General features: G+C 35.9%; 1 protein-coding gene across 1 annotated transcript; it reads right to left on the minus strand.

The window, feature by feature from the left end:
* Positions 1–7,466: 7,466 nt before the first annotated feature.
* Positions 7,467–25,531, minus strand: TYRP1 (tyrosinase related protein 1). The gene is made up of 8 exons (XM_032880497.1): positions 25,370–25,531; positions 24,470–24,937; positions 22,886–23,208; positions 20,152–20,356; positions 15,909–16,076; positions 13,385–13,564; positions 8,715–8,861; positions 7,467–7,848 (listed from the first exon to the last, which is right to left on the minus strand). Exons 2-8 carry the CDS (start codon positions 24,852–24,854, stop codon positions 7,643–7,645), a joined length of 1,614 nt encoding a protein of 537 aa, XP_032736388.1. The 5' UTR covers positions 24,855–24,937; positions 25,370–25,531; the 3' UTR covers positions 7,467–7,642.
* Positions 25,532–72,089: the final 46,558 nt, after the last annotated feature.

Below are 72,089 nucleotides of genomic sequence, written 5' to 3' on the forward strand. Positions count from 1 at the left end.
GACATGCCCCTCGATGGCAGTGGGATGCGAGTGTTCATTTGGAAACCAGTGTGCAACATGGCATCGTGAATCGCGAGATTTAAATTTTGGGTGTCAGTTCTTTTTGACTGTTTTTTTAAAGGATGTTGTGAGAAAGTGTTACGTTTTCATGATTCTACAGATGAAAGTTACAATTTATTAAGCCCTTACTACATTCCAGGTATGGGGAGACGTACTTGCCATACACTGTATTTTTGATGTTCTAAAAATCCCTGTTTTGTAAAAACCGTCCTTATTTTATGGATAAGAAAACTGAGGCTTATAGAAGTAATGGAACTAGTTCAATGACACATTCCTATAGAAAGACATGAAACCAACCTAGGGGTGTATGGATACAAAGTTGGTTGGTCCTTTCATGTTGTGTATCACAAACAGGCGCTGACTACTTTTCTCTTCTCTTCTCTTCTCTTCTCTTCTCTTCTCTTCTCTTCTCTTCTCTCTCTCCTCTCCTCTCCTCTCCTCTCCTCTCCTCTCCTCTCCTCTTCTCTTTTTTTTTAACGGAGTTCTGTAGATCTTCACATTTTCTTTCCCCCCTCCTCTTTGGATTTTCTTGGCTTTGTTCAACTTAAGTTATAGAAGTTTTTCTTATATTTTTGATATTTTTATGTCATGGTATTTTAATTTCTTTTTTAAAGCATTCACGTGGTTATATTTTTTAAAAAAATTACTCTAGAAGACTCTATTGGAACAATCAGAGCATTTAGTATGAACTGTGTAATAGAAAACTGTGTTGTATCATGTTAAATTTTCTGAATTTGACAGCTGTGTTGTGGTTATTTAAGAGAATGGCATTAGTCCTAGAAGGTGAGTATAAATACAGGGAAGAGGTCATGGTATCTGATACTTTCAATCTGTTCAGGAAAAAAAAAAAAAGAAATACGTACATAAGTACATATGGAAATAGAGTGACAAGGAAAATGTGCAAAATACTGGCAATTGGTAAATTTAGGTGCAGTGTATGGGGGGGTTCACTGTATTCTTGCAACTATTCTATAATTGGATTTTTTTTCAAAGTCATTTAAAAGTGAGTTTTGTTTGTTTTTAAAATTTCTATTAGGCTGGTTTTTCTTTGAAAGCTTTAGGTGCACATTTATAAAGTTAACCATGACTCTCATTATCTGTAGTCTCAGTGGCTGAATGGAGACGATTCCCATAGCTGACTAGCCCTTTCACTCTTGTCACAAATTATCAGTGTCTTTGGTGCTGGCGTAATTGTCTATTGTATGTGAAACCATTGGGGTGATATGCCGCTCACTCTTCATTTTGTGGCCCAGAAAGCCCTAATGATAAGTGATCATGATGAAGGAGGATAATGTATATGGGTGAGTTCCAGTCAACAGGAAGACACATTTTGGTCATTATTATTTGGTTGAAAACTTCAGCCACTTGAGGATAACCAGTTTTACACGCCATTTTTCCACCAAAATGAAACATTGCATTTCTTCTGCTTTCAAGGATCACATGAACATTTTTTAAACCAGAAGAGGGAGAGCAGATGTCTCACTGTTCATTTCAGTTGGAGGCATCTGATGTTCATAATCAACATTTTCAAATTCAAAGCTGCCATCTTGTGGTAATGTTCTATTCAATTTTTAGCAGATATATTGATAAAAGTCTGACTAAATCTGAAGACGAGAAGGAATGTATATTGCAGAAATACATTTGAGAAACTTGTATGTTGAAGCCTGTGTACAAAGACGACAAGAGCGTATTTATCTCTGTAATGTATTTAGTCTAATTGATAAATAACAGTCTTACTCATTTCGTTAACAGTTTCTATTTGAAAGCTATGATGGATTTTATTCATTGTCCTTTCTTTCCCTCTCCCCAAAGTTAAAGTTCTAAAGTTTCCTATTTCATAGAGGAAAAATTTAAGAATAAACTTCTGCTTAGTGATATGAATTTTGAAACCAATCATTCTTTACTGAGATTTCCAGAAGACTTACTCTCTTCTTTAAAATTTCCTTTCAGGGCACCTGGGTGGCTCAGTGGGTTAAGCCTCTGCCTTCAGCTTAGGTCATGATCTCAGGGTCCTGGATTGAGCCCTCCATCAAGCCTCACATTGGGCTCTCTGCTCAGCTGGGAGCCTGCTTCCCCCTCTCTCTCTGCCTGCCTCTGCCTGCTTGTGATCTCTCTCTCTATGTCCAATAAATAAATAAAATATTTTAAAAAATGGAATTTCCTTTCAAAAAGTTAAGAATCATGAAGAACCACAAATGTCCTCTCCTGCCCCAATTCTCCCCGACACAAATCATACTTTCTGGAAATAATAATTTTCATCTATTCAAGTTGCTTCTTCTGATTTTGCCTCCATATTTCTAAATAGTGTATTTAAAATTCTATTTCCTTTTTTTTTAAAGATTTTATTTATTTATTTGGCAGACAGATATCACAAGTAGGCAGAGAGGCAGGCAGAGAGAGAGGAAGTAGGCTCCCTGCTGAGCAGAGAGCCTGATGCGGGGCTCAATCCCAGGACCCTGAGCCGAAGGTAGAGGCTTTAACCCACTGAGCCAGCCAGGCGCCCCTAAAATTCTATTTCTTATATTAAAAAAATAGATGTAGCATGTTTTAACATTCTACTGTGGATAATGAGGACTTGGCTTTTATCCTAGCCCTGTTGGATTAACTCTTCCAGTGGTGGTCTTGTACCCTAGTTCAGTTTAACTTCACTTCCTCAGCTAATCTTTCAATCACCTGTCTGAATTAAATAGCTTCCACTGAATTTTTTTTTTTTTAAGGAAAGCACACTGTGTGTTTCTTTCATACTGCTCTAATTATTATCTTGATTTTTTTCCTTGTTTATTTGTTGTGGCAATACTCTGAGTTACCACAATCCCAAATTTATTCTCTCTTATCCCTACTAGGTATTCTGATTAACTACCAGAATTCTGACTTTATTCAGGATAGTAACCAACTAACAAACAAAGAAAAACAAAACACTAAAAAAGGACCTTCAATTCTCTACACTCTCTTTCTATCTAACAAACATCTAATGAGATAGATGTAGAATTTTGGGGTGGCATCCATTTCTGAACAAAAAGAAAACTTCTATGTGGGATAGATATAAGGTCTGCCAATGAAACAGCCATTTAGCAGCCCTGACAGTATAAACAAAAGGAGGAGGGCCCCACACTGAAGGTAGTGGGGAAAAGTTAAAAAGAGCTCGAGTCCTTGTAAGTGTTGTTGTGCTTGGACTCTCTACCTTCTAAACTTCTTTTGTGAGGAAATAATGTATTCCTAATAAAGTACATTGTGTTTTTATCATTCTTTCCCATTAGGTATTAAGTTCGAAGGAGCCAGGAACACTGTGAAACTTGTTTATCCTTATAGCTCTATATCACATTTTCTGAACCTCAGCACTATTGACATCTTAGGCTGATTAATTTTTCAATGCGGAGGCAATTTTATACATGGTAGGATGTTTAGCAGCACCCCTGGGTGTACCCAATAAATGCCAGCAGCCATCCCACACCCAAATGACTCCCAGGTGTAAATTGCCCGCCAGTTGGGAGCCACTACTTTAGAGAATGGGTTCAGTGCTCAGGATTAACAAACTTGTTAACTAATTAGATGTGAGGATTGAGAGGGATGGTAGAATTTAAGAGTGACTTCCAAGGTTCTCTCTTGGGCCAGTAACTGTAGTATTGTATAACGTGAAAGATGAGGAAGCACTTTCTTGTTTGTCAATGTTTCCCTTAAACGGTGGCTTTAAAGTTGAATAGATACTCCAGATGTGACTCTAACACCACAGATTTCTGTTTCTGTATTAATGAAGCACAACATATCCCCATTGGCACAGTACTTTTCCTCACTTTTCAGTAGTGTAGCATTTTTCCCCTTTATTGGTTGCTTTGCACTATTGGCTTACATTGAAGTTGAAATCTACTAGAATCTCCTGGTTATTTTGTAAAGAATCCTGGTTCTTATCTTCCTTCATCCTCCAGTTTTGCACTTGTGCTTTTGAAGTGCCAGATTTTGCATTTTTCCTTTTTACATTTTATATCAGGCTCTGTTTCTGGTCTGTTTAATATATCTCAAATTTTTTTGTTCTTTTTCTATTTCATATTAGCTCTCTCTGCCCAACATGATGTTCCACTGGCTGGTTGGTTAATAAAAATTTTGGCCAGACAAAGGACAAAATACATAACATTGGTGTATACTCATGAGCTGAGCTCAGAATAAAGGTCTTATAACCAAATCTTGGAAGAGAGATCTTAATAGTCAAAATATTTTCCCCTGCATCCAAATTTAAAGATTACAGAGAGCTCTAAGTGAGCACTGGCTCTGAAGTCTGCTTCTAGGAATGAAGATAGTATATACCTTCAGAGAGGCACAAAAATAATAGCTTTTCATTTCTGATTAAATAGGAAGATCCAGTCAACCTTCTTATTCACTCTGTTTAAACTGTAATGCTTAGCTCAGTTGGGGCACTGGCATATAATGGGTGCTGATGCAACAGGGCAAAATCAAGTGGTGTAGAATGGGCTTTCCAGTAAGTGCATAATACCGTCATTGACTTTAAGAGAACTGAAGGACTAAGAACAGTAGAAAATATCCAAGATTGCAAATGACTATTATCTGAAGAGAATGCTATGACATACTATAGAAGAGTAATGGTCACCTGATCAAGATAACTCCTAAAATCATACAGTGCTGAAAAATAAATAGGATTCCTTGAAAGAAAGAGATATAAAACCACATATTTAGGGAGAAATAGTCAAAGTTACATTACAATATAATGGGTGTAGTTTTCTCTTATAATTGTATTTTTAAATTTTTTAAAAATTTATGTATTTTTAAAATTTATGTATTTATTTTTATTTTATTTTACAGATTTTATTTATTTATTTATATGACAGAGAGACAGAGAGAGAGAGAGCATAAGCAGGGGGAGTAGCAGGCAGAGGGAGTGGGAGAAAGCAGGCTCCCTGCTGAGCAGAAAGCCTGATGTGGGGTTTGATCCCAGGACCCTGAGATCATGACCTGAGCTGAAGGCAGACACTTAACTGACTGAGCCACCCAGGAGCCCTGTTTTTGTTTTTGTTTTTAGAATTAATGTTTATGTTTTATGATAGGCCCTCCTCCTTTGTCCCATGAAATATTTTGATATTAGCTAGTCTCTGCTTTTACTTTAACTATTCCAAATTATTCTTAATAGATGTTCTTTACAAACATCACCACCATCATTATCTTTGTAAAACATTCTTTACTTGTGACTCTTCCCTGCTCCCTCTTACCTGTAGAATGAATTCCAAACTTGTCAGGACTTCATATAGGACACCGATTTTATTCCCAATTTATCTTTCAACTCTCCCCATGAAAACTATGTTCTACACACTGACCTACTTCATATTTTTGAATGTTCCATGCTTATCCAAACTTCTGTCACTTTGCTCCTGCTGTCATTTCTGCATGAAGTGTCCTTCTCTACTCTTGTATTTGGTAAATCCATTAGCTTTCCTCGAAGCCCACATCAAATGTGACTTTCTCAATTTTGTGTATTTCTTACTTTTCCCTCTCCAATCCACAGTACCTGGAACTGTGTCTAAAAATTGAGGATATGCCTAATAAATGTTTATGAAATGAGCACTTAAAAAATCTCTAAAAATATGATGTGGTGGATTTGGTTTTATTGACATTTATATGAAAAGAAATCTTACATTATACAATAGGTTATCTGAAAAGCTATGAGTATATAGTATTTTAATAAATCAAATATATTCAGAAAATCAATTCAGTAATGCTATTTGAAAATTAAAAAAGATACTATTAGTATATGCATTCTCCTTCACTATCACATTTTGTTTATTTATCTTTTGCCCATAGCCTTATGGTTGCTTAGGCTATGGGTACAAGATATAGGGAAAACCAGTAACCAATTGTGGGTACATACTTTTTTAAAGTTTTTTAAAAGTATTTTATTTATTTATTTGACAGAAAACAAATGAGAGAGCATGAGCAGGGGGAGTGGCAGAGGGAGAGGGAGAAGCAGATACCCCACTAACAAGGACCCTAATGTCTTGACTCCATCCCAGGACCCTGGGATCATGACCTGAGCCAAAGGCAGATGCTTAACAAACTAAGCCACCCAGGCATCCCTGTGTGTATTTAACTTTAATCTAGTTTCTATTTCTTGGGTTGGGAATACCAGAATCTCCATTTTCTGTAGTGTATAGTTACCATTGTTAGTATTTCTTTTTACCTATTTTATCGAAAATGTTTTTTCACAGTGACCAGCCTTTAAAGTTCTTTGGGAATATTGTTTCAGTACCCCAAGATCAAAAATAGTAAAAAATATTTTATGTTAGAAGCTAGGAAGAAGAAAAAAATTGATGACAGTCTTGCATGCTTGCATAGAAAAGGATAGCTGATGAAATAATATTTTAAATACTTTGTTTTGAAAACATATAAAAGGCTGGTAAATGATAAGAGAATGCTATTTGGGGGTAAACACAAAGAATTGAATGGTAATTATAGAACACCCTACTGTGTGTTCTTCACCTTAGTGGTTTGCTTGTGGACCTCTAAGATACTGGGAGAGGAACTGGGAGGTGAAGTGTACTAATGGGTAGTTCCTTTTTCAGTGAATTGAGAGGTAGAACATAGTGGCAAACAGAGGCAGTATCAATTGTCCTTTAAACAAAGTGACGTTTTTACCACTTCAAAATGTGACAGTGATTATGATTTTTTTGCGACTTTGAACCTTGGACTAAAATGTATGCTGATGTCCAACGGGGAATTCTAGTTTGAAAAAATTAATTGGGATCTCATTGATAGCTCCACATAATTGATTTTAACTAATAATTGTGGCTTCCTATGTATCTGTTGTTCAATGTAAGTGAACGGAAAGATATTTACATTTTACATTGTAGAAATTCTTACTCCTGTATTTTAATCAGAGATTTACTATCATGATTTTTCTTTATGCATAAACAGAGCACAATAGTTTATTAACATTGTCATATAGTTGACTTGTAAAATGTACCCAAAACCTTCAGACTCTGCTTAAATACCATGAAGTTGGTGCAACCTACCATTTTTTTTTTTTAATCTTTACCTTTACACCCATTTTCAGAAATACTACCAATGCTTAAGTGTTTGGGGTCTTCTCTAGGATAACTAGGCTGCTTCTCAGCTTCTTATGTACTCAGGAAGCCACTTTCTCAGATTTAGGGTCAGGGTTAGGGTATGTCCTTGGTATTTTGCTGTTCAGGGACCTCTCAAGAGGGTTAGTGTTAGGGTTAGAGTTAGGGTTAGGGTTAGAAATTAGTGTTAGAAGTTAGGGTATTTGTCTACAAACTACTGTTTTATTTCATTTTATTTTATTATTTTATTTTATTTTTTGTTGTTTCAAATTTTGGTTAAATTTTGGTTAGTTATCATACAACTTACCATTTTAAAGATTTGAAACCTAGATCCCATTAAAAAATATTTTGACTCTTCCTAGTTATGAAAAACAATATTTAGAGCTTTAATTCTAACAAGTGCATGCATAAGGAAGAAAGTAACAGAGGGAAAGAAAATACACTAAGCAATTTAATCTATTATTTTTCAACCAAGTGTTTTTGTGATACTAGTACATAAGTGAATTGGTCATTTGTCATTAGACCATAGACTGATTAGGATTCTGCATATTTTCATAGTCTTCAGCATAGTGTTGATACTGATCAGTGAGAAGAGGCTGATTTGTTTCATCCATGTTGCTTCTGGCACGGATCAGGCAAGAAGCACCTGTGAAAATGACTGCAACCAGTAATAAAGCAGCAACTACTGCTATGGTAACAATCTCAGAAATACTAAGATTCCGACCTATTGGAAAAATAAAAGGAGAATAAAAAATAAACAGTAAAATAGTTGCCTCCCCAAAATCAGACACCCTAAACTTAGACACTGTTGCAGGCATTTTACCACATTCTTCATATATAATTTTTACTGGCCACATTGCTGATAATAGCACCTGTTATCCTGAAGGCACTTCCCAGTTTCTCATAATAAATGGACCCTCCTGGAATAGTTATTATTAATTCCATTCTAAAGTTGAGACAATGATGCTGTAGGGTTTGAACCACTTGGGTCACTTGGTTAGGAGGCACTAGAGTTGGTTTTAGAGCCCAAGCCTTTCAGAATCTACATGCTGTGTGCTCTTCCACCCTACTGCCTTTGTTGGGAAGGGATTGGATATTAAACAAGAAACTTTTCAATTTCAGAATCTCAGAAAAAGCAGTGAGCAGTATCTCACTCGATTTTTTAATTTTTTTTCAGTATAAAGATAAGGAGGCACAATTATGTAGTAGAATAAATTGGGGCATATTACAAAGGTCTAAGCTCAAAATTAATTCTCCCTGCCTACTAAAAATGTGATCTTTGACATTTATCCTTTCTAAACTAATCATGGCCAGCCCCTTCTTCCTTACTTGTAAAATGAGGATTACAATACTTATCTCAGAGGGTTGTAGGGATTAAGTGCGATAGTGTGCTATATAATCAACTTAATTCCCGGTCAGAGTAGGCTCTCAACATATGTTAAATTTAGTCTCTTTATCCCAAAATAAAAATCCAAATAACACCTTCTAAATCTAAGTGGAAAATATAGGCCACAGAACACTGTGATTACCTTAAAAGGCAACAAATTTGCTTTTGGAAATTTCCACAGTAGTTACATTTTCAATACTCACTTGGCCATTGAACTTCATAAGTATATCCCAAATTGTCTGAAGCAGTAACAAACATTTCTATGTTGGTAACTGGGGGCCAGAATGGTACCATGTTGTATTGTCTATTGTGCCCAATAGGGGCATTTTCCAGTGGAAATGTGGATACATCTAAAATATGCCAAAGACATCTTGTTATTAGACATAATAAAGTTAGTATTAATAAATTATTATTATGTTCTGAAGGTGACCTGAAATATTCTAGGATAACATAAAAATTTCTTTTTATAAAAATAGTTTCACTACAGCAGAACAGGGAATTGCATAAAACCGAGTTCAAATGCTTTGAATACAGCACTAGCATATCATTCAGTAGATCAAGAAAGTTTAAAAGCAGGGAAGTTTTAATATTTTATCATCTATGATGATCATTAATTATTTTATTTTTAAATTACAAAAGCTTATTTGAAAAAATTCATTGAAGTTATTTTTCAAAGCTTAAAAAAGATGGATCTGTAGTTTGCTGTAGCTTCATCTAAAATTTAAATTTGAGAGGTACTGTATATAATGGAAGTTTGTCCTTGAATATAAATATATCTGTTTGGTATTCTTTACTTTTTCTATTTATCTTCAGAGATATAAATATTAACTTATCTCCAGATACTTTGTTAGGAAAAACACTTAAAATTTTACATCAAGGTCCTGAAATATTATTTACCTCCTGCCTCCTCTCCTCTTTCTACTTAAATGCAAATTACAGACATTTATATTATTAGTGAGTTTCTGTCATCAGGGATAAAAAGAGTGATATGCTCTTTGTGGCAAAAGATTATTCTTTTTTGTTATTGTTGTTCTGCATTTTTGTCAATACAACTAAACCAGTTGGGATATGTCAAGACTAGAGTTGGAAATGGGCTTGGGCAGGACATGAGTGGGAATATATTTAGAAGAGCTGGGATATGTGAGAAGGCTAATGGATTATTAGATTTTCTGTTTGCAAGAAATGTATTACCTAAACAGTCACTGTGATCCTAGGAAGCTCAGAAGAGTGTTTTAGCATCTACTTTGAAAAAACATTTTTGATCATTAAAATGGTATATAGTGTTTATATTTTTGTGACTTTTAATTTACTATGTATTAATGCTAATTAAATATTTATCTATTCAAATCCATTGAGCTCTTACCAATGCCAGACACCAGCCTAGCCATGGAGGTGATGCCACTGAACAAAACAGACAAAATGCCTGGATTCAAGGAGCTCACATTTTGGTGTACTATTGTTAATTAGTTATTAAAATTAGATATTAAAGTTAATAATTTAGATAATTTTTTAACTTTTCATTTCACCTTTCTACTAGATCCTGACTTGGTCAGTCTCAACCCAGTTCAGCATCAGCTATGTGATAAAGTTATACCCACTAAAATGAGTGGAGGAATAATCATAAAAATAATAAATAGTAACAGCAGAATTGTCACGAGACTTTCCTATGCAAGACTCTTCAGGGGCTCCCCCATCCTAGAAGTACATCTAATATCCCTCAAAATCTCCACCTATTGTCCCTCTGACCTTATTTCCCATCATTTTCCCTCCACTCTTCAGTCAGAGTGGGCTCCTTTGCTCACCTAGGGATGATCTCCCATGTATTTACCTCATACCCCCTAACCGCTTTCCTGATTTTCTTTGCTTAAAAAGACTTTCCCCCATCTAACATACTATATATTTACTTACATATTTTTACTGTCATTTCTACTAACAATTAGGAGGGTTCCAGGAGGGAAACTATTTTGTGTGTTTTGAATGCTACTGTATTTCTGGTATCTAGAAGACAATGTAGGGGAATAGTAGGTGCTCATAGTATTTTTTCCAGCTTTTCTGAGGTCCACCTGACCAAAAAATTGTATATATTTAAGATGTATGACATGATGATTTACAAATGGGCAACAGGTATGTGAAAAAGTATTGAATATCACTAATCATCAGAAATTGCAGATTAGGACTGTAATGAGAGATCACATATCTTAGGATGGCGATTAGCAAAAAGAAAAGAGAAAGCAAGTATTGGCAAGAGTGTGGAGAAATGAGAGCCGTTGCACACTATTGGTGGGAATTGGTACAGCTACTATGGAAACAGAATGGAAGTTCCTCAAAATATAAAAATAGAACCACCATATGATCCAGCAATGTCACTTTGGGGGTATATCTAAACGATGTGAAATTAGTATCTCAAAGAGATGTCTGCATCCGGGTTTATTGTAGCATTATTCACAATAACCAGGATATGGAATCAGATAATATATGTGAAAGGATTTGAGTGTGTGTGTGATTACTTCATTTCTTTCAGGGCATAATAGTAGTGATTGGTCTAGGAAATATATAAACTGCTTCTTCTGAAAAATTCACTGAACTTCTGGAGTACTATATTTAAAACTTAATTCACACGATTCTCATTTGAAAAAAAAAAGAGATTTGAAGTAAATATGCACATAGATAAAAAATGTTAGTGAATAAAAATTAGTATTAGTTTGGATGTTCTATATTGTTCTACCTCATGTCTAATGAAAGGATTCTGTAATAGACTTTTCCCTGTAAATGACTATAATTTCCTTCAGCTGTAAAATGTAACTCTTATTCCATTCTGATCCTAATAATTTTATAATCTTATGATTTTTGAAGAGTTCTCATTATCTGTAAAAGCTGTTTAATACATTTTGAAAATATAATTCCATCCTTATTTTCAACAAAGATTTCTACTATATGGATAATTTTAGAAATTTTTCCCATTGTTTTATTTTTTCTTTAACATAGTTGTTCTATGACACTGTTTTTCAAGGGACATTTGCAGGTGCATGGAATATTTAAGTGGGTAGTTAACTGTTAGTGTTTAGTGTTCATGCAATTTATTAGTGTTTACATTGGCTTGTCCTATAATTTTGTGGCCGTATTTTGTCAGAATAGGTTCAAGTTCCCTATTTTTCATTTATGGTGCTTTTCCCTCCGTTACTCTCCAGGTAACTGAGAGATCTTATGCTATTTATAGCATACACAAAGGGAGCAGGAAGAAATTAGCTAAGAAGCAAAGGTGTTTATCTGGTTCATCAATGACCTTTAATGGATTGTTATGAATGTGAAATAATGATCTTTTCAATCAAGATATGTAAGGCAAAGGATCATTTGTTTTCATGGATGAAAGAAAGCTCCCCTTAAGAGACTTGCCAGAGTAACCAAGATTCTCCACTTCTTCTGACTTCTTAAGTAAGTGTTAAGTAAGAAAAACTTACAAACAGTCCATTTTGAATGGCTGCGTAAGTGCAGTTTGTACATCATTGTCTAGTTCCCAGAAGTGTATATTTAATGAAAGTTTTTGTTCATTCCTAAACCTATTAACTCCCATTTACTTGTTATCGTCCTAAAAGTAAGACAGCTAAGCATACATAAAATGATAATTATGACTGTAAAAAGAGAAAGATGTTGTGTTATATTAAATATATGATTGCTTAGGAAAGATTTGTTGAAGAGATATTGGGTAAGATTTAGGAGTGAGCACTATGTTTGTAAAGATAAGGTAGGCATTATGAAAATCTACAATAATACTGCATTCATTGCATCTCAAGGGTTGTTAATTTCTTGTTTCACTTAAAAAATAGACATTGTAAATTCTAGGTAATTCATTATGTTTGTAGGTATGTATGTAAATACATGTGAAATAAGGTGGCACTCCAACCAGTGAACTCATAGCAGGTTGACGAGCGAATATTTACATGTAAGTTATTTGATTCTTCAGGGATTTTCTGATGGAACATACGATTTTGTTCAATACATTAGTTAATGCTCCTAATCAGGTTGGATTAGAGGTTTCTGGTGTATAAACAGACACAAACACACACACACACACACACACACACACACACACACATACAGAAATAAGAGGCTGGCTGAATTGGATAGATAAATCAATAGTTAATCCCCAACATTATGTTTATGTGTGTGATGAAGTAAAAGCACAGAAGCAAAAATTTAGAACAGTTTTGAAATATGAAAATGCATGACGTTTTAACCGATAGAAGCACTTTTGTTATTTGAAAAGTAATGTGAGCCTCTCAGCTGAGTAGAACTGAAAGGAAAATGGCCTTTTAAATAATATTTTTAAAAAATGCATTAAAATGAGGTTGAAAGAGATTATATATGCAGTGATAAAAAGCCAACATTAACTTTTCAAGTTGAATAAAATTTCCATTTATAAGAGGCCAAAAGTAATAAAAATCAAAACTGTGGATTGTGAGTATAATTTTTTTGTCTTTTGGGTATTGAGGAAGAGTTCAGTAGGATTTTTTTATTCACAATGAGAACGTTCCAAAAAAAAAAAAAAGAAAAAGAAAAAGACAATGCCAGTGTTTTTTGGAAGATTGGGGAAGAAAAAATTGAAGAGTATGATAGTCATCTTTTCATACAAAATGGGAAGGAATTATGTGCTTAGTCTGAGTGAATGCTAATATCTTATAACTGTTATAAGAGATGTTTCATCTGCATTTTCAAAGTAGTTTGGGATATTTGGAAATGTCCAGATATCACAGCTATTTTATCCTTATTTTGAAGTGTAGTTCAGATGTGTCGAGTGCTTACTTTATAGTGATAACTCTATCACCTAAGCAGTGTCCTTGTTGAGCCTGCAAAAAAGCGTATGAAAAAATCTCACCAGCATTATATCTCCTCATCCATTCATCAAAGACTGCATCAGTGAAAGTATGTAGGAGGACAAAAATAGGATCATTTGGAGATAAATGGGTTTGTCCCCCTGTTCCATTCAGAAACAGATGAGCCAGATTGTGAAGACTTCGAATAGCAGGGTCATATTTTCCTGTGGGATCGCTGTAACCTAGATAAAAAAACATGGGTGAGACTAGTAAAAGCCATCACAAACATCTTACTTTCCAAATCAGTGGTAGTGATTAAACTGGGAAACAATTTTTCCTAAGCTTCTCAGGCCAATTTTTACTTTACTGTAATAGCACCGCTTCTCTGTACCTATGGTTGGTGTCATTTCCTGCTCTACCCAGAGCTTGGTTAGCTTTAAACTAGTGGCCTGATTTGCTAAATGTAGCCTCTAGGTTAAAAATAATGGCCTGCAAAGGATACCAGTCAAAATATATAGAACACACTATTTTGACAAGGCAAACATTGGTCTAGTGGAAATAAAGACAATGGAAATCTCCAGCTTCTTCTAAAAACTGCTGGCACAATTGGGAGAACATCCCTCTGATTGTCCTAGAACATACATCGCCAGATGTTACTTTAGTTTCCTGCCTTATTCCTTTTGACTGTCAGCATATTTATTTTTGGAAAGTTATCTTATTTTTGTAGAAAAGTCACAATTTCTCAGAACGTTCTTATCATGTCTGTACTAGTTTTAAACATCTGGACAGTCTATTGGTTGAAATATTTCTAGGACTTTTGATAATTATCTGTATTCTACATATATATTTCCCATATTCTATATGATATATATATGCTATTCCCATATAATATGTACATTTCCTGTACTACATGTATTATATATATTTCTCATGTTATATATCCTCATATTATATATGTATTTTCCATACATATTTTCATACATATATATATATGTATATATATGTATAAATGGCAAAAGGTGAGGAAAGATCACAAACAAAAATGGAGGGTCTATGATGTGGGATGGAGTAAGAATCAGAGGTGGGACAGCAGGGAAAAGTTACATACTATAAAATAAAATTAGAATTTAAAATACATTAACCCATTTGTATAATTACACTCATTTATTTAGCCATGTTTCATACTTTCATCCCATTATTGTTTTTTATTTATAAAATATTTAAAGATTGCCTGTAACATAATGGTCATGTTGGTAGGGGCTGGTCCTTTTCATATGTTCTGTCAGGACATCAGAGCAATTTGTCTTTTGATTGACCTTCAGTAAGATGCAATCTACACATTCTTTTAAAAATTAGTGCTTATGGGGCACTTGGGTGGCTCAGTGGGTTAAAGCCTCTGCCTTCGGCTCAGGTCATGATCCCAGGGTCCTGGGATCGAGCCCCACATCGGGCTCTCTGCTCAGCAGGGAGCCTGCTTCCTCCTCTCATTCTCTGCCTGCCTCTCTGCCTACTTGTGATCTCTGTCAAATAAATAAATAAAATCTTTTAAAAAAAAATTAGTGCTTATGGCCTTAGTTTATATATACCACTTTAGTCAAAATATAGCGATGATATATTGAATAATCTACCAATCAGTACATTCATATTTAATTATTAAAATTAACATGAAGATAGAAGAGAATGGCATACACTTTTGATGAGAAAAGGGGAGAGAATGAAAATAATGATGAGATTTATGTTTCAAGTATCTCAGATCATGAGGCCAGAGAGATCTATTCCCATTCTTTTTCAGAGGGAGGAGTCTAATATGTTTAATGCTACATATAATGTGAATTTTGACAGGAAGAGATTTTTAATACTTAAATGTGATTCTGTTGTTTTAAAACTTTAACTATGTTTCAATAATGATTTACCGAAATCAAAATTCATCATATAAAGACGCTGGACTTAGAAAATTTGGATTTGAAATTGTGCTCTGTTACTGAGTACCTTGGGGGATATTCACGGTAACTCTTTGGTCTTTAGTTTCCTCAGCTTTAAAATGCTTGAATTAAATAAGGAAAATCAAAGTAAATATCATTACATGGTAATTTGAATATTTTTAGACCTTTGAGAAAAGTTACAGGATGATATAAACTTAAATAAAATGAATGCCCCAACCAGGCTTTATTGGCTGTCAACTAATTGTTTAGAATTTTTTATTGTTATTTTTTAAGAAAAAATTTTAATAAGCTCTCAAATTGTTGAATATTATTTGACGCTACTAGAATTTGATATAGTTATACACTTATTGATCAGCCACCTAACAGATTTGTTTAAATACTTTTTAGGTATTTAAGAGATTGAAGAACAATTTCCAAGGGCTTCTCCTATGATAATTAAAAAGAGTTTCATGGTCTGACACTTTTCTTTAACAAGTTCTTTCTTGAGCAAAGAACTGTGACTGCATCATAATTGGAAGAAACATTCCTGTAAATTCACAGGATCAATGCGGCTTTCAAAGATTTTTCAAAAAGATCTGAATGTGAACAGTTCAGTCTACTGTGATAACCAGATGAATTCAAAACGCTGATTTCTTTTACTTACCTTCCACTGTGTTTCGGAAACTGTTTGTAGAATTGGAATAAAAAGGAGGGGTGTCGAATAAACCAACTTCCAAGCACTGAGCGACATCCTGTGGTTCAGGAAGACGTTGCACCATTGGTCTAGCCACATTTCCAGCTGGATTTCTCCTAATTGGTCCACCCTCAGTACCTGGAAAAAGGATGGACTATGTAAACATTTATAGAATATTTAGAGATCTTATCTTTGCTCTTTAATTTTTATTAATAGCAAGAACATGGAAAGATAAGTTCTTGGTAGAAGAGAAAAATTTTAAAAATGCTTACTTAGGAGCATTACAGTGAGAAAATCTAAGTTATCATGACCACTTCTGTGAACAGAATTAGATATGCGATCCATAAAATCAATAGAAGATTTTAAAATAGATATGTGATCTATAAAATCAATGGGATCTATAAAATCACAAATAGGTAGAGGTTCTGATATTTTTAATCGATGTATGCTTCTGTAGTGAGAATATATTAACATAAAAATTCCTTGGAAAATTGAATTTTACCAAAATCTCATAAACCTAAATTCCATGGTGAAATCTGTATTTCACATATATGTGAAATTTTGTACTCAAATGTTATTTGTTTCAAGCCTTCAGAGAAATAAAGAAATACAATCCAAAATCTCTTTGGGACATGGTCTGTACTTCAATCAATTCATGTTTTACAGCAATTAATGTGAGAAATAATTAGACTTTTTAAAAGGCAGTAAGACAAACAGGAAACAAAGAGCTGTGATACTAGGGGTAATAGGATAGGTGCCTTAAGGGAGGGAGAGGGGAGAGAAAGAGAGGGAAAGAGGCAGACTGGAAGGTAGAGAAAGGAGACAGAGAGAGAGAGAGAGAGACAGAGAGGGAGACAGAGAGAGAGAGAGACTGAGAAAGAATATCAATCCTTTCTAGTTGAATGACTCCAGAAGGGTGTGATTAAAGGGGAGAGATTTGCAAAGAGCCCTGAAGGACTGAGGAGAATTTTCAGGTGAAAGAGGAGAAATGTTACAAGTCAGACATTTTAGGCAGAGGTAATAACGACAGATGATAAGCTTTCTCCTGTCTATAAGATATGTTCTGTCAGAGCAAGAATGCTCTCTGTATTCTCTCACCAGCACACCCCTTAATCTTGGTATAGTGTCTGGCATGTAACAGATGCTAAATCATCGTTTGCTGTATGCTGATGTATGGAAAGATCATGTTGGCTATAAAAGAGGGCCTGTGTGGGAAATAACTTGCCTTGAGCACAGGGTGTTGTATGAGAGTAGTGGACGGGGAGAACAATGAAAAGCTAGACCAGAACCATACGTGAAGAAATAAAGAGCAATAGGATAAACTTATATTTAATTCAATAAGAAGTGAAGAGAAATCTTAGGTCGTTGGGAGGAAAGGAGATTGGTTAGGAGCCTTTTGCATTTGTCTGTTCAGTGGTCCCCAGAGGAATGTGTGTGTCCTACTAGTATATGCAGAATAATCTGCATGGGAGAGGTGATCTTACAACTGCAACTTGTATACATTTTACTTCATTCATAAAGCTTACTATGTTGTAATGTTTATAACTGACCTAATGGTTAATACCTGATGAATTAGCATAGCAAATTTATTTATATATATAAAAATTAAACATATGACAATATTGAGATTAGAAAGTAGATGTACATTTTTTTAGGTATACATTATTATTAGAAGTTTCAGATACCACTGGCTAATCTATCAATTCAAGTTTATATTTTAGGGATTATTGTTCAGGAGCTGTCAATAAATTCCAAGAAAAAATAATAAATCCCGTGGGTTTTGAAAACACTACATTTCTAATTTTGCCCTCATGGAGTTTCATAGTGGAGAATTCAGATAGTAAAGAAACTAGTTTAAACCAATTTAATTTAACCCAAGGGTATTTAGGTTTGGACCAAATAGGCATGGACAACCTCTGCCTAAAATGCGCCTAAAACCATTGTACAGATTGGAGTCTTGTGGAGTTTTCATGCAGGAAGGAATAAAAAGTTCTGAGTGTGTGAAGGAGAAAGTAGATGGAGGAAATACTCTAGAAACAACAGTATTTTCATCATGATATTTTACTGGTTAGAAGAGGCTTAGGTGTCCCTAATTCATTCTTTCAAAGTACCAAGTTTGGTGCATTAATGGAACATTGGAGAGACATGGTTCAACAAGCCCATGAAAACACAGGCATGTGATATGTCTATGCATGGCTGTCCTGTAAAATATGATAAAAAAACCCCCACAGGAATGGATCATTTCATCCAAGAACAGTAAAGAAAGGAAAGAATCTCTAGGAGAATTGTTTTTTAAAAGATTTTATTTATTAGAGAGAGTGAGAGAGAGCATGTAAGCACAAGCAGGGGGGAGGGGCAAAAGGGACAGAGAGAAGTCAGCTCCCTGCTGAGCGGGGAGCCAGACTTAGGGCTTGATGGATCCCATGACCCTGGGATCATGACCTGAGCAGAAGACAGAGGTTTGACCAACTGAGCCTCCCAGGTGCTCCTCTCTAGGAGAATTAAATACAGTATCATATTAAAGCATTTGGCACAATATCAGCTCCATAGCATGTGTTGAATCAACTATTAGTTTCCTTTTATCTTTCACTGTCCTAATAAATAAAATGCTTGGCATTTATATTTTTAACAAAGACAAGGAGTAATCTTCAAATTTGTTTCATTTAAAATACATAATCTTCAATTTTTCATGAAACTATGTGTCTTGTTATGAGACTTAGACTAATTGACCAAGAGATTGTGACCAAGGGACTTCTCTCCTATTTACCCATTAAACTATGCTACATTTTGGTATACAATTATCTATCATCTGAAAATGTCTGGAAAAAAAATCCCAGGCCAAAATACAATAACATGCTCAAAAATTAATGTTTTGGTATCTAAAGATATATTGATTCTCAATTGTACTTCAAGGTGGGGTTACTCATTCAGCATGCCAAACAAAATTTTTACTCTAAGGTTTAAGCTTCTACAGAAAAAAAAAAAAAATTAATATACTGTCACTTCCCTCTTCCTTTATTCCTATACACAGCTAAATAATTTTCTAATGGTGAAAAAATCTGAATTTTTGTTCTATTTAGAATATTCTTTTTAAGAATATCCTTTTTTTTACATTTATAAAGGAATTTAATATTTTAAACTTAAAAGAATGTACATAAAATGTGCTATGAAGATAGTAATAAAATAAATTCCTGAAATCTAGTTTTTACATGGAAGAACAAGCTTAAAATAACTGAGCATGCCTGAAGAAGAAAAATAAGACAGGGTAGGGAGACTCTAATAATTAAGACCTTGTGTTAGTACCACAGAGACTAATAATGTGATCCAAGGAAGAGAATGGTATACTCAGGAACATATCCACATATCAGAGAAACTTGGCCTAAGGCAAAAGTGGCATTTAAATCACTGGAGAAAGGATGCTAGCTAGGACAGCTGGTTAAGCATTCTCTTTATGTGTTTGCTTTGAGAGAGGTGGAAAGTGATTGGCTGGCAGATCTTTTCTGTGCAGTACCTTCCTTTCCTTTTCTTTTTAAAAAAGACTTATTTATTAGTTTTATTTACTTGAAAGAGAGAGAGAGAGAGAGCAGGGGGAAAGGCAGAGAGAGAATCTCAAGCATGCACCCTGCTGAGCACAGAGCCGGATACCTGGCTCCATCCCAGAGCCCTGAGATCATGACCTGAGACAAAACCAAGACTCTTGACACTTAACCAACTGAGCCATCCAGGTGCCCCATTATCTTCCTTTACTTAAGGATATCCTTCATATCACCATTTGTTTTGACCCTTTGACTAGAATTTTACTCTTTGGGCTCTTCAACTGTTTCTGCACATTTCAGATTTCTCAGGGAAACAATTTTCTGTGAAAGTCCAGCAGAAGACACATGACTCCTGAGCAGTGCTGAGTGTGCTAAGAGGATGAATTTTATATAACCATACATTTCCAAAATAAGACAGTGAACATTTACGAAATAAGAGAGTGAGCAATGCACTAACCAAATTGCTTAAGAAAAGCCATATCAAAATGTTTATTCTCCCCTGGAACCTTTGAGATTGCCTTGAATAGCCCCAGTGTTCAAGGAATATATCTGTACATGGATTCTCTATATAGTAAAAGTAGATATTACCCTGAAGTCCTTAGTAGAATGAAGGGCAACACAATTAATCTCTTTATCTAAAAGGGAATTCTGAACCCTGGATGTCATTTAGAACTTACTATTACAAAGAGTTCCCAGGGTATCATAATCCTCCAAGGATTCACAGACCACTCGCCATTGAGAAAAGACAGAATTCAGGCTGATCAGAGTGGGATCAAAGTTGCTTCTGGATCCCATCAGGTCATCGGTACAAATGTCACAGATGTTCTTCCCAGTCGCAAAATTCCAGTAGGGAAGGGAGAACGAAGGATCTTGCAACATTTCCTAGATCACAGAAACTTTTATTAGTATTCTCTGCTTTTGTTTAAAATTCTCCCTCTTCGCTTGGTTTTCTCCCCAGCGGTGTGTTTCTATCAACTCTCTTTGGGCAATTAGAACCAGTGAGAGTATCAGTGGTGTCTGAGGGGCCAGAGGAATTAAACACCTTATTTAACAAGGCTTCTGATATACTATAAGAAGTCATTCAGCATACAGAAGTTTCTGCAAATGACTTTTTTCGGGGGGGGTGGGATTCTTCCCTTTCTTTTTTAAGCAGGTAATCACATTTCTATTGGTTATACCAAAAAATACCAATAATAACTTTCACCCTTTGACACTTTACCTCCTTCTGTTTCATATCTTGAATTCAAGCCTCACTAAGTCTGGGTCTGGAGCCAGATCCGGCCTTTAAATATGTAGAGCAGTACTTTTTGTTTTGTTTCTGTCTTTTAAAATTTAACTTAAACGACTTCAGGCATTTGGAGTCTGGCCTTTAAAATGTTTTGTGGGTTAGCAAGGGCAGTGGGAGAAGCCTATGGATCGGAGCAACGAAGACCTCAATGGTACAATCCAGGTTTTCCAAGCCCCAGACACAAGGATTTGACTTTTCACAGGTTACATAGTCTTTCACACTTACCTTACCTGCCTGGGCACTGAAGGTGTTTTACTTAAAAGACCCCTGCTTCAGAATCTAAACTGTTAAGACTTGGGTTTCTGCTCGAAACTAATACTGTCAGGAAATACTCAACAGAAGCAAAATACTTCTTTGTGCATACTGTTCTTTAAACCAGGGTCCAAGTTTCCCTTCCGAGCTGACGCAACAATTCTTAAATGTACTGGACTCAAGATCACATGCTTCTTTTATTGAGTTCCCTAAAACATGCATTTATTGTACTTGTTCTCATTCCCCTTAGGACTTTGGGGAGTATATTTAAAGCCTGGGATTGAGATGGAGAGCCTGCCATTGTTTTATCTCACCTCCAAAGCATTTAGTACTTTTCTGCCTTTTTACTTTAAACCCTTCCCAGGAAGTATTTCCATGCCCTTGGGGTGTTTTAGAGGACCCAAAGCTTTCCAAGGAGTCCTCAGTTATTGATCTCCAGGGGTTGAGAGCCCTTGTTTAGAAGCCATTGTTTTGGTTCACAAAAATTAGTGGCAGCTTCCAAGGGATCAATAAGAGTCAGTTTGTGGTTCAGAGCTGACATTTGGGAGCTGGAGCGTATTCATGTGGCATTTCAACTGTGCATTACATTTAGATTGTAATTTGTTGGATCCCTTGTGCTGTTGGGTTTTAAAATGGTAAGTCATAGAGGTTGAAGTTTACACAGGCAAAATCGAAGCATTTAGATACTTTCCACCTGCCCTTTCATTTTGGTGTGCCCATGGGAAAATGACTTAAAGGCACGGAGATCTGGAGCTGATTACAAATGACAGATTTATCTACTCGTCATCTACTAAATGTCTTACTTGTAATCGGAACTTTAAAATATGAAGTTCAGAGTATCAGATGAATTAATTTAATCACTCTCAAACTGCATATGTTTGGACTGCTTTCATAGCAATATTTTATTCTGTATTCCAATCATTTACTTTGTGATAATGCTGACAGCTGGCATACTATATCAATAGGTGAATCTAAACACCTTTTCTGCCCTCAGATATTTTCAGATTAATTTTCAGATTTTAATTTGAGGGAAAGAATTCATTTCATTTAGAGAACGGGTTCACTCTGTGGATTTCCTTGTTGAGATATAATAATTTAAAATGTCACTTGAAAATTCCAACACTTCTCTCAAGAAAGGCAATTGGCAAAAGAAACTACGATAATAAAGATATCTGTGTTAACGGATCCTTTAATGTGGCTAGAGCTTCTCTGCTTAAAAATAAGCAGGAAATACTTATGTTTGGGTTGAGGTTCACTTTATGGCCCCCAGAGAGTTAATGCTATTTAAGGAAAAATGCTGTCTGATTGATATGATATTTTATTAGGTTTCTTCCACAGGCCTTGAAGTGTCAGGGGTCATGGAAACAAAATGGCACTCAATGAAAATAGGACTATATAAATGTAAAAGATATTTTCCATAATTTAAAACCTATACTGTATTAGAATCATCGGCTGGCATAATGGGAGATGTATTTGGGACTTGGTAGCCTCAGAAGTGTATGCACACTTGTTTTCATCCAAACCTGGAGGAGGGAGTATTGGTTTATATTCAAGAAGGAAGACATAGCAAATGAGATTCTTTTGTTGCAAGCCATATGAAGATCATTTTTTCAATTACAGAGCTATAGAATACGTCCAACACTTTAAATCACACCTACAAATGTCACAACTGGCTCCCTCATCATTGATACTACCATCTTTTCACAAACCCTTCACAAAAGAGAAAGATTAATTAATGAGTAAGTAATCAGTAGAGGGAGAAACTTCACGAATGTCAGAGGCAGATTAATCACATGTTTAGATCATTAAGAACACAGTGAGTTAAGATGACTTACAAACTGGACCTGAGAACAGAAAAGTTCCACACATACCTGCAGGTCTCTCTCCAGCTGCAGGAGATGGTACCGGTGCCACGTGAGGAAAGCTGGTCCTTCGTGAGAGAAATCCACTTCACCAAAGCTTTCCTGTCCTTGCCCGAGGAAAGTCTTTTTGACTGAGTAATAGTGTGTCCAAACAAAGTAGTTATAAATGGAAATGTTTTCAAATTGTGGTGTGTTGCCATCTGGCCCCAGTATTTCTTCTGATCTCCTGGTCGCAATGACAAATTGAGGGTGAATTGTGCGCTTTGCCATGTCTAAGGCCTGGATGAAGCGTTTCTTCTCTTCTGCACTTAAGTCCAGAAGGTTTCTCCTGACTTCAAGGATACAAAATTCAACCATGAAAGCATCCGCCTCATGAACCATAATCATAACGCCGTGTCCCATTTACCCACTAACGATAATCTGCATAAATATTTAAATCATTTTATACTTTTTAAAAATACCTCTTACTAAAATGCCTTCTTTAGGCCTGTTTTCATCCCCCACCCCTTACCCTAGGATTTCTGTTAGCTTTCTTTAATCTGACTGTGGACTTTATGATTCTGTGATCTTGTAATTAGTTCTGCTTACCATTGCTGTATTTTGGGAACTTTCTACATTCTTAAAATCATAAACCTTGCAAAAACATGATATAGTGGTTAAGGCCAGAGACTCATTCTATGACTCTGCACTCATTTTTCTAAGTCTCAGTTTTTCATCTGTCAGGTGTATGTAAAAACAATATCTGCTTTACAGAATTGTAAAGATTAAAGAGTACACACATAAAATTATATCAGAGCCTGGCTCATAATAAAGACTCAATAAAACTCTTGTTAGACCCTTTGGTCCAATGTTTGGCACATAGAAAACAAGAAAGTATTTCTGGTTTTACTCTTCAGAGCTTTGCTATTTATTGCTATTTAATAGGGCACAGGTGAGGTTCGTCATCTAAAATGGCTGAACTTGACCATCCATAACAGTGGGCAATTTCATTGTGTGTTAGCAAGGGCAGTGGAAGAAGCTCATGGTTTAGAGCTAGACTGACCTCAGGGGTGAATTCCAGGGTTTCCAAGTCCCAGCTATATGGATTAGACCTTTCTGAACCTCGCTTATGACCATTAACATAACTACCTTGATAAGTTACAAAAACGTCTAGTCATGGGGCGCCTGGGTGGCTCAGTGGGTTAAGGCTCTGCCTTCGGCTCAGGTCATGATCTCAGGGTCCTGGGATCAAGCCCCACATCGGATTCTCTGCTCAGCAGGGAGCCTGCTTCCCTCTCTACCTGTGATCTCTCTTTCTCTGTCAAATAAATAAATAAAATCTAAAAAAAAAAAAAAAGTTCTAGTTGTAAACACCTAGCACAGTTTCTTGAGTAGCATGGTTGCCCAGTAAGTGTTTTAGAAGAAAATCGCATAACTCACATCTGAGCCTTGACTCTTTAAACTGCATAAACTTACTATCCTCTCCAAGTCTCATCTCCCTCAACCGAGTTATAGGATTTCCAGGTATTCTTCCAGCTCCAGTGATTTAGGTTTCTGTTAAATGCATTGAGTCTCAGGAAGAACTGTGTCTCCTCCATTGATATCCCCACTTACCTGTGAGAACCCTCTGGTCGCAGGCAACTCCTCTCCAACCAGGACGGCAAGTCCCACAGTTGTGTCCTGAGAAATTGCCACTGCAGTGACATGTCCTGTTGAAGAACCGTGTGGGCCAAGCCTCCCGATCATCTCTGCCATCATGGGGGTAATGAGGGCTGTGGGGTCGGGAGTCTGCGGTCACTGCCTCACACCTGCCCCTTCCTGATGTGGAGCCACAGCGGTCAGTCCCAGGCCCAGACAGCGGGGACAGATTGGGGCAACACACACCGTTTCTCAAGGCCTCGACAGTGGCACACTCTCTTGGGAACTGAGCCCAGGTCCGATGAAAAAAAAGCAGGGGCAAGAAGATGCATCCCAGGAAGAGGAGTTTATGAGCTTTCATTCTGCTCTAAACAAGAGCGAAGAACAAATCTCTGGTTTGCAGCCCTTTGTGTGGAGACTGAAGCACATCAATTAAAAAAGGAGCTGAAAAGAAGAAAACAAAATGAAATTGTGCCAGTTCTCTTTCGGGTCTGTTATAAACAGGCATGAGCCCTTCCCAACCCCCTTCAAAATACCTTTCATATCTGTAAAATGACATTTCTAGCAAATCATAAAAATACTAATTTACCTTTAGAAACTTGACATGTATAATACCTACATAATTAAATTCCCGCTCTGAGCATTTAGTTTTCTTCATTTTAAATTTCTATTTATTAAAAAAAGAACTCATCATAGATGTCTCTTATCAAAAGCATTCATTAGCAGGTCACAGCCATTAATTACATTTAACCATGAAGCTGGAAGAAGAATTGGAAGCAGATCTTCAGCGAGTTAATTTCCGTGACTTAAAGTCTCCCATCCTAATGGAGATTTGGCGGGAGTCCACCCACTCCCCATAGAGCTTCTTTCCAGTACCTTTCACTCCGGAGGGGATTCTCTGATGAACCCCTCTTAGAGCTGAGTGTTTTATATGGGCTTCTCCCCTGATGTCAGAGCCGTTAATTGCATGTGGGTTTCTGCTTGATTACTAATCCCAAATCTGCTCACTAAAACTGGGAGGGGCTTTGTCCTCTTCCCCACCCTTTACTAATCCCCTTTCACTCCAGTGCGTTTTTCTGCTCTTTAAGTATTTGGTTAGCACATGATTCCCTTCCCACTGATTTCCTTGTGATGCTTAAAGTTTTAAGAAAAGGTCAGAGGCGGTAATTTGGAATAGAAGTCAGAGAAACTAGGGAGCTTTTGTTTGCATTGTAGAGATTTAGGTTTTTTTTCCCCTTTGATTTATATCTTTAGAAAATAAATGAGATTACTTACACTTTCTTAGTGACACAGGGCTAGACTATTACTTTATCTGCTTTTGATTATCTTTGGTCTTGAAAACAGATGCTGCCATTCTTATAATTTCTGTAGAGAATAATTGTAGTAGAAAAGTCATCAGAGGGGCGCCTGGGTGGCTCAGTGGGTTAAAGCCTCTGCCTTTGGCTCAGGTCATGATCCCAGGGTCCTGGGATCGAGCCCCGCATCGGGCTCTCTGCTCAGCAAGGAGCCTGCTTCTCCTCTTTCTCTCCGCCTGCCTCTCTGCCTACTTGTGATCTCTGTCTGTCAAATAAATAAATAAAATCTAAAAAAAAAAAAAAAGAAAAAGAAAAGTCATCAGATACAATTACATCAAATCACATGGCAGTGCCTTCCCTGGTGCCTCTGGTGTTGACAACTGGGTACTCCAGCTCCCTTCCCTCCTTTGGGGTAGGGTCCATTTCTGTGGCAGAGCATCCCAGGGACACTGCTACTTCTGTTCTTTAGGAGGTAACCACCGAGTAACTTCTTCTCTCCTGCTTTCTCTGTAAGCAGTCTTAATCCAAGGACACTAATTTTAAATTATAAAAGTGTGGGAATTTTAGTGGCTTCATACAAACATTAGTCAATATCTCAAGTTTCATATGCACTTGGGGTACATTTAAGGGTGAAAAATAAGGTCTAGAAAATGATATTCAGTAGTCTTTTTGGCTATTTGGATTTTTTAGTCCAACTTCTTACTGGATCAAAGTAGATGATCATTTTTCTCTCTAATAAAGGTGGTAGTCATGTACCATTGGTTTCTTAATTTTGACAAAAGAACTGAGGTCATGTATGGTGACATTAGGAGAACAGAGTGATGGATATTTGGAAACTCTGTATTATCTGTGTAACTTTTCTGTATATCTAAAATTATTATAAAAATACAATGTTTATTTTAAGAAGCTATTTTAAAAACTAGGTAATCTATTCATATATATTCACATATATATTCATGTGTGCAGATATAAGTATACCACAGTGTGTCACATTATGTTGAAAAAAAAAAATGAAGCTTTGCCCATTACACCTCCTTGTTATGTAATTCCTGCAGTTACCTCAGGGTACCCTGTGTGCAGTGCGATACACGATATGCACAATGCGAGGGCATCAGTATCAAATCACATAATATTAATTAAAATTAAACGTAAGAATAAATATAAAATTATGTCCTGGTCATTTCTTTCTGGACCCCTTTAGGTGATTGTGAGACTCCCATTCTGAAGATCACTGCTAAGGGTGATCTCATCCAGTCATGTGGAATTCATCTTTGGACTGCTGACTCCCAAGTTAGGAGCTCTAATAACACTTGCTCCCCAGAGGTCCTGACGTACATATCTAACTGCCTGCTCGCTAAATCCACTTTGGTGCCCAAGAGATTCATCAGACACTTATAAAATGTGTTCCTCTATCTTTCCCATCTCAGTAAGTGGAATCATTGTTCATCCTGTTGCTTTGGGGGAAAAAAAAAAACCAACACACAGAAGTCATTTTGTTTTGTTTTTCTTCTCTGTTTCATGCAAACTACATTCATTAGTTGAACTAACAGAGTCTAACTTGAAGCCATCATTAGCTCTTTCCTGCCCTGTGGCAACTAATTTATCTCCTTATCTTCCATGCTTAACCACACAGAAGTGTTTTCTCCATACAGGATGTTATTCTCCACTTAGCAGCCTGAGAGATCTTTATTGCTAATACCTGATGACCACCACGCTCAATAAAACCCTTCAGTGGCTTCTAAACACACACAGAATAAAACCCAAATGCTTACAGAAGTCTACGTGATCTGGCCCCTCCTATCTCTGACAACCTCTTTCCATCCTCCCTGTTAACGTCTTTGTTCAATTGCAAGCTTATTACCTGCTCTGCCATGGCCCTAGGTCTATGTATGACTCTCTGTGTCACTTCATTCAGGTCGCTGTTCCAATGTTACTTCTTCAGAGAGGCCTTGCCTGACAATCCCGCATGCTAGTTCCTAACCTCATGGTTCATCACTTCCTTTAAAGACTTAGTCTTCGTAGTACCAAACACTTCCTGTAATTTTTATTACATAGTATATTTTCATTGTTTCTCTCACTCATCAGAGAGAAATTTTTTGTCTTTCTTTTTCAATATTGACCTGAGAGATCTTTAGAGAACCATGTACCATATAGTCCTTTTTTTTTTAAATGAAGAAGGGCTAGACATCCGATTTATTTACTCCCAGCCTAGTGATTAATCCGTATTCCCATTTAAAGGAATAGATATAACTTATCTCCAGTAATATTTCCTTTTTTTCCCCCGGGAAATAAGTAAGTATTTATTACTTACTATTTTAAAAGATTTTATTTATTTATTTGAGAGAGAGAGAGAGAGAGAGAGAGAGAGCACAAGTGGGGAGGAAAGGGAGAAGCAGGCTCCCTGCTGAGCAGGGATCCAGGCAACTCGGTCTCTATCCTGGGACCCTGGGATCATGACCTGAGCTGAAGGTAGACGTTTACCTGACTGGGCCACCCAGGCTCCCCTTTATCTCTTACTATTAATACACATCTATTACTTCCTAAATGTGTTACATACACCATTATATGTTATACATTACATACATTATATGTCGTAGATTAAATGTTATACAGACATATATCATTCTTTAAAAATATTATTAAACTCTTACTTTTATTCCTGTTTTGCAGATGAAGACAGAGACTTCTGGAGATTAAGAATTCTTTAAAAATCAAGTAGTTTGTAAGTGGCAGTTTTAGGTTCTGAAGTCAACTTAGTTTGGTTCAAAAACTAAATGTTTGTGCTTTGCAAGTACTGCTGACATTCTAAAAAAAAGAAGGCTGGAGAATGGAAAAAGCACTGCACTTTGAGTTGTAAAATATACCAGTAAAAATATACTCGTAAAAAAGTGCCTTCACTTCCCTGAGTCTCCGTTCCTCATCTGTAAGTTATATGTAATAAAATGTACTGTTGAGGTAAATAAACTCAGATAAAAATAACCAGCAGAATGCAGACGATCGATCAATTCTAGTTTAACTAGTAAATGAATCAACGGTAGAAATCGTAAAGTAGTTGAAAAATGCTGAAATTAATACCTTAATCATGATTATCTTAGTAGACTGGAATGCATTTTACAGTGTCTTCATTATTACTAAATATTCAATCAATGTTACAAGTAGTGCTGTGGAATAAGAATTCCAGGCACTGAAGAAAGGAAAAGCTGAAACGGCAGTGTCATTAACTGTGAAAACCTGCAAGTAGATGACAAGAAGCACATTTTACTGCATACACTGATATCATTTCTTAGCTTACTGGTGTTTTCCAATGTGGGAAGCTGGTGCAACTGTGAAAAGAAAAAAACGTACTTATGTCTTTCCTCTTTGACTCAACATCACGGAGTGGTTAAAATGCCATCATCCAGCAAAGCATAGGTCAGAAATGAATGTTAAAATACATGGGGAATGCTCCTTGACCCACTACAGAAATTATTGCTAAGACTTCTTTAATGGAAATTAAATTTTATACAGTAACTTTTAAAGAACTGGGCTGATCAGAAATGCACATGTTAGCAGCATAAGAAAACTTGTCAGGAATCACCATTGGTGTGTGTGCCATACCATCACAGCTGATGTGAAAATCACATCTCAGGAAAAAGGATTAGTTCCTAACTTCCTGTTTTTTTTTCCTTTCAAGTCTTATGAATGTCATTTATAAAAGAAGTTATCAGAAATCTAGATGATAATGACCAGGAATTGAGGTTAAATTGAGGAGAAAAAAGTTTTAGGAGCATCTTAATTTTCTCATAAAATTGTTAATGAATATTAATATCTTTCATGATCATTTGTGGCAAATGATACTGAGTATATTCATTGTCCAATTGGATTATATGTTATTAAATTGTGTGCTTACTTGTACTAAGCTTAGATTAATGGCTAGAATTCCAAAGGCATTAAGGCAACTAACTCCAAGTCATCTGTTAGGTCAGTCATGTGCTTTCACCTCATGGAGAAGCTTAAATTCGGTGAAAACAAAGGGGAAGAATGTTAGGCCTGTGTTTTTGTGTCACTAAGCAGAGTTTCTGTCAAATATAACATTTCCTATTTTAGGGCAGAATATTTGAAATTGAGGTCTCAGATAAAGTGGTCTTTGATAAAACCTGCCATTAGTTTCTTATTTGCATTTTCAGACCTTTACATAATATTGCAAATACTGGCATAAGACAGTTAACAATAATTTGATTTCTATGAAAGAATTTCACTACATGTTTTAAAACATGTGAAAACATGAAGGAATTTGAGTTTGAGAAAGAATCATGTTTTAAAACATGTAAAAACATGAGAGAATTTCACTATATGTTTTAAAACATGTGAAGTGTTTCTTTTGCTGATGGCTTATATTCTTGTTTCAGCCAATTATATTGTAAGCTTTCCCTACAGAAAAATTTCTTAACACATGTGTGTTAGGCATCAAAGTCAAAATAATCAGAAATACTTATGTTGGACTCGAATTAAGTAGTGCATTTGTTTTGTAGTTAAAATTATTGTTTTTATTTCCAAAGATTATGTTTGCCCAATAATATTAGTAAAATATAAAGTTTTTGTTATCTTGACATTTCTAAACCTGTCTCTGTAGTCATCATCATAGACATCTTCCTCTTATTTAGCATCTACCGTTCAGCAAGAGGCTGAATCAGGGCTGATGCTTTGAAAATGATGGGTAGTATGGCTGTTATACCCCAAATGCTTATAAAATAGTTAAAAGTGCATATAGAGATTATGTGTGTTTATGTGTGTGAGTGTGTATAAATATACATGTATATATAGAGAGAGAGACAGAGTGAGATCAAGAGTGAGTGAGAAAGAGTGCACATGTTGGCTCTTTACTTTTTAACCATATTTTGTTTTGTTTTGTTTTTTTCAAAGATTTTATTTATCTATTTAACAGACAGAGATCATAAGTAGTCAGAGAGGCAGGCAGAGAGAGAGGGGGGAAGAAGGCTCCCTGCCGAGCAGAGAGCCTGATGCGGGGCTCGATCCCAGGACCCTGGGATCATGACCTGAGCCGAAGGCAGAGGCCTAACCCACTGAGCCATCCAGGCACCCCAACCATATTTTGAAATGATGTAGGGAAGAGCAAAATATCAAGCTTGTATAATCTGTATCAATAATGTTGACACTGTTTCTGCTTTAACTTCTATTACAGTATTCATAATATAAAGGGATAGTGATAAATTTTAGTAGTAAAAAGATATTTAAGAAGGCACATAGTGAAAAAGATGTCAATGTATGAATAATGAATAATAAGCAATATTTTTCTTGCTCATTACTTCAAAAATGTAACATATATGTTATAATTTTAATTTATATATAATGTTCTATTTATAAAAGTTACACATATAGATGTCTATTATATAATAGCTATATATCATGTATAGTAAATTGTAAGCAAATATAGTATGTAATACAATGTATGTGTATATATATATATATATATATGTATAAAATTTGTGAAAGTGACTACTCTGGAAATTAGTCTCTGTGTTTAATTTGATGCACATGTAAAATGGACATTGGGGCTTTTTCTGAGATACACCTTACATGAGAGAGTCCTATAACATCTGTGGTACACCAGTCTGGTTTCGTGGATGGGGGTGAGGCCAGAAGCTGGTTGGTGACATTTCTTCTTTCTCTTCTTTCAACATGATAACTTATGCAATATATTTTTCTAACTCTAGTTACAGTTATAGACAAATCTCACTCAGTAGCTTATCAATTTCCTCTGTGATGTGTGAAATGGACGTTCCTTACCACAGTGGTTCTTCTTGAAGTGAAAGAACTTATATTCCTTCCATTTGTGAGTCTTTCAGCTTTAACATAATGGCTTCAAAGATCACCATGGTTTGCATCAATATAATAAATATGAAAGGAATATGGAGTATTACATAGGAATTTTTTTTTTTTAAGTAGCCAGACCTGAAAGGAGCTTTCATCACTTCCTACCAAATTCCATTGGCTAGAAATTAGTCATTCATCGTTAGTCAGTTGTCCACACAACTACAAGGGAGGTTGGAGAATGTAGATGAGCTATATGCCACGGAGAAAGAGGAAATACACATAGCCAGTAGTCTCTATTCCACTGACCAACCATTAAGTACTTTTAAGGACCCAAAAGAGCCAGTATAATAATTATAAATATAAATTTATTAATGTTACAGATGGAAGATTCATATTTTTGAGATGTAGATTTCATTAGTGATTCATTATTTCACTTGATCCAGTTTTCTTTGACCTATGTTCACGCCACTCATTAGAAGTCCTCTGACAGGATTTCTAAATAGATGGATATAGCTCATGGGTAAAATTCTTCATATCCTGGTCAATGTCTCAAACATAAAAGAAAAGTAGGAACTACCCCTCTTTCTCAATGAGGGTACATCTAGCTGAGAGAATTATGATCCCCAAAGTATGCTGAATTAACTGAGAGTTACTATATAAGACATGGAAATTTGACCAACAGTAAGATCATTATAACTTGATGCATGATCAGTGTTACTTTTCAGGGCAGTCTTGAAGAAAATAGTATTGAGGATTGGGGATTGATTGGGATGGAATGAAGTGCTGCTCTGGCGCCAAGATAATATTCTGTGCTTATACTGCTGTTGCTTGGATAGAATGGATATCACATGATGTAACATCATTAAGCATTTGGCAGCACACTACCTAACTGCTTCTGTGGTAACTGTCTCCACTGAAAAAGAAGCCTAGGAGGAGGTGAGGAACTCAGTGACCCAGGAGACATACAGATGTGGAGAAAAAATGTGACATTCAAACCCTGGCCTAGTCTGTACAGCAGGGGGCAATTCTATGGGCTAGAGAAGCCAGGGACATTTTCAACTGAGAAATCAATTATCATTCTCTTAGTAATCCTTTACCAAACGGGAAGCCTAGAGATGGATGAGACTTCTCAGGGGTGGCAAAATCACTTTCCTGTTTCACAACACATCTGGTCCCCATTCACAGATAATGCAGTGACAAGCATTAAAAGAAGTACAAAAGGTCTGTTTTCTTTGAAAGAATGACTAGACTGCTGCACTGATTTTTAGAAGTATCTTCACTAATGCAATAAAATGAGCCCTACCAGAAATTAAATACTGCTAACCAAAGGAGGTGCCCCGAGTTTTGGATTAAACTCCCCTTCTTATTGCCTTCTTGAAGGACAATTGGTATTTTTTTTTTCTTTTTCTTAACAGAGCTTTTATAGAAACTGCCTCTTCTGCTAAAGGACATGAGATGATTCTGAGGCCAGAAAAAACGATTAGCTTTGGGAAGTGTCAGGGAAACATTCAGAGAGTAAGAAATTCAGAACTTACTGATAAAATACCAGAGCAGGTAACGGGAGGACTTTGGAAGAAGAAGTTCACTGCCTTTTGGGACAGGTTGTTTACTGCCTGTCAGCCAAAAGACAGCTCTCCTTTGGGAAAAAAAAAAAAAAATTCTTTGAAATCCTATAAGAGGTTAAAGATTTTTTAAAAAGTCGTTCCCTTAGAAGTTAAACTTAAACTTTGAAATATGCAGATGCAGAAGTAAGGCAGTGGAAATGTTTTACCATAATTAGTATCAAATTTACTAAGAAAATAGGACGAAATCCATATGCAGCCACGAATTGAGGAAGATCAAATTAGCTTATTTTCATTTCAAATATTTTTTAAAATTGAATTAATATTATAATTTTCCTATTTGTAGAATGGGAAAATGAAATATTAAAAACTTAAAATTAGGGAATTCAGAGATATAAATTAAAAGCATTGTCAACATCAAGGGATTTGTGTTGCATATGTGATTACTGATATTGTTTTTTATAAGTAGTTTTTTTTTTTAAGATTTTTATTTATTTATTTGACAGACAGAGATCACAAGTAGGCAGAGAAGCAGGCAGAGAGAGAGGAGGAGGAAGCAGGCTCCCTGCTGAGCAGAAAGCCCGACACGGGGCTCCATCCCAAGACCCTGGGATCATGACCTGAGCTGAAGGCAAAGGCCTTAACCCACTGAGCCACCCAGGTGCCCCTTTTATAAGTAGTTTTGATATGTTTTGAAGGATTATCATGCCTCCCTTTTTCCCTTCACACACACACACACACACATACACACACACACATACACACACACACAGATACATACACACATAGACACATACCTTTCTTACCCTGAAACTTGTCTGAGGGGATTTTGGTAAATTAAATCATATTTAGATAAGAAGACAGATTTGTTTTTCTTTTGTTTTGTTTTGTTTTATTTTTTTACTATAAGAAGTTTTTTAAAAAAGTTTGAAGAGACAACTAACATTTGGTGAATACTCACATTAAAGATACCCCCTTAATTTTTAGATAACCTTTGAGATGTGAGACAATGGCGGAGGATTCCCGTACCTTTCTTACTTTTTCCCCAGAACCAAAATTCACTCTCTTTTCCCTCCACACTCCCTCTGATAATCCATGGGAGAGGCTGGACCTCAGAAGTTATACCACAAGGGGAGGGAATGAGGAAGTTGGCAGGTCTGAAGTCCTGGAAGCCAGGTAGAGGGGGCAGAGGAAAGATGTGCAGAGTTCCGTAAGGTGACATTGGAAGACCAGGACTGAGTCAGGAGGCTATCCCTCAGAACTTGCTCTACCCTGGAGAAGGCACTCTCGATTGTTGCCACCCCATGGACTCTGTATCGTTGAGAAACACCCCTTACATTTAAATTAAGCAGATGGTTAAAAATGAGTTCTGTCTAAAACTGAGTGAATTTTGTCGGTTAAAACTTTTATTTGGAAGTGCTCAACCACCCTATCTTTATAAATTAGGGTCACAGCAGAGTTACAACTGCTATCTCTAATGTAAAAGAATTTTTTGCACTTGATTATTCTCCTGGAATGTTTGGTGTGAGGGTGGATGTACGTCGGGAACAGTAGTCTTCAGGCAGAAATACACACTATAGATGAAAGTAGAAGAAAAAAATATGTTGATTTTCTTATTGGTCACATTGAGAAAGTGAGGCAGATTGTATTACACTACCCATTGTGAATGGCATGACTGTTTATTCACACATATTGTTTCCAGTATCTAGAAATTTCTGAGATTTACAAAAAGGTTTTGTTAATGTCAACAGTGACTTCTTACCTTTTAAGAACATTGTAAAAATTCCTGGGTAGGATTCTAAGAACTTAGTGCTTATACAGACTTTATAGGGATGGGTCTTTTGTTTTTTATTAGGAAATGACCTATTAGCACTGCTTATTTCATATTTTACATCTTTCAAGGACTTGTTAATTTCCATTTTTCGGTTTTAATATTTGTCTTTTGTTGTTCCATAATGTAACTCTTTGTCTGGGCAGTTAGTGGTAAAGACATTCCTCACTTAACCATTCATTATCCACCCTTTCATTTCTGTGGACAACAGTAAGGGAAAGGAACTCACACTCCAAGAGTACTTACAATATTGGGGGCACATTTGTAACCCATTTTACATATAATCCTCACACCAACTCTCTAAGATACATATCCTTACCCATAGAGGTTCATAAAAGTGAAATGATTTGCCTAAGTTTGTATACCAGTAAATAAGCAATCTGGGATCGACTGTGTTTTCTTAATCCCATTTTCAGTGACATTTCCATAACATTACAGCTGATTGTGGTTGTGTTATTCTATAGTTTGAAATAAACAGGACAATTGTGACAGGCTTTGGGGATGAATGGAGCACAGACGGAATTATAAAAAACGGCCGAAGGAACTGATAAATTGGTTGATAGAAGACATGTTTTTCATTTATGAGCTCTTGAGACTATAAAAGGTTATAGTCTTACATCCTTTTAATATCAAACCCTTGTCTAACTGGTGCAATGTTCTGGGGCTATTTGAGTCTCCTTTCTATCAGTGGTCATTATTAAATGTTTTCCTGTATTTGGAAATGAGCTTTACCACCGGATTGTTATCTTATGCAGAACTACAAGTAGGTCAGTAAAAATAGAGCTCTGTATTTCTGAAGTGCTCAGTGATTTTCCCCCAGCATGCATGAAAGGTTTAAACGAACAAAATGGGAACTTGATGAGAAGGAAAATTAAGCCCAGATACTAATCAGTAGGAAAGATCAAATGGAAGCAAACAGAAGTTTTTCTTTGAATAGAAGAAGCATAGTAGTCCAGTTACAAAATAACTCATGTTCTCTATTCATGTAAGTATATATTAAATATTCTGATTATTATTTTGATCCCTGAATTAAAAAAAGGTTCTTAAAACATTAGGCACTGCTGTCACTGCAGTTTATTATTATTATTCTTACTCATTATTATTTTTATTTTTTTTTAAAGATTTTATTTATTTATTTGTCAGAGAGAGAGCGCACAGGCAGACAGAGTGGCAGAGGGAGAAGCAGGCTCCCTGTGGAGAAAGGAGCCCAATGTGGGACTTGATCCCAGGACGCTGGGATCATGACCTGAGCCGAAGGCAGCCGCTTAACCAACTGAGCCACCCAGGCGTCCCATATTCATTATTATTTTTAAAACATAATGTGGTAAACTACATCCTTTTACTTGGCTATTAGATTAAGAAATTTAGCATAAAATTGGCCAAAGCAATTAAATTGTTTTATTCAGCTAGAAATTTTCCACATTAAAACTATTCTTTCAAAATAAAAGTGGAACAAACACATAGCAACCTGAACAAAGAGCAAAAGGAAAAGCATTAAGTACCCCTCACCACTGCACCTCTATCCCCACCTTCAGAAGATTCGCTTATAAGAAATTAAAAAGAAAAATGATTATATATTGTGATTTTTCCTAGCATTCTTAGCCTTTAAAGTGGTCTATTATTTTTTTCAAGTATTTGTTTATTCTTCATTCTTTTAAATGTTTTTTTTTATGTTCAGTTAGCCAACATTAGTTTTTGATGTAGTGTTTAATGGCTCATTAGTTGCATGTAACACCCAGTGCTCATCACAACAGTGCCCTCCTTAATACCTGTCACCTGGCTACCCCATCCCTCCATCCCTTCTTTCTGTACCCCTCAGTGTGTTTCCCTGAGTCCAGAATGTGTCCCCCTCTCTGATTTCTTCCTTTTCAGTTTTTCCTCCCTTCCCCTGTGGTCCTCCATACTATTCCTTATGTTTCACATAAGAATGAAACCATATGATAATTGTCTTTATTCTTCATTCCTAAAATAATTATGCCTTCTGAATTTGTACCTTACTTTGTATGGTTTTAAATTTCTTATTCAAGTTTTTTAAAAAATTTTAGTAAAATTCAAACACTGGCTGTGACATCCAGAGTGAAGCAAATTTTAGGAATTATATGGAAGCAGATTTTAGGTCAACAAAGCTCAACAAAGAAGAAAATCTTTAATAATGAGCCATGAGCCCCATGTCACTGGAGGCATTTAAGCAAAGGCTAGATGAAGCACTGGTGATATGTGGGAAAAAGATTGTCACATTAGGAAGAAGTTTAGATCACTGAGTGCTTATCTAACTTACCTATTCTATTATTGCTTCTAATACTGTTATGGGTGAGAAAGTCTGTGTTATGTGAATGGAGGTCTTGGTCCTTGGATTCCCCATGAGAAGATATACTGGGGATTCACAGGCAAATAAAGACAGCCAGTAGGAAAGTAGCTCACACAAAGCTGTTTATTAAAGGGAAGGTACACTCTCCAGGTGGGAGAGGGGACTTGTTCTGCAAGATGGGACTGGCCTTAGGTTGTTCAGGATTGGAAATCATTGGTTTTCTCCAGCCTGGGAGGAGGTGTGGGGTGGTGTTTGGTGGAGGCTGCTTCCAGTCATTTGGGGAAGCTCCTCTTGCAGGTTGGGAGAGGGAGCTTTTGACCCTACAAGTTTTGTACATGAACCCTCCTCCCTGCAGCCCTCTCCACCAGGCGGGACAGTTCCTGTAATGCAAATGCATTATCAAGAGTCTAGGGGTCAGGGGCGCCTGGGTGGCTCAGTGGGCTAAGCCACTGCCTTCATCTCAGGTCATGATCCCAGGGTCCTGGGATCGAGCCCCACATCGGGCTTTCTGCTCAGCAGGGAGCCTGCTTTTCTTCCTCTCTCTGCCTGCCTCTCTGCCTATTTGTGATCTCTGTCTGTCAAATAAATAAATAAAATCTTAAAAAAAAAAAAAAAGAGTCTAGGGGTTACCCCGGGGGCAGAGGTGGAAAAGGAGCAGGTTCTGCACTTGTGGTTCTTGGTCTGTCCGGGCCAGCCTAAGATGTTGGAAGCAATAAGCTCAGGATGTTGAGTCCCAGGCTTTGAATGTGTAGTTTATTTATCATTGTCCTTGCCTCCAGCTCAGGTCTCTATCACTGGAGTTCAAGGACTTGAGACTCTGCCTCAGGGTGTTCCTTCCATTACTGTTGTCTAGCGTCTACCTAACAGTACACATTGATACACATTGTGGTGAAAGCTTCTAGCACTCTCCCACTCTTGTTACCATTCCCCCCAAGGCATGGGGTGTATAGTAAGCAGCCCCCTTGTAGATAAGTAGTCCTATGTGATGAGTTTTGCCTGTGGATCATGTATGACAGTGAAGTCTATCACTTCCAGGCTGAAGGATTTAATTACTGGCACGATTCTTACAGTGTTTTCGCTTGTGCCTGACACATACGAAGGAGGCTCCATACTGAACTGAACCGCAGGGCTACAACATCCAGGCAGTCTAAATTACAGGGCATACATAGAATCCAAAGTGGTACTGCAAGCGTGAGAAACAAACTCTTTTCATGTTAGGAGACCGAGCTGGACATTGTTTGCACAGTATCTGGTTAACATTACCTTGACTAATAATACACCTTTACATTAAGAGATATGTTTGAGTTTAGTTCTGATCTGGCATCCATGCTGACAACACAACAAAGTCTTGTTAAATTATCTCAAAAGCTGGATGTCTGAGTGGATCAGTTGGTTAAGCATCTGCCTCGGGCTCAGGGCATGAGCCCAGTGTCCTGGGATCGAGCCCCACACTGGGCTCCCTGCTCAGCAGGAAGTCTGCTTCTCCCTCTCCCTCTGCCTGCTGCTTTGCCTGCTTCTGCACTCTTTCTATCTGTCAAATAAATAAATAAATACAATCTTAAAAAAAAATTGTCTTAAAAGCCATGCAAGAAAGATTTGTTCATTCCAATTTCCTAGATAAGTAAGTCTCAGAGAGGTTATAAATAACTGTCAAAAGGTAGTCCAGAAAAAAAATTGGAATTTGAACTTAGGGAAGAGTTGCCAGATAAAACACAGGACTCCCAGATAAATTTGAATTTTGAACAAACAATGATTTTTTCATTGTAAATATGTTGCATGGGGCATACTTAATCTAAAAAAAATGCTGCTTATTGACACATAATATGTAAAATATAATATAAATATTATTTAATAAAATCCCACATAAATTGCCTATTTACCCAGAAATCCTATAACCTTATTTGTTGAATCTGGCATCCCTAACATAGAGTCTTCAAGGCACACACTGTGTCTACGATTCCATAGTCACAGTAAATGCTATATCATGAAGAGCAGTGTAATTTTTTTTTCAGATTAAAATGCAAAAAAGGTATTGGTTATTATTCTTCCAGACTATTCTCAAACAAAAAATGTGGATGATTTGATATGAATAAAACTGATATACTCCTTGCCCCTCAACTGAAATGCAAAGACCCAGCTGCCACCGCTTGGCCTAAGCTGCCATAACAGAACTAGACTAACCACAGGGCCCTTTTCCCTGCCAGCATTCACCTCAATAGAGGACTTTCACCAATTCACCACCTTCATTGGCTGTGGATACTGCCTTGGGTCAACTTGTTAAAAATTTAACATAATCCTTCTATGGGTCCCAAATCTTTGGTTCTCTGACATGGAGCAAGATTTGAGCTATTTGTAAGTTCCATAGCCTAATCAATTCCCCAGCTTTCTAGAAGCTGGAAGAAAAACCAGATTTAGGTCATGGTATTCTTTCTTTGTCTCCTAATATAAAGTATTTGGAATATGTAATTAGAGAAATTCAGATAGCAATGTTTGTGATTTGTTAGTACTAGTTGCTGGATTTTTCATATGACTTTACAGTGAGACTGTGCTTTCAGGCAGAAATAGTTTACATACCTTTCTTCTTTTTTCATTGTAACTCATATGATCCTGGAAAACACCCAATGTTTTGAGACTGAGATCCAGTCTCTGAGTAGCTAAGTATCTCAATGTCTGGCCAAATAATCATGTCTTTGTTGAAGGAAAGTAACAGAAGCAGCTTTCTCTGTCTTCCTTTCTCATTTCGGCTAATATTTAGTAACTCTGTCTATGGGTTTGGCACTGGGTAATGGAATGATGCACAAAGAAATGAGGTATGCCTCCTATTCCCAAGTAGCTCAAATCATTATAAAATGGCACAAATTATTAATTGCTAACATGGAGGTAAATGACCAAAGAAATGGAAATACAGAGAATGGAGTGATTCCTTTTGGTTAATGATCTAGGATCATTATTTTCTTCAACAAATTATTGATCACCTACATGCCAGGCACTGTGAATACAAAGGGAATACTGACTGTACATTGCAAAAGTGGCCCTGTTCTCAAGAAGTTTGTATTCTAGTAAAAGAACCAGTGCAAATACATAAACACATATGCACGCACACACACACACACACACACACACACACACACATTCTAGAGAGAGAGAACAAATAAAAAATGAGTCCCAAACCCTGACAATTCAACATACAGATGCAAGAATTAGAAATGTAAATTGTGAAAGGCAGTATGAAGGAACAGATACAGGGATGAGAAAGAAGCTCACAGGGGAGAGTTCAGAAACCTATTTCATTTTTAATGAGGAGATCGGGAAGGTTTTTTTGAGGAGGTGGCATTTAATATAAAACTCTTAAAATGCTGCTCACACTGAATTTCAAATTATATCCTTCATATACCATCTGTAACATAGGTAATTAATTTCATTTTTCTGCTTTCAATATAGAAAGAAGAAACACTTGAATTTACTTGACCCAACTTCCCTAGCTCACAGAATGGGATTTATGTGGTTACCTACATAACAGCTGCTATATACCAGCAGAGTTGCTGTTAGTTACTAAAACACTGAAACGCTTCTCCATCGATGGGCAAATTGTTCCCAGAGCCCATCCCACTCAAGCTCCTTTCTTAGAACCCTGTATACCTTCTCACCATCTTTTAAGTACTGGATTAAAGCCAGGAGCTACAGGACTCTGTTACTTATATCTGTCCAGCTGATCAGTGAAGCTCTCTTACTGTTATTAAACATTTTGAACCATTACTCTTGGTCTTATCTAATCATTACAAAAAATTATTGATCTATATGGGATCCTATGGCCGACCCATTTACAGAAGGCCCCTGGAATAATCAAAGAACCACAGATACTGGTTATATAATCATATAATCAGAGACTGAAGGCAGAAATTGCAAATTCACAATTAATTTCCCCTAAAACTCATAAACATCAGGATTTTACATTCATTACTTTACCTTTGAGTAGTTTAATTCCTTTTGCTCCTTTGTCCTAAAAAAGTCTGTACTTTCTTCACTAATTTGCCAGCATGAATTCTATATAATGTTTTATATTTTCCTTAAGTAAATGACATTTATAATGAAAACAAATTTGATAGGAAGAAAATCCAGAAGGCAACATTTGTGATTTGTTAGTGACTTGATGCCACAATTTTCATATGCTTTTTAGACTAAAACTGTACCTTCAGACGGTAATGATTTGTAAAAGATACAGTATGTTATTGAAGGAATAGTTTTCATTTAATCTTTATTTCTCTAGTCCTTCACATTTGAGTAAAGGATTGAAGGGATTCCATTTGATTTACTGCGAGAGAGGAAAGTATCATAACGAAGTTTAGGGAAGCTGTATTATGTAAGGGAATGAGACAGGTGGGCATGTGTAGGGATATATTGGGGGAGTTGTCTAGGCAGTAATGGGTACCTTAGAAGTGCTCTCTGGTGGAAAACAAGGAACATGGCAAGTCTCACAGGGGTTAGTAACATGGTATACTCAAGGAGGTAGGACTTGGATCACAGGATCCTAATATTTCTATACACAATATGTGGCAATATGTGGAAAGCTACATCATTTTGGGTAGTCATTCTGAGCTAAGTAAATGAGATGCTAGCAATGATATGTATTTAGTGTGTGTGTGTGTAAATATGTTTGATGTATTTTATATATATACATATATGTATATGTATGTGTGTGTATACATACATACACATATATATATATAGAGAGAGAGAGACTGAGAGAGAGAGAGAGAGAGAGAGAGAAATTTAAATAATAAGCTGACAAACCTAGAGAGCAAAGAAACCTGACTAGAAGATCAAGATGGAGAAACTGAGATTGCACATGCTTATATATGCATATCCAAGATTTCTAAAGAGTTGACAACATTATAGAGTGATTGATTATTTTAAAGACAAGAGATAAATATTGCTGTTTCCTATTGAAGACCCTCAAATGATTTCTCCTCACACATGGTTCTAATTACTTCTTTATACTACAATATTGACACTGCCTCGTCTTGCCCATTTCTCTGTCCCACCTGATTGCACACTAAGTCTAGCCACATTTGTGGCCTCTTCCTTCTCCTCTCATTTTCCATCAGTGGTTTAGTTGTTGACTTCCTTGGGGCTTTTGTACTTGAAGTTTGCTTTGTTTAGATGCTCTGGTCCAGAGCTTTGACAGTTGCCCTGAATTAGGACTTAATTCTCATCTAAAATGCCAGATTCTCTCAATCATGTGAATGTATTTCATTTTCTTCCTAACATTCTTTTTACTGAAATTATTTTGCTCAGGTATTCCTTCATTTGTTTGTTTCATCTTTCTACTTCCCAGGTTCACAAGAATGGATGTTGCAAGACAATGCTCTTTGCCCGTCATTTTCACTGCTGCACTCCCAGTACCTAGAACCCAACAATTTCTGAACTGTACTGGACGTTTATAATAATTCCACATAGAATAAATGAGTGAGGGAGTGTGTGAATTCTGCATTTGTAAGCAATAGAAGGGAAAAGGGGGATATGATAAATTACAGACATTTTATTGTCCAATAAAGAAAAGTTCTCCTGATAAAGGATGAAAATTTTTTTGTTAAAAATAATGAAGATATTTCTCTGATGGGGCTTCATATTGGGCAAAGACACTATATCTTACAATGTTTTCAACAATATCCTGGAATCATTCTTTTTTTTTTTTTTAAGATTTTATTTACTTATTTGAGAGTGGAAGAGAGAGAAAGAGAGAGAGCAAGCACAAGAGCAGGGGTAAGGAGAAGCAGATTCCCCATTTGGCAGGCAGTTCAACCCTGGTGAGGGCAGAGGCAGATTCCAGGACCCCAGGATTATGACCCGAATTGAAGGCAGACACTTGAAACAACTGAGCTGCCCAGGCACCCCTCCTGGAGGCATTCCTAAAAAGTTGGTTTCTTAAATAGTTATCCAACCAAGGCTTGAGCTAATCAGATACAGGCAATGAAGCAGAGATTTTTTTCCCCCCTTTATTGTAGGTACAGCATTTAAAGTTTAGCCACAGAAACAGATTAAGTCTCTTAGTAACTTCTGCTCCATGGTGTCATGGACACCGTCACAAAGGATTAGACCAGCTTGAGCTGGGATGTCTTTATAGCTGTCATCTGTCCCCACCTACCCCAGTATTCTTTCTTCTCCACAATTATTCCATGATTACACACACACACACACACACACACATATACAGAGACATATACATACACACACAAATACACATACTTATATACATACATATATAGTTGTTTTTTTTTTTTAACTATTCCATTTCCAGGACTATGCCTACTCTGTTGATATCTATCCAACATTCTCCCTCAGGTAAATGTACCATTTAAATTGTGGTACCTAGAGTTATGTCCAGGTCTTTAAGCATGTTCACCCCACCATGGAATAATGTGGGACTTCTGTCACCATTTTTGAATTCTATTCTTTAATTAAAATAAATCCTAAGATTGTGTTGTTGTTGTTGTTGCTTTTAGTGGCCTCAGCATCCAAACCTGAATTCTTTATACATGTGGTTGATAGATAAATCACTTCCCTTAAATTTCTTTTACCTTAGAATTCTGCTTTCAGTGTTGGATTATTCCTGTTATAGTTAACTAGTTCAATTTTGTCGATTTTTATGGCCTGATGAGATATATTATAACTCAAAAATGTTATTTTCTAGACTTTATATCCAGTTTTGCATCATTTGTAAATTTAGTTCACGTATCTATGTATTTTTTTTCAAAATCTTGACACAATTTTAATAGTTAAAGTCAGAACAGAGTTATTCTTTCATGAGAACTTTGCTTGGTTGTAATGGCTCATTGAATCAGCCACTGAAAAGCCACTTAACATTAATTCAGCACTCATTATTTTAGCTTTTGCAAGATGGAAAAATATTATCGAAAAGGCTTACTCAGAATCAACCACACTATGCCTATGACATTCTAGTAATCTTACAATCTAGTAAAGATGTGGATACTAAAATATGGAGTCATTAAATGTTTGTGAAAATTGTGCACATAGGAAATTTTATGACGATTAAACAAAATTTAACTAAAAAAATAAGGATACAGGTAACGTATCTGTACCTTCTTTTTGCAGAAAGATACTGTACAGGGCCCAATGCCCTCACTACAGTAGTAGTTGATTAAGAGGATCCCCCTCAATGTGAAGGAAGACTGGTGATGATAGTAGTTATTGCGCACCCACCATATGCTAGGTAATATGAAAGTATTTACAAACTTTTCAAATTTTCCCACAATTTTATGAGGTCAAGTCTATTACCATCATCACATGAAGATACTCCAAGTTAGATGATTCAGATAAGCTATACAAACAAAAAAAACCCAAACAGAAAACAAACATAAACTCCCCCTGAATTTACCTTCAAGTCATTAATGTGAACTGCCGTGCCAATATCTCTTGTCATCTACAAATTATGGTATGTTACACAGGGTTCAGATCTTGGAAACCATGGAATCCATGGAAACTATGTAATATGAAGAAACTGAGACTCAAAAGACATGAAAGGAATTAATTACACTGACCAAGTCAAATCAGAGAAATTCCAAAGTAAGAAAATTAAAACCATTATACTTTTTTAAAATTGAGGGAAATGCCAAGGGAATACACGCAAAAGGGAACTAGCTGAGTGAATTGCATAAATGAAGCTCTCATGGGTGCTTTGATAACTTGGCATTGTTCATTGAGCCAAGTGACGTCAGTTATGTACGCACGCATATGTGCGAGTAACCCGTGACCTGCAGGACAAAGAATGCAATATTGTGTTCCCTTCACAAGTTTGAAAGTCCCTCGCCAGTTTAAACTTTGAAAAGGTTGTGTTCTCACAAGTCCAACAACATCGTATTTCTTCTTTTCCAATTAAGTTTGTCATGCCTGAGTCAGGCACCCATTCAGAGACTTTTTCATGAGTCATTATCTGAGACTTAACGGCATTAATAAGAAAGTAGCACCTTGAAATAAGTGCAAATAGTTGGAGAAACAGATTATTGATTTTAGAGATATTCTGCCAACTACTTAAGCAATACCTCACCTTCATATCTGTTCATTAATTATACACTCACAGCAATTAACTTCTGGAGAATAATTAATGCCAAGGCAGAAATCACGTTAATTATTTAAAAGGAATATGGTAAAACTATTAAATTTCTAAGGAAAATAGATCCATTCCATATAACTCCAGACTGGAAGTGTTACACTATTGAGTACAGGGAGTTAAATGAATAAGTAAGGAAATGAAGCAGAAAATAAATACTTTGTTGGTATGGAAAGACAAGTATAAAATTTGTGTTGTATGTTTATTATGTCTTATTTGGAGTCTGGTTTCGACATTAAAGAGATACCTTCAAAAAAAAAAAAGAGAGAGAAACCTGACTCAATGTAAAAAATATTTTATATAATTACATAACTATATTTATGGTTCTTGGTTACCTAAGACTGAACTATCTGCCATACAAAATAATATTACACATATTTTAATTTTATTTTTAAATTTTTAAATTTTTTAATATTTTATTTATTTATTTGACAGAGAGAGATCACAATTAGGCAGAGAGGCAGGCAGAGAGAGAGGAGGAAGCAGGCTCCTCGCTGTCTGGGATTGTGACCTGAGCCAAAGGCAGAAGCTTTAACCCACTGAGCCACCCAGATGCCCCTTAATTTTATTTTTATATAAAATTATTTTGCACATTTTTAAAAATATAGCAATTTTTTTGGTATGAAAGATTTCTTTGGAGTCCAGACGTCTTCCTTGGTATTTGATGAGAGATTAGAACACCTTGATAAACTTAACTTTTATGATTATTAAGAACTTGTGATAAAAATTGGGATAATCCTAGTTCCAGCTGTTTTCTGTCATAGAAACAGATTGTGCAGATTTTCACTAATCCACCAAGTATTTTCAGACATCTTTCTACTTTTGATAAAACTTGTCATGTATAAATAGCAAGATGGACTAAGTTTTGACAGTGCTTTAAGACCAATGAAAACAATTAGCATTCTAAATTATACTATAGATAAACATTGGGGATGGTATGTGCTATGGGGAGTTCTGTGAATTGTGTAAGACTGATGATTCACAGACCTGTATCCCTGAAGCAAATAATACATTATATGTTAATAAAAAGAAAACAAGAATTTTTTCAAATTTATTACGTGAAACTCTAAAATCTCTTAATCCCTAAAACTCATAATGATAGCACATAAAAATTACAGACTGATCTCATGTTATATTATAGGTACAAAATTCAAAATAAAATACCAGCAAATAAATTCCAGAAGCTTATTAAAATATAGCACATTTTAATCAAAAATTTATTTAGAAATACAAAGGGGAAAGTAATTTTAAGAAAATTAACAATATATTCTATAACAAGTAAAAGTAAGAAACATCACGGAGTTCTTAGTAAATGTTTAAAAGACATTTAAGAAAAACTAATACTTGTTTCTGATAAAAATAAACTTTTGATTACCAAATAACAGAAGAGTATTTCCTTAACATTATTTAAGATGCATAGTTCAGGGGCACATGAATGGCTCATTTGGTTAAGCATCTGGCTTTGGCTCAGGTCATGATCTTGGGGTCCTAGGATGGAGCCCTGCATCAGGCTCCATAGGGCTCCCCCTACTGTAGTGAGACATGAAATAGAAAAAAATATATACCTCCTGGAAATAAAGAGAGAAGTTTATGATGATGCTGCTATGATGCTGGTGTTAACTACAGGGGAGAAAATCAAATTAGATGTTTATCTTATACACTGAATCAGTAAGAATAGTAGATTAAATGGATTAAACCCATTAATGTAAAATATATATCTCTATTAAAAAGAGATAAATAATTGGCATTAATATAAAAGTACTTTTATAGCACACACCATTTTATTAAAAGGAAAATATTTACAAAAATTATAAGCTAAACTATAAAATTGCACTTATAAATGCATAAAAGATACCATCAACTAACAGCCAAATGTTTTGCACAAGAAGTTTAAATAATAGAAATACACACGAACTTAAGAAAATTTATGCAATCTTGTAATCAATAAAATTGATAATTTCAAATATATTTTTCATCATTAAATTGGCAAAGGCTTTTAAAGACCTTTATATCTTTGAGTGTGTAATACTATCCACATTTATACACAGCCCGTGGGCATGTGAATACCTATAAAATTGTGTTAATGTATCAAAAATATAAGCTGCACATGCCTATTTATGACATGACATTTCAAAAACTCTATCGTTAACAGTAAAGTATATGATGACATATTTACATATGGCTTTTATTGCACTTTCTTATTCTAGTGATAAATAATAAATAGGTGTTCAAAAATAGTGAATTAAAGAGTTAATAATGGTAAAGTCATATAAGCCACAGCAAGATCCTTGAGAACAAGACTTTTATCCGCCTACCCCCTGCTGTATCACCTGCGTCTAGAATGGTGTCATGAGCACAGTGTGCCTTGAATAAGCATTTGTTGAATGAATGAATCAGAATAATATAAAAGCATTAACACACGTGCTTGTGAAGATTTATGAGGAGAGTAACTATGGCTGTGGTATTTGTTCATTGACTGAAAAAAGCAGCTTTGATTCTGATGGTTATATTTCAAAATCAAGGTCTTTTTTTTTTTTTTTTTAAAGATTTTATTTATTTATTTGACAGACATAGATCACAAGTAGGCAGAGAGGCAGGCAGAGAGAGAAAGCAGCCTCCCCGCCGAGCAGAGAGCCTGGAGCCTGATGCGGGGCTCAATCCCAGGACCCTGGGATCATGACCTGAGCCGAAGGCAGAGGCTTTAACCCACTGAGCCACCCAGACGCCCCTCAAAATCAAGGTCTTTAGGCCAGAATACCTTACAAATAAATTTCTTGTAATGAATTTAGTATTGTGTCAACTCAAATTACATATTAACCTAATATTGATTGTATTTACATCATCCTTTCAAATATTTTATCAATTTAATTTTGTGAGATGTTAAATTATTCTTGGAATTTGACCTTGAAATATTTTATGGTTAACAAATAGGCTTTTCTATGAGGAGTGGTTTTATTTCCTTCATTAACAGGAATCTCCTTGGATCTTTCACCCTGCTTGCTATAACAATATTTTTCTGTTGTAATTGTCATCAAGTCTGTCCGTCAATCACTCTGACTTCTCTGTATCTATCTATCTGCTTTCCGACCACTCCACAGCCTGTGATCTTCGTGGTAGGAGGGACTACCTGTTATTTGCCTTTTTATCCCACATTTTAATACTGTCTGTAGCATACAATAGGCTGATTGTTTGTTGTTTTCATCACCATACAGCAGTCAGTGTTTTTCTAACCTACCAACAAATTCTATTAGTAACTATTATATCCTTAATATAATATTAATTATTCCATAAATAATTTATCTATTTCCACTGAAGAGGAAATACTGATGTACATGAAAGATTAGCAAACACATCAGGCATTAATAAGTGTTGAATGGCGTGGAATAGACCACTAGTGTCATTGATGATGGGAGGAATTGGTGCTTGAGGAGGCTGGGCTTCATCAGAGCTTCAATCAGAAGGGGGGTAAATAGAAGTGTAAATTGAAGTCTCCTTGCTGGGCTCCAAGTGTTATTACAGGCTGGGATATTGATCTGTTAAAGAAATCGAGAGTCTCATTCAATTTTGAAAATGAAATATTAATTAGAGTTCACAAATATCCTTTTAGTGGGTTGATACTAAAATGTTCATTACATCACTAGTGTTGAATTTTAATCAGTGGTTCAGAAACAGTATGTGAATTTTCTGATGAAATGTTAATGGAGCATTACTTTCTTGCAGCATCCTCTGATATCATAGCTGATACTGAAATTCTAGCACTGATGGCAAAAATTCGAGAGTAAAATATGCTCTCTGGTGGGTCCCTTCCATGCATAGTAAATTATCTCCTCCAGGGAACCGTGAGCTGACATTATTGTGTATGTGTATTACTATGTCTCTACGCTGTCTTAGGATTTCACAGTGCTTCACTTTTCAAACATCATTTAAAAGAATATACACTTAAGTAAATGAGAAACTGATGGAAAGCGTTTTTCCTTTAGAGCAGCATATTTAATTTTTGATTGATAATTTATGTTAATATAGGAAATTATTTTAGCGATCAGCATGGTATTGTACAATCAGGAACTGTCATTCTTTTCAAGGCAAATTCTCCAGGTACCATTAGTGACTTACAAGTACACCTATTACAAATGATGAAATTTTGAAGTCTAGTAATGTTATGTACATTTTAAGTGTTTGAAATATGTAAAACTGTGTGTGTAAGATGTGAATGAACTCTTTTTCTTTGAACTGCTAGTGATAGGGCGTATGGTAGATTTTTTTTTTTTTGTCTTCTGTTATTTCATATTGGGTCAGAGGTTACTTGGTCTTCATATGCATATTTCTGAAAGGGCAGCATGCATTGAAAAAATGTCACTGCATTAATGTGTGCCATTCTTGGCTTTCTTGGCCATGCCCACTTGTCACAATTATTGCCAAAGCAATGCCATTGTGTGTCCTGTGATTCTCTGCCCATGCAATTTAGACCAACCCATTTCCATGTTCTTAAGGTAATTATGTCCCTCCAAATGTCAGCTAAATGACTTTGACATTCAAGATTTGTAACAGCTCTTGAACACCATATTATCTGTGCTATTTGTAATTCATATTCATGCAAATCCCCAGCCCTAGACACATTACACCATCCCATCTGCTGAGAAGGTTTCCAATCCTTCCGCCTTTGAATTGTAGCTGGCTAGAGAGGCTATATACCTTTTGAAAATGCTTTTAAGGTATTTATTGTCTCCATAGATTCTAGTACAGGTAAGATATTCTGACCATTGCAAATGAGGAAACTCCAATATATTTATGTAATGTGAAATTTTTTTAAAAAAAATTTAACAGTTAGTTATCTTACGAAAATACATACTGTTTCCTTTCTTTGGGCATAGCAATAACTTTCCCATATTATGTTTGGCTCAGTTTATCTTTGGTTTATTAGTAAAATAAATACATACTTGTAAAGAAATCTCAAAACCAGGAAAATATGAGGAGATGTGTCAAAAGGGGGGGGTCACCTCTGCATTCTTATATGACGTATGCCAAGTAAGTGTCTTTGGAAGATACACATACATATGACAACTTGCTCAATGTAAACTTAGTGACACTTAGTGACACTTAGTGAAATTATGTGGATAATCTAAGCAAGTTAATGTGGTTGTCATAAGATCTCTGTGCCACATGTGTTTTGAAGTCCACTTAAATTTTTTCTTTAAAGAACAGTTATTGTATATTATTAAAAAAGTGACCCAACAACACAGTGTCATATTCATGGATGGCTAAACCCTTGAGAATGGCTCTTTTTCCCATAACACAATTATAAACCCCTCAACTCTTTTATTAGCCATGTGAATTTATGTTTGAGTAGCTGACCTCTCCAGCTATTCTGGAGGAAAATAATTTCCCATCATAAAATGAATATATTCCTAATGCTACTCACTAGAGAAATATACTTCATCGAGTTGCTCATGTGAGCAGCAGGTTAATCACAAATCAATGCTAGTAATTTTCTGTCTGTCCCTGTGAATTACAATTTAAGGCACATATTGGAATCGTGCTGTTTACTTCTGATTGGGAAATGCAAGAGCCTCTCCTATTTCTCCTACTTTTAATGTTACTTGTCTTATCTCTTTTAAATGTAACCTTCCCTTGCCCTAGATGCATGCAAAGAAGACACAGTTTATGCCTAGAAGTAATTACAATAGAAACAGAAAGAATCTTAGTAATGGCTTGAGAACATCAGTCTGTTAACTATGAATTAATTTTTCAATCCTCTCAGGATTGTGTGTCTAATCCAATTAGACTTCCATCACTCTTAATATATATTTAATATATATTTAAATATAAATAAATATTTATATAAATATTACATAAATCAGTTGTTCAACTATATTTATTTTAAAAATGAAGTAAAGGAATCAACTGTTACACCGCAGATATTATTGTATTGCAATGATTAAAACAGATCATCCTGGCTTATCTTCAATGGAAAAGTCATCGTTCAAACTTTTGCTATTTGACCACTGGCACAGTAATTCTGTTATACCTTTGAATCATACTTTACAAGGAAGTCGTGTTATTAGAAGGGAATATATACCACAGTGCATTTCTCACAGAGAATTCTGATATAGAATGAAAGAGGCAGTTTGCTATAAATCCCTGCATGTTAAGCATACAATTAGCTTGTGTTGCTATGAAAATAGTAAGTATTTTTAAAAACATGCTATTTCTTGACTCTGTGCTAGGTTATATATTCCTTATCAATGTTATGACATTTATCCCTCACAATCATCTTGTATGTTTATTGTTGTACTGTGCATATTACGTGGCAGGCAGTGAGTTAGGTACTAAGGATACAACAGTAGGATCTTAAGATCTGGTGCTCAAGGCTCGTGGAGTGAATAATCAAGAACTGAAAACACAGGTACGCACCTGTGTAACAACTATGTAGAGCGATATATAGAACACTTCCCCAGACATTGAAGGCTCCCACATGCCTCCTTCCAGTTAATATGCCTCTCTAGCTAAAGACTATGCTGAACTCTTTCACTCAGCATATGTCTTTGAGATTCATCCCTATTGTTTTGTGTAGCAGAAATTGTATTCTTTGTTTTGTCTATATATAATAGATGATTATATACAATTACATCCCACAGTTTGCTAGTTATTCAACTTAAGTGGGCATTGAGGCTATTACAAATATGAATGAACATTTGTGTTTTATATTTGATGCACCAAAGTTTGCATTTCTCTTTACTTCAAAGTGCAATTGTTTGGTTATAGATTATGTGCATTACAGTGTTAATAATTATTGTTAAACTTTTCCTAGGAGAATGTATAAATTTATTATATTTAATTTTTTTATTTGATATTGTTGACACACAATGTTATATTAGTTTCAGGTGTACAACATAGTGATTCAACTAGATTATACATTATATGGTGTTCACTACAAGTGTGAACCATCTATCTTGATACATCACTATTTTTTTCTTAAGATTTTATTTATTTGACAGACAGCAATCACAAGCAGGCAGAGAGAGAGAGGAGGAAGCAGGATCCCCTCTGAGCAGAGAGCCTGATGCGGGGCTCCATCCCAGGACCCTAAGATCATGACCTGAGCCGAAGGCAGAGGCTTTAACCCACTGAGCCACCCAGGTGCCCCCGATACATCACTATTAAAATATCATTGACTGTATTCCTTATGTTGTGCCTTTTATCCTCATGACTTACTCATTAACTGGAAACCTATATCTCTCACTCCTCTTCACCCATTTTGGCCATACCTCAACTCCCTCCCCTCTGACAATCATCAGTTTGTTCTCTGTATTTATAGATCTGATTCTGTTTTTTGTTTTTTTGTTTTTTTTTTAAGCTTCTACTTATGAGTGAAATCATATGGTATTAGTCTTTCTCAGTCTGACTTATTTCACTTAGGATAATATCTTTAGGTGCAACCATGTTGTCTTAAATGTCATGATCTCATCCTTTTTATGGCTGTATAATATTTTATTGTGTGTGTGTGTGTGTGTGTGTGTGTGTGTATACCACTTTCTCCTTATTCGAGAATGCACAATTTTAGACTCATACAAGAATTGTATGGAACTTACCATTTGCTATACACCTTCTATTTGTTTAGGTCTTCAGTTTTTCCATGTTTGTGATTATTAGTTTAACAGCCTTATTTATCTTTCATTATTTTTATTAAAAAATATTTTATTTATTTATTTGACAGGTAGAGATCACAAATAGGCAGAGAGGCAGGCATAAGAGAGAGAGGGGGAAGCAGGCTCTCCGCTGAGCAGAGAGCCCTATGCGGAGCCTGACCCCAGGACTCTGGGACCATGACCTGACTGAAGGCAGAGGCCCCAACCCACTGAGCCACCCAGGCACCCTGAATGATATTTTATATATAATGATGGGATTTTAAGTGACATTTTAAAATTTCTTTTTCAGGTTTTGTCTCTTGTATATAGAAATGCAATTTATTTTTTATATATATTAACATTTAATTCAAGCCCCCTATGAAATTTGATTATTAATTCTAAGTGATTTTTGTGTAGACTTTTCAAATTTTCTATGCATGCAATCAAGTTATCCATGTACAAAGTCAATTTTAGTTCTTTTCAAACTCCTTAACTTTTATTTCTTTTTCTAGCCTTACTGCATTGATAAACCCCTCCAGCACAGAGTTGACTGGAAGTGGTGATGCTAGGCATCTTTATCTTGTTCTTAAATGCAGGTAGAAATGTTCAATATTTCACTAATAATTATAATGTTACTTGTAGAATTTTTTAGTAGATACCCTTAACCAAATTAAAGGAATTCATTTCTCTTACTAATTTACTGAGACTTTAAAAAAAATCTGATTTATTTATTTGGGAGAGACAGAGAAAGAGAGCATGAGTGAGGGGAGAGGCGGAGAGAGAGGATCTCAAGCAGGCTCTGAGGTGAGCTTCCAACCTAATCTAAGACTCAATCTGAGATCATGACCTGAGTGGAAATCAAGAGTCAGATGCTTAATCAAGAGTCAGATGCTTAACCAACTGAGCCACCCAGATGCCCCTACCGAGACTTTTTAAGATCCTAAAAGGAAGTTGAATCTATTTGAATATTTTAAGATTATTGTATGGATTTTCACCTTTATTCTGTTAATATGAATTACATTGATTTATTTTATAAAGCTAAATGAACTTTTCTTTTATTAGATACACTCATTCTGTATTTACTTATTATATATCACTGGATTTCTTCTGCTAATATTTTGTTTGGGAATTTTTTGTATATATGTTCATAAGATAGGTTTACCTGTTTTTGTTTTTTTTGTTTTTTTTTTTAAATTTTCATATCATTGTCAGGTATTTGCATCAATATTATAGTGGCTTAGGGCGCCTGTGTAGCTCAGTCGTTAGGTGTCTGCCTTCGGCTCAGGTCATGATCCTGGGATTGAGCCCTGCATCAGGCTCCCTGCTTGGCGGAAAGCCTGCTTCTCCTCACACTCTACCTGCTTGTGTTCCCTCTCTCACTGTGTCTTTCTCTGTCAAATAAATAAATAAAATCTTTAAAAAAATATAGTGGCTTCATAAAATGTGCTGCACATTGTCTCTCTTTTTTTCTCAAGGAGTTGCTGGGGTATATTCAAATTCAGATTTTTCTTGTGGAAGATTTTTTAATTATAAATTGAGTTTCTTTGAAAAGTTATAGTATTACTCAGATTTTCTATTTTTCTTTGTCACTTTTTAAAGTTGTACTTTTCATTTTCTCTAATTCATCTATATCCAGATACTTTCATTTTTCCTTGGGGTCATAAGACATACTCTGTATGATTTTAATTTTATTTGCCTAGGCCTGATTTATGACCCCAGATAAGTTTTGATTTCCAATAAATTTCCATATGCACTTGAAAAGAATTTATAATCTGCACTTTTTTGTGGAATGTCTGATAAACATCAACTAGGTAAAGTTGGGAAATATTGTTCAAATCTTCTATATACTTTCAGACTTTTTTAAAGCCACTTTTTAAACTACACAAGAAACTAATTTCTTTATTCCCATCTCACTTATTTTGGTCTTTTGTCTTATATTGAATTTTATGGCATTATAAACTTCATTTTTGAATAACAGTTCATTGCCCATAATATAAAATCCTAGGTTGCCATTTTCTTACAGCATTTTATATATATAGTTCCATTATGTCTGGCTTCTAGTTTCTAGATAAGTCAATTGTAAATTTATTGCTCCTCTTCTGAAGGTAATGTGTGCTTCCTTCCCACATCCTTTCTTTTCTGTGGCTGCTAGTAAGGCTTCTTCTTCTTCTTCTTCTTCTTCTTTTTTTTTTTTTAGATCTTTGGTTCTTAAGAATTTCATTATAAAGTATATATATGTGTGTGTTTTTCCTGCCCAGGATATGCTGAAATTCTTGAATCTCTGAGCTGTTTTCTTTAATAATCTTGGACAGGTTCCAACCATCATTTCCTCAAATATTGTTTCTGCCATATTCCTTCTTCTCCTCCATTCATATATATCCTAGCTGATAAATTTTGACTGCCCCAAATAAGTCTCATATTCTTTCTTGATTTCTTCTCCTTGTTGAATGTGTGTGTGTGTGTGTATTTTTTGTTTGTTTGTTTTGTTTTTAATCTCTGTGTTTCATCATGAATATTTTCTATTTCCTGTTGGTCTCTTTTCCTATTTATTTATTTATTTATTTATTTATTTATATATTTCTTAAGTTGGCTCCACACTGGGTATGGAGCCCAACACGGTTCTTGAACTCGTGACCCTGAGATCAAGACCTTAGAGGATATCAAGAGTAATGCCCCAAACCTACTGAGTCACTCAAGCATTCCTCCAATTATTTAATAATGTAGTCCATTGTTCCACTCTGCTTTTAAACTCACCTAATGAAATCTCAATTTCATATATTGAAATTTTTCAGTTCTACAATGTCCATTTAAAAACTGGATTCTATTTATCTGTTGAAATCATTCACTTTTCATTTGTTCCATTTTATCTTATCTTCTGATTTTTGAAGCTTATGAATCCTAGTTAGTGCAGAGTCCTCATCTTCTATCTGTGATACTCAGGTTATCCTTGTGTCTACTTCTACTATCTCACCTCTTGATTTTTACTGATTTTTTTGTCTCTTAGTATCTAGTAACTTTAAAAATTTTATTCCAGATATTGTGTAGTAAAGAAAACTAGAGGTTATAGATGCTCTTGATGCCCGATGTGCTGAGGACACTTAATCCCATCACCAGAAGGGTTCTTGGCATTGCATGAGAAATAATTCAAGAGCAAGCCCTTTAGAATAAGGGAGAAATATTTATTAAGTATGGAAGTAAGACAGGAGCTCCTTCATAGAGTGTAGCAGTCTCTCTTCCTAGATGAGGAAGTGCACCCTCCCCTCCCCAAATCTGTCTCTAACAAAGACTTTTTTATAAGTTTTTAAAAATTAGCTAACTATACAGGGAGGGACTTACTCTTTAATTTGAGGTTTATCATTTATATTAGGTGATTAGTTTTTCCAATGTCTTAGCATTGTGTAATTACCCACAGGGAGTGATTTCAAGAATGTCCACCCTATGTGGCTTTTACTGCCAGAGGAAGTGGAGTCTTGTAGTTTTTCATGAATCAGATCTTATGAAATTTTTTATGACCTTCTGACTTTTAGGTTAAGGGTCAGCCTAAGATCAAAATGGGGTTACTTTGGTTAGCTTGTCTCCTGAGACTTCTTTCTCTCCTGCCTCACAGTTACAACTCACCAGAGAAATTTTTCTTTCCATTTATAAGCATCTAAGATGGAGAACTCATCACCTAAATCCATTTGGAGATTGATATATTATGCTCTTGAGGTTTCCTCAGCCTAGCACTCTAGATCCCTGTACAAGTCAAGGTTCTCCAAAGAAACAGAACCAGTAGGATAAAAAGGTACATAGACATAGATACAGATAAAGATGTATAGTTATCTATTCATCTATCCACATATAAACAGATATTTATCTGTCTATATATAGAAAAAAGATTTATAAAAGGTATAGGCTCATGTGATCATGGAGGCTGAGGAATCCCATGATCTTCCCTCCATAAGCTGGAGACCCAGAAAGGCCTGCAGTGTAGTTCAAAGACCTCATAGCTAGAGATCTGTTGGTGTAGATTCCAAGCCAAATCCAAAGGCTTTGAGTACCAGGAGTGGCAAGAGCAGATCAATGCATCAAGCATCAAGCAGAAAGAGGACACAACATTTCTCCCCCTTTGAGTTCCAATCAGATCCTCAAAAGACTAGAGGATGTCTACTCACAGTGGGGATAGCAATCTGCTTTCCTCAGTCCACTAATTCAAATGCTAATCTCTTTTAGAAACACCTTCAGGGACACTTCCAGAAACAATGTTTAACCAACTATCTAACTGTCCCTTGACCCATTCAAGTTGATATGTAAAATTACTGATCAACCCCCACCCCTCATAGTTTAAAAATCTGTCAGATATTTTGAGAAACTAGAAATGTGATTGAGGCAGGACCCCTTTCCCAGAATATCTGTGCTTAGAATAAGCACTGTGAGAATGCAGGGAATTTCACTCTGACTTCCCTGTCTCACATGGAAATCCCACATTTCAGCAAGGGTATAGAGGATAAAGCTGAGTATGCATTCGTGGCCTACCAATCACCAGTTATTCCCAATGGGTTTGTTTAACTGCTAAAAACTTAACTAGTTTTCCTCAGCAGAATCTCTTTGCCTTTTAAGCCATCCCAATACACAGCCTGTGCTTAGAATTAGCAAATGCCTCAAGGGGAAAATTGATGGGATTAACAGTTGAGCTTAGAAATTCAGTTTAGAATTTGAGGTCAGCTATTTTTTTTAAATATGATTTTTGTGATTTATCCTGCTTTCTTCATTGATTGTCATGGGAAAATACTTAATTGCATCCTACTACTTCCTTTGAGGAAATAGCCTGATTGATTTTTCTTAGAAAAAATGATTCAGATCATCAATTTGTGTTGAGTTGGAAGGTTTGAGTACTCTTCTGTCTCATTTTAGCTATTGTCTATAATTATCTGAATATTTATATGTTAGAATCTATGCAGGGGTAGGTAATAAAAAGATAAATAGGAAATAACCTCTGTCTTGATGGTAATTCTAGTCTAGAGGGTGAGAGAAATATTGCTGCTAATCTCCATTTGGTGTGGTGTGAACTATGATAAAGCTCAGCAGAGATTGCTATAAGAACATAGAATAAACTCATGTCCATATTGGAGGATGATAATGCTTAGTAAAATGAAGGTGAAGAAGAGAAGGGATGACATTCTACATGAAGAATGGTATGTGCCAGCGACTTGAAGAAATTTAATATCACTGAGGCATAAAGGAGGATAACTCTTCCAATGAATGGATATACTAGAGAAATAAATGCATCACTTTTATGAATTGTTTTTGTGGGCACCAAGGGGCCAGTGGGCAGAGTACTCTGCTTCAAATTTGAAAAGCATATAGCTCAACCTCCAGTACCATTTGACATGGATTGTGGTACCATAAGGGGCAGAAGCAGAGTTTATTACTTATTTTTTCCTGTTGTACCTGGAACATTTAAAATCCCTCCTCTTCCCAAAGAAACAGCTAAATTCAGAAGAAGGCACTTTAAAATTAGTTTTGGGATGTTTACTCCCAAGTTCTTTAACTTCCTCCCATCCCTACCCAGGGGTTTTTCTATTTTTTCATCTTACGGGAATATATGTTCCTGAAAGACTTGAAAGGAAAACTCTGGATGTGATATCTATAAGCCATATATATATTTCAAAAATTTGGCATAATAAAATGCTCTTTGTTACTTTCCTAACATTGCTTTCCCTAACTATTCTTGCCTTTAATATCTCCATCCTATCCTTTTTCTTAATATTTTCTGACATTCTGGAATGACCTTTTCCTAAATATTTTCATGTCTATGTCATCTTTCAGTGAGAATATTGCTAAATACTCTATCTAAATAATCATTACTTTTCATCTCTGTTGGGAATTATTTTTTCCCTAAAGCCCTTAAAATACTTTACCATTATATTATATAGCTACTTATTTGTTTATTCATATCTTCTACTAGTATGTGAACAGCTGCCTAGGCACCTACAAAAACACACTGAGTAAAAGTTATGTAGGCAAGGACTGGTTTCGAATTCTTTACCAGAGTATATTTGTTGTCTATAATAGTACCTATAGCAGGGGTTGGTGTGTAGTAAGTACTCAATATTTATGGAGTATTATATTTTTGAAATTAATGTATTAAAAAAACCAAAGTAAAAATAAAAATAAAAACAATGGGGCACCTGGGTGGCTCAGTGGGTTAGGCCTCTGGCTCCAGCTTGGGTCATGATCTCAGGGTTCTGGGATCGAGCCCCACATTGGGCTCTCTGCTCAGCAGGGAGCCTGCATCCCCTCTTCTCTCTCTGCCTGCCTCTCTGCCTACTTGTGATCTCTCTCTCTCTCTGTCAAATAAATAAAATCTTTAAAAAAATAAAAACAATGGAAAAGAAGAAAAAAATAAGAAAAAAGAAAATAAGAAAGGAAAAAAGGAATGAAAGATGAGAACTGAGAATGGAGGGCATGGAAATAAATGATTTAGTAGTCTCTGTCTATAATAAGCTGCCTAGGGACTGTTAAATTACATGTTCATATGCATTCTATGTGTGCCTTTCCCACTAGATTATTTTAGGTATAGATAATCATTTCCCTTCATCTCTCGAGTCACTTTAAGTTATTTTAAGTGATATGGGAGACCTTAAGAGAAGGGTAGAGAGAATAGAATAAACAAAGAATGATGCAAGAAGTGTTAGAATGTGAAGAAAATGGTCACTCTTAGTTTGAGTGAAGCATAAATTCCATAAAAGAAAGTTGTCAAGACCAACATAGTTGTCAAATTATGGATAGTGTTTGAAAGCAGGAAATGTATTTAGAATTTTACTGTTTATGTCATAAAAAGGTCACCAAATATATATTTTTTTATTTTTTTAAAGATTTTTATTTATTTGACAGACAGAAATGACAAGTAGGCAGAGAGGCAGGCAGGGTTGGGGGGAAGCAGGCTCCCCGCTGAGCAGAGAGCCTGATGCGGGGCTCGATCCCAGGACCTTGGGATCATGACCTGAGCCAAAGGCAGAGGCTTTAACCCACTGCCACCCAGGTGCCCCACCAAATATTTTCTTGAGGGAAAATACTTATTAGAGAATATTTCCATGTGATAGCTGAGCTTTCTTATTGTATGCCATTTGGAAAACTTTTAAAGACTGCCTAGAAGAATCAGGTATTGAAACTCCAAATCAAGAAAACAAACAAAAACCAAAATCAAATACATAGATGCAGAGAAAAGATTGATGGCTGCTAAAGGCTGGGGGATGGGGAGTGTGCAAAATGAGTGAAGGTGGTCAAATGGTACAAATTTCCAGTTATAAAATAAATAAGTCCTGGGATGTAATATACATGACAATAGTTAATAATAACATATTGTATATTTGAAAGTTGCTAAGAGAATAGATCTTAAAAGTTCTTATCACAAGAAGAAATGCATAATTAAGTGTGGTGAAAGCTGTTAAGTAGAATTATTGTGGTGATAATTTTGCAATATTTACATGTATCGAATCATTACCTCGTACACCTGGAACTAAAATAAGGTTATATGGCAATCATATCTCAAAAAAAAAAAAAAGCTACATAAGATTACCGATAATTTTCTAGTCCAATATATTAGCCATTTGGGAGACATTGTAAAATGAGTAATATTTTGTTGCTGTTCATTTGAAGCCTCTTTTTCATTGAGCTTAAATTGTTAAGCTGATGAGAGAGATAATCTGTATCAAGATTTTCTAGAGTCTCAAGACTTGTTTGATAAAATAAATCACAGATAACTAGAATTTCATGAAATAGTATATCATTTAAAATTTAAAAATTAAGTTGCAAGTTATAGCCAAGAAAAGGCTGTAATTTAATTTGATTATCATGGAAATTATCTCAGACCCTCGCTTTCAATGTGCAAAAATTACTATAAGTAATTTCATTCTAATTCTGGAATATTATTTCATTATAGTAAACACTCTATAATTTCTGATAGCAATGTTTGGGTGGGTATTATAAGTATTACAGAAATAATCTGGATTCCATTTGTAATCATAGATATTTTATTTCTAGCTCTAACACATTCTCCCTAATCTTAACCCCCTTAGCAGCATGTGTATTTTTTATAGTAATTTGTGTTGAGAATTATTTTACTTATCTCTATTTGCATATTATATTACAAACACTCGAAGGCTGAAAATATATCTTATTCATATTTTTAAATTCAACACCCAGTAAATAATGGACACAGTGAGTATATTTTGAATAAAGTTCATATTTGACATGTTTGGAATGGATTGTCATTCTCTGAAATCAGGCTTAAGTGTACACATATTTTAATAATTGGTGGAATAGACTGATTTTTCAAAAATCAACATTTTAATTCTATTTTCACCAGCACCACTATTACCACTAAGACGAAAAGTTTACAAATTCTTTTCTCTTTTCTCTAACTACAGATCAGTTATGGAGGGCTTCCAGCATTGAGTACTGTGTGAATGTCTTTATCTCATTTAATCCTCAACCAATCCTGTGAAATGAGAATTGTCATTATACCTGTTTCACAGATAAGAAGGCTGAAGTCCAGAGAAATTAAGAGTCTTGGCTAAAGTATGTCATTATGAATAGTAGAAGAGGGAAGCAAAGATGTGGATATCTGGAGTTGAGAGTCTTATGAGCACAGTGTTCACGTATATATCCTTGCTCTTGAGAAGCAAACACCAAACTTTTTACAAAGTAAGATTGCTTTCATAGTAGTATGGGCGAAGTAATACTGATTGAGCAAAAATGTAAATATGTCGATATTGTTGGGAGACAGAGCTCTCACTGAGGAAAGAGGGAGATAAAAATATAAAATGTGGGAAGACAAGAGTGAACCATGTGAGGATGGATAACAATTGAAGGATGAGAATGAACTTGATTTCTGAAATGTATATGTGTATATTCAGGTATATGCTTATGTATTTAGGTATCTATATACTTGTATATGCTTATAAATTTATGTATGTTGGTATATGTATGGCTTTATAAACATGTGTAGATTTCCTAACTCTGTCCACTGAAAAAGCCTAGAAACAAAGACACATGGGTATTGAGGAGGACACGAAGCACCCAGATGTTGGTTTCTTTTTTTTTTTTTTTAAAGATTTTGTTTATTTGAGAGAGAGAGAGAATGAGAGAGAGCAAGCATGAGAGGGAGAAGGTCAGAGGGAGAAGCATATCCCGCACTGAGCAAGGACCCCCCCCCCCAATGCGGGACTTGTTCCCAGGACTCCAGGATCATGACCTAAGCTGAAGTCAGTCGCTCAACCAACTGAGCCACCCAGCACCCCAGATGTCGGCTCTAATACCACACATCAATAAAAGGAGTTAGCGCTCCTTGAAGGGATGCTGAATACAGTGATAAGCCTGGAACATCTTGTTATGCCAGAAGGTGAGAAACTACTAAAAACTATGATGAGACCTGCCACACTCCCACCTACCAAAGCAAGGACAATCTGAGCATTAAAGAACAGAGGAGAGTAATTAATTATAAAATATTGGAAAAATTAGAATCCATGAGTCCTTATTTCCTGGTCAATAATACATTACAAATAAATGTGGGAGAAAGGAGAACGGGGATCTTGTTCACAGTAGATACCAATGCTGACTGTTAAATATGGGGGACATGTTAAAGATGGAAAATCCCCATTTTTTAACTATTCAGTAAAATTGGGTCAGCAAAAATCATCAATAAATGCTTAATTTAAGAGAAATCTTGATGAAGATCAGGATATGTGTTTGATTTTAAAGAATGTCGCCCAGGGGTACCTGCATGGTTCAGTTGAATAAGCATCTTACTCCTGGTTTTGGCTCACGTCATGATCTCTGTTTCATGAGATTCAGCACTGGAGTTGGGCTGTGAACTAAATGGGGCATCTGTTTGAATATTTTCTCCCTCTGTCCCCTTTCTCACACGTACATGATCTCCCTCTCAAATAAATACATCTTTTTTTACAAAAGAATGTTCCCCCACAAACTCCTTATTAGTAAGGAGGGAAAAAGTATGTATTAGGGAAATAGAATGGTAGCTTGAACAGGAAATCAAAATTAATTTCAGAAATAGGGGCAAGTGGACTTAATGTCCCTGTGAATGTGATATCTTTTTTTTTTTTTTAAGATTTTATTTATTTATTTGAGAGACAAGTAGGCAGAGAGGCAGGCAGAGACAGAGAGAGAAGGAAGCAGGCTCCCTGCTGAGCAGAGAGCTCAATGCAGGGCTCGGTCCCAAGACCCTGGGATCATGACATGAGCCGAAGGCAGAGGCTTTAACCCACTGAGCCACCCAGGTGCCCTGAATGTGATATCTTGAAAAGGACATATCACTTATGTTATTTTCTAGCTAGCAATGTATGACCGGAATAATCATGAAGAAATACCAAACAAACAAAATGAGGAGCATTGTATTTAAAAAGGAGATGGGAATAGAGATTATTCAGCAAAAAATGTCAATGTCTTAGAAGATCAAGAAAGACTGAGGAACTTATCCAGTTGAAAGAAACTGAAAAGATATGATACCTAATCTTAAACTTGAAGTTGGACTGAAGAAAAACTGCTATCAAGCAGATTATTAGATTCAGTTAAAGAAATAGATCTATTAGATTCGATGAGAAAAAGAACAGAATAGAATAGAAAAAAACAGTTTACTTCAATGATTCTTATAATCCTACAGAGTATGAATTCTTATTGATAAATGTCTCATAATGTTGATTTTTAAATCTAATTCCTTTATAGGTTAAATTCAGAAAGTAAAATGCATATTCTTTAAAATATGAAATATGACACTACATCTAAAGAATTGCTAGAGATAATTCTAAGACTCAGATCAGTCTCCTAACCCTCCATAGCCAAATGAGATTTTATTGTTTTAATTGAGGGAAAAATTTTGGGGTACCTGGGTGGCTCAGTCATTAAGCATCTACCTTTGGCTCAGATCATAATCCCAGAGTCCTGGGATCGAGCCCCACATCATACTCTTTGCTCACCAAGGAGTCTCCCTCTCCTGCTTACCTGCTTGTGTTCTCTCTCTCACTGTCTCTCTCTATCAAATAAATAAATAAAATCTTTAAAAAAAATTGAGGGAAAAATTTTTGACTAACAAAACTAGAAATTAGATGTCACTTTTTCTTATAATTTCAACATGAGTGGGAGAGTTTTTTTTAAGATATGTATTTTTTTTTGTCTCTGAGGAACAAAGTCTGTAATTTATACAAGAAGCACCATTTTCATACTAAGAATGTATTCTTGTGTATATACCCCCAAAATTGAAGACAAATGGACTGAAATCCTTAGGTTTCAAAATTTTTAGTGAATCAAGGAAAAGGGGAAAAAACCTTGAGTACGATTAGAGCAGAGTCTCTAGTCTAGCTCAAAGCCAGAAGAGCACTTGACTTTTATTTATGATGAAAAATAATACAATGTACAGATGTCTTCTAAATGGATATGATTTGTCTATCATTGACATGGAAGTATGATAGTTCATTAAATCTTTTTACTGGGAGCAAAATTTATCAGGTGAAATTTATATATGTTAAATATATTATTTGTTGACTATCACCCACTTAATAAACACTCTTCATTAATTTTTACGTAACTAAAATATTCCAAGTGTCCTTGCTCTGAATTGGCTCCCATTACATGGTAGCTGACAAAGCAGTAACAGTACACCATGGTAACATCTTGCCATGAAAAATACCCTAAGAGGGGCACCTGCGTGGCTGTTGGTTAAGTGTCTGTCCAGCTCTTGGTGTTAGCTGAGGTCATGGTCTTGTGGTTGTGGGATCCAGTCCTGTGTCAGGCTCTGTGCTTAGTGCAGAATCTGATTCAGTTTCTCTCTCCTTCTCCCCCTTATTCACTTCTTTCTCTCTCTCAAATTAATGAATAAAATTGAAAAGAAAAGAAAGAAAAAAAAGAAAAGGAAAGGAAAGGAAGAAAAGTAAAAGAAAAGAAAGAAAAGAAAAGAAAAGAAAAGAAAAGGAAAGAAAAGGAAAGGAAAGGAAAGGAAAGGAAAGATAAGAAAATGCCCTAAGAGGCTGAAGTAAGAGATCACAATCCCACTGTGTTCCAGATGCATAGTGAGTTATCTCTTTTTCTAAGTTATTTATTTAGTTACCCTTGTTTCTAGTACAGCTTTTGGATTAATTCTTCTTCATGCTGAAACATAAGGTGGTTTTCAAAGGTGTCCTTTGTGCAGAAATGGCCTAGGGCTTTATGTGACTGAGAATATCTTCATTTTATTCTGGTATTAAAATGCTGCATTAGCTAGACATAAAATTCTGAATTTGCTGTTATTTTCCTTCTGTGCCTTGCTCTATCACACCATTTTCTTCTTAAAAGTCTATATTACTGTTGAGAATATGTTATAGATTGATTCTTCTACATTTTCTTTCTCTATGAAAGTGTTTTAGAAGTTTCTCTTTATTTTGGAATTCTTGAATTTCATTATCTTGGTTTAGGTTTCATCTTCTATATATCCCACTTGGCAATTTTTAAATATCTAGGCTTTCCCATCTTCTCAGTTGTTACTTTTCCACTCTGCTTAATTTTGGGAGTTTCTGAGTTAATATCTTTTTAAATATTTCTTCCTCTTCTTTATTTTCTTTTCTTATTTGTGACTACCTTGTAGAGATTTTGACACTTCTGGGCACCTGGGTGGCTCAGTGGGTTAAGCCGCTGCCTTTGGCTCGGGTCATGATCTCAGGATCCTGGGATCGAGTCCCGCGTCGGGCTCTCTGCTCAGCAGGGAGCCTGCTTCCTCCTCTCTCTCCGCCTGCCTCTCTGTCTACTTGTGATCTCTCTGTCAAATAAATAAAATCTTAAAAAAAAAAAAGAGATTTTGACACTTCTGTTTCTACCCACTGATGTTTTATTTATTTTTTAAAAATATTTTATTTATTTATTTGACAGAGATAGAGTGCACAAGCAGGGGGAGTGGCAAGCAGAGGGAGAAGGAGAAGCAGGCTCCCCACAGTCCCCGTGGACTGAGTTCCCATGGGACTCAAATCCAAGACTCCAGGATCATGACCTGAGCTGAAGGCAGTTGCTTAACCAACTGAGCCATCCAGGCACCCCTCACTGATGTTTTAAATTGACATTATAATCTCTTTATCCTTTCCTGGGAAATTTTTCTCTCATCTTCCAGCTCATGGTACATTCTTCTACTGTACTCATTCTATTATTTATCAATTCTTTTCAATGCCTTGTAGAAATTAATACATTTGTGTACCTTGTATTTCCAACTTTCTTCTTTAAAATGTTTTGTGCATCAGTCATGTTACCATTCTTTCTTACTTTTCATTCAGTGTCATTTTAATTCTTCCATTTGGAAGGAGAATTTATCTTTATTGTGTATATGTTTATCAGGATGATTAAATTGTTTTGTTATATTTGTTCTCTGAAGTGTCAGAAGTCTTGTCATATTCCCCTGAAAGCTCATAAAGCTCGTATTCTCTGTGGGTATCAGCAACATAGTGTTATTCTCCTAACTTTGGGGTCCTAGCCAAAGCCTGAAGAGTTAAAAGTGGGAAAGAACTGAACTTCAGAGTGGAGTGTCTCTGATAGTGTAATCCAAGATTGTTGTTTTTCATGTGCCTCCTCTTCAGAGACCCTATCTTTAGATAATGGACATTTTTAAGAGTTTACTGAGAACTGGGTTTGCATGTTGGAGTAGAAACTGGCCCTTGAGGGCCATTAGTTTTACCTGTACCTCTCATTTACTCACCACCCAGCAGGAATGAATGAATGTCTCCTGAGGTTACACCTTCATCTGACATTAGAATTCAGTTACTGCAGGTGTTTTCAGCCTTTTCTCCAGCAAGTGGCAAGTGATGATCTTCCCAGAGAAGAAGCGCATAAATGCATAAAAGATAAAAGTACAACCAAAAACATGTTCTCCAGGGGAAGCTTCCCAGTATTACCTTCCTCTCTTCCACTCTGGGTGGGCATCTCCTAGAATAGAATCCAAATAAATTCTGCCTCCCTGGAGAGTCTTACAGGTTTTCACTAGCTTTTCCCATTTGTAAATTTTTATCACATTTTGAAGAATTCATCGGAATGAGGTTGGGGTTGGAGGGTTAGAGAGGAAGCCCACAGCTCTTGTTAGTCTGCCATTTTATCCTCAGTAGCATTTGTGTGTTTATACTTTTCATTTTTGCTCTACTGAACATCATAGTTCTGATCAAACCATAAAACGCATGTAATTTCTTTAATAGTCATAGTCCCTGAGGGACTCTCAACATTCAGTGAGATTAAAAACAAACAACAACAACACAACAGCAACAACAAAACCAAAAAAATGTTACCATGAAGGAACTAGAGAAACAGGGTAGGGAATGTTTACTACAATCTTCCAAATTTATCTGTTTATCTATTAACTATTTATCTATTAACTATCTTTAAACTTTAGACTTCTAGACTCACTTCATATGCATTTTTAAAATTGAATTCTCCCAATAATTCTGAGGAATTTAATATATTATTGTCCCTTTTTCATATGTGAACAGGCTGAGGCTTAATGTTTTAAGTTTTGAGAACTGTATGGAGGAGCCAGAACCCAGGGCTCTTTGGTATAACATATTTAATTTAAATGGCTGGTTTTATTATGCAGGAATTCTAGGACTTCAAGCTGGAGTGAATCTCAATGGTCATTTAATTAACTCCCTCACTTTCCAAAGGAAGAAATGGAGGCCTGGGGAAGTTGGGTGAACTGAACATGTTAACAAGCTAGTTTTTGCCTTAGTAGAAATGAAATTAATTATCTCTGATCTTCCTTTAAGTGCTTCTGATGAGGGAACAGAAGGCTGGCTGAGGACAAAGCAAAAGCTGACACCCTCCAACCTTTCCCCACCCCCTCTCCTGGGTGGGACATATGTGACAATCTTTAGGAATCTCCCACCTATCTTAATGTTAATATCTTCTGCTGTGAGGGATGGCAGGTTGTGTACCATGGAGTTGGGGGGAGGTAAGGAAAAGGGAGGTTTCAATAGACTAAATAGGACCTTCATATACTAAAGAGGACCTACAAAATACTGGATACCAGAGGCCTTGCCATTGCCAAGGTTGTTTTGCCCTTTTTAGTAAGCTATTAAGATAGTTGGGAGATTCCTAAGAATGTCACAATATGTCCCACCCAGGAGTGGGGGTGGGGGCAGAGGTTGCAAGATGTCAGCCTTTTGCTTTGTTCTTAGCCAGCCTTCTGTTCCCTCATCATTCCCCCTGAACAATTTTGACCCTTAAATCTTTAAGGTTGTTGAAGGTGGAAGGTCTCAGCTTCTATAACTTCTTCCTGCTGAACAGGGGCATAGAGTTGTCCCTACCTACTCGGGTCAGCACTGGACAGCTGGGGAATGTGTAGGGGAGTTACAAAAGACAGAGGCATCTGAATCCAGGGGAGAATGCTCAGGTGATCTTCCCAAGTGGAAAGGATCATCTGTGGAAGTTATGGCAGTAAAGGAGTTGAAGTCAGGTGAGGAGACATGGGAGAAAACAGCAAAACATGATTAGTGTAACAAAAAGAAAATGAAGCTCAAATTAAGTTTTTGTTAGTTGACAAAAAACCCTTTTCCAGTCCCGGAGTTTAATCAAACATTAAAGGAAAGAGTGACTGTTTAAAGTGCCAACTTGAGTATGTTAGAACCCAAGAATTATTTTGTCATAGTCTGGAACATAAACATAGTATTTTGCCATTCTATTTTGTAAAGTTACTTTACATATTTGTATTACCATAGCATTTTAATAGAGAAATGTTACTTCAAGGGTCATTTAGGACTGACCATGTACTTAGTAAGAGCTTCCATGTGCCAAACATCTTCCGGTTCCAAAGGGGGAACAAAAGTGGATGTTATTTGGTCATACCAATGAGACAGAATGATTTTACTACTGTTTTAAGTTTTGGAAGGTTGGCCAGGTTGGTAATGGTTTTAATAATGCACTCGTGATTCCAGGCCAAACCCAGAGTACAGTGGCCTATCCCGCCTGGGGGAAACCATGAGCATAATTTAGAGTCATATAACCATTGGGTCCCTTTAGGAGACAGTCCTCCAATTTTGGGTTTCTGTCAAGGCTACTCAGTTTTGGAAGGCCATTTTTTTAATGTGTAATAAAAGGCAGTCCATTGTTACTGTGTAGGGACCAAGAGAGTCCAAATCTAGGGACAAGTTTCCTTTACGAAGTTTTGTTATCTCCATGGCCTTTTTGCACAAATCAGTGTCCTGGTGTAAACCCTATATTACTTTCATTAGTTCCTAAGGTCATATCCTTTGACATCCTTTGAAGTGAATTACAGCTATCTCCTTAAGTAGGTGTACGGCCTTAAGAGTAATAATTTTAGGTCTATTATTTGATTGTGGCTTGATAATAATCCCCTTTTCTTCCAAATTGCTCCATGGACATGTAGGACTAGGAAAGCATGTTTGGAGTCAGTATTAATATCCATTTGTAAGGCTTTGGCAATTGCAAAGTGCTAGTCAGCACTACAGCATACCCAGATTTTCTTATTCCTTTTATGAAAACTACTGTCATCAGTAAAACAACTGTCATTTGTATTTTTAATAGGGGCATCTTAAATATGGCCAGCTAAAGTAAGCAAGATCAATAACCTAACAGTTTTTGCTCTATAGAGAAAGAAGTATAATGGTTAGACTCAGGCATATGGGCAATCAGGTTTAAAGTTTGACAAGTTTTATTTCTGGCATATCTGTAAGTGAGCCCAGTATTTAATAAGTCGGCCTCCATCACCCATTGGTGGCCTTTGGTTTCTAAGACATTTTGGACCTGATGTGAAGTCATTACAGTCAGGGACTGTCCCATACTGAGCTTTGAGACTCCTTTTATGAGGAGGGCTGTTCTATGCTTAGCTAAAGCCTTTGTTTGCAACTGTACCTCAATACAGTTGGCTTCTAGGATAAATATGACTAAGGAATGAAACCATTAAGAAGCTCTTTGAGTGGTCCAGACTTAACAATATCCTGATTACAAAAGATCACTGACAAGTGGGAGAAAACTTGTCAAGAGATAAGGGGAGTCCCACATGCATCATCCAATCCAATCATAAAGAAAGTGGGGTCATCCATTATCTCCACAAGTCCATAGTTAATCCTATGGAGTGGGATATGCTGGCTTTTAGGCAATTATCCTAGCCCCACAGAATTGGTCAAGGTGATAGTTGAGTTATACAATTGTTGGGGAATTAATCCCATTTTTCAGCTGTTTAAATTGTTATGTTCCCATGGGGTTCTGTTATTTTCCCCACAGAACAATCAGCAGAATATTGTCTATATATGAGTTATTGGGGTAATTTCTCATAAGTTTACCTCTAGTTGTCTAGCTTAGGTAAACAATATTGAAAGATAATCAAACGTAGAATCCACAAAGGTGTGTTATTAAAACATAATTTTTCTCTCTAAAATAACCCTCATTTCCAGAGATAGCCAAATTAGGACTAATTTATTTGAAAAACAAGTCCAGTTTAAACAGATTTGGCATATTTACATAAGCTCAGCAAGAACAGTGAGTGATCATATAGATCTTTTAGAATCTGCTTTGCTGGAACTTCTTATAAGGAATCTCTAGGTTGAACTTTTAGTAGCCTCTCCAGGCCAGAAGTCAAGCCAAGTACTTGCCATCAGACATGCCTGCAATGCCTGTAGATTTGGGCAAATTCCTCTTCATAAGGTTCCCAAAGTATCCTGAGGTTCCTGCACCTTCCAGGAAGTGATATCCTTTACTCACCTGGTGATGCTGCTGGGAATTCTGTAAACAAGTCACCAAAAGTTCCAAGGGGCTTTATGGCTCCAAGTTTCATAAAGTCAACCTTAGTTCCTTAAAGCTGTCTGGTCATATCTGAGTCTATGCATGTCTTTCTCAAATATGACATATCAGTCAAAGCTTTGGTAAAATAACCAATGTTTCCAATGGTGTCCTGTTACAAGGAGAACAGATTCTTATTAAACTATGCAAATGACTGATTGCCAGGGAAGAATGCTTACTGAGATCTTTTGAGTTTCAGAGGGTTCAGATAGTGAGAAAAGTTGTATCCTTTGATTTGTTTACAAATGAATATTTTTACATTTCTGTAAGTCACAGATATCTTAAGAAAAAAAGTTTCCTTAGTCTGAAGAGCAAACATTAGAGAACCAGCAATGTTTAAAATAACAGAAGCAAATAAAAAAAATAAAGTAACAGATGCGACACTATAATCTTTTAGTTCATTTAGTCCCATGTTACTAATTCTGGTTTAGCTTGAATGCAGCTTTAGTTAATTCTGGAAATTCTTACCCATTACAGTTTTAGGATTTTCAAATATATCGAATATCTGTATCTGTCCTGAAAGTCCTTTATATGAATCTCCTTTAAGGTGAAACTCATTTTACAAGAGAATTAAAACAATTATAAATGACAAAAAGTCAGAATGGATATGGTTAAAGAGCTGATGAGATGAGAGTTTACAATTTAGTTGGCAAGGAAATCAGGTTATTTCTGTGACACAACACTTCAATAGTTGCAATATCAAGTGATGGTCTATCAAAACATTAAAACTTTAGGAAATGCATTGAATCTCTAGAATAGTTATAACATTTACCCAAATGTAACCCAAGGTTTATCATTTGTTTATCAGTACTTCCTGAGTAACTTAGCATACCAAGGAAAAGCATAGTGAGTTACAGAGATTTCATTTAGAACTTAAATCTTGTCAACATTTGCTAAAATCTTATAAAGTTTTAAAGCACATTCCTAAATATAATTAGGAATTATATACCTGATATAGGCAAAATGTGGAAAATGTTTTCTGGACAGGCAAAGAGGAAACAACTGTTTACATTTTCTTCCTAAAAGCAGATTAATTTAAGAAAACTGTCTTTTTGAGGGGAGACAATTTTATTCTTATACCAATGTACCTTTAAAACCCATTCATTTCAATCTTAGTCTGTCCTGACCATGCCTAAAATTCCATTCCAAAGTTTTCCCTACACAAACATTCTACTAACTTTCTTTTACATTTAGATTTTGTCCCAAGCCATTGCTTTCCAAACAACCATCTCATTTA

This window comes from Lontra canadensis, unplaced genomic scaffold, assembly GCF_010015895.1.
Source record: "Lontra canadensis isolate GAN:19392208 unplaced genomic scaffold, GSC_riverotter_1.0 scaffold70, whole genome shotgun sequence".
Classification (NCBI taxonomy): domain Eukaryota; kingdom Metazoa; phylum Chordata; class Mammalia; order Carnivora; family Mustelidae; genus Lontra; species Lontra canadensis.

What these genes read in the sequence shown, in the direction of transcription:
- TYRP1 (XM_032880497.1), bottom strand. Translation starts at nt 24,854, where the DNA reads ATGAAAGCTCATAAACTCCTCTTCCTGGGATGCATCTTCTTGCCCCTG. An exon ending in TTTCCGAAACACAGTGGAAG is followed by an intron (nt 13,565 to 15,908) that starts GTAAGTAAAAGA and finishes TTTTTTATCTAG; the next exon opens with GTTACAGCGATCCCACAGGA. An exon ending in TTATGAAGTTCAATGGCCAA is followed by an intron (nt 7,849 to 8,714) that starts GTGAGTATTGAA and finishes TTTTTCCAATAG; the next exon opens with GTCGGAATCTTAGTATTTCT.